Source organism: Coptis chinensis, chromosome 2 (genome assembly GCF_015680905.1).
Source record: "Coptis chinensis isolate HL-2020 chromosome 2, ASM1568090v1, whole genome shotgun sequence".
Lineage (NCBI taxonomy): Eukaryota > Viridiplantae > Streptophyta > Magnoliopsida > Ranunculales > Ranunculaceae > Coptis > Coptis chinensis.
The window spans coordinates 7,134,531-7,206,619 of NC_141457.1; the positions used below are offsets into that span (position 1 = coordinate 7,134,531).

The 72,089-nt window shown below is 36.2% G+C and overlaps 4 protein-coding genes, 1 long non-coding RNA gene and 1 pseudogene across 8 annotated transcripts; 4 read left to right on the forward strand and 2 right to left on the reverse strand.

Annotated features, from left to right (window-relative positions):
* Window positions 1–1,415: 1,415 nt before the first annotated feature.
* Window positions 1,416–19,879, reverse strand: LOC147514621 (Protein kinase superfamily protein). Of its 4 annotated transcripts, XM_086584342.1 has the most exons (17): window positions 19,553–19,879; window positions 19,204–19,298; window positions 18,911–19,108; window positions 17,236–18,579; window positions 15,713–15,882; window positions 15,325–15,580; window positions 14,146–14,238; window positions 12,713–12,853; window positions 12,542–12,634; window positions 11,675–11,882; window positions 11,508–11,593; window positions 10,523–10,611; window positions 7,913–7,964; window positions 7,724–7,780; window positions 3,130–3,279; window positions 2,203–2,277; window positions 1,416–1,902 (listed from the first exon to the last, which is right to left on the reverse strand). In XM_086584342.1, exons 1-17 carry the CDS (start codon window positions 19,764–19,766, stop codon window positions 1,813–1,815), a joined length of 3,411 nt encoding a protein of 1,136 aa, XP_086440468.1. In that variant the 5' UTR covers window positions 19,767–19,879; the 3' UTR covers window positions 1,416–1,812. The 4 variants fall into 4 exon arrangements, 1 of the variants encoding a protein (XP_086440468.1); XR_015208994.1 differs by lacking the exons at window positions 1,416–1,902; window positions 2,203–2,277; window positions 3,130–3,279; window positions 7,724–7,780; window positions 7,913–7,964 and having other exon boundaries at window positions 11,397–11,593; XR_015208999.1 differs by lacking the exons at window positions 1,416–1,902; window positions 2,203–2,277; window positions 3,130–3,279; window positions 7,724–7,780; window positions 7,913–7,964 and having other exon boundaries at window positions 11,377–11,593.
* A 1,276-nt stretch (window positions 19,880–21,155) lies between these two features.
* Window positions 21,156–42,656, reverse strand: LOC147514622 (polyribonucleotide nucleotidyltransferase). The gene is made up of 16 exons (XM_086584357.1): window positions 42,210–42,656; window positions 41,432–41,587; window positions 41,155–41,325; window positions 35,712–35,837; window positions 35,460–35,621; window positions 35,066–35,185; window positions 31,915–32,052; window positions 31,641–31,803; window positions 29,523–29,648; window positions 28,356–28,486; window positions 27,127–27,346; window positions 26,911–26,994; window positions 25,565–25,644; window positions 24,796–24,939; window positions 23,698–24,384; window positions 21,156–21,633 (listed from the first exon to the last, which is right to left on the reverse strand). Exons 1-16 carry the CDS (start codon window positions 42,549–42,551, stop codon window positions 21,526–21,528), a joined length of 2,958 nt encoding a protein of 985 aa, XP_086440483.1. The 5' UTR covers window positions 42,552–42,656; the 3' UTR covers window positions 21,156–21,525.
* Window positions 42,657–46,220: 3,564 nt separating this feature from the next.
* Window positions 46,221–50,700, forward strand: LOC147514623 (uncharacterized). Its single transcript, XR_015213245.1, has 5 exons — window positions 46,221–46,394; window positions 46,751–47,106; window positions 47,527–47,626; window positions 48,070–48,155; window positions 50,578–50,700. It is a non-coding gene; the product is annotated as an uncharacterized LOC147514623 (long non-coding RNA).
* A 5,733-nt stretch (window positions 50,701–56,433) lies between these two features.
* On the forward strand, window positions 56,434–57,024 carry LOC147514624 (zinc finger BED domain-containing protein RICESLEEPER 2-like). Its single transcript, XM_086592638.1, has one exon. The coding sequence runs from the start codon at window positions 56,434–56,436 to the stop codon at window positions 57,022–57,024; it is 591 nt and encodes a 196-aa protein (XP_086448764.1).
* Window positions 57,025–57,328: 304 nt separating this feature from the next.
* On the forward strand, window positions 57,329–57,931 carry LOC147514625 (zinc finger BED domain-containing protein RICESLEEPER 1-like). Its single transcript, XM_086592639.1, has one exon. The coding sequence runs from the start codon at window positions 57,329–57,331 to the stop codon at window positions 57,929–57,931; it is 603 nt and encodes a 200-aa protein (XP_086448765.1).
* A 9,956-nt stretch (window positions 57,932–67,887) lies between these two features.
* Window positions 67,888–71,068, forward strand: LOC147514626 (serine/threonine-protein phosphatase PP1 pseudogene; annotated as a pseudogene).
* The last annotated feature ends 1,021 nt before the right edge of the window (window positions 71,069–72,089 follow it).

Below are 72,089 nucleotides of genomic sequence, written 5' to 3' on the forward strand. Positions count from 1 at the left end.
AGTGGCATAATTAGGATAAATACCGTCAGCCAAGTAATAGCCCATATCATAATGATGGTCATTCACAGTGTAGTTACAAGGAATAGCTTCATCATTGACTATATCATCAAATATTGGTGAGCGGTCAAGCACATTAAGATCATTGTGAGAACCCGCCATTCCAAAAAAAGCATGCCAAATCCATGCGTCACGATCGGCAATTGCCTCCAAAATCATTGTTGGTTTATGCTTATGGCCAGTGTGAGACCCTTGCCACGCGGATGGGCAATTCTTCCATTGCCAGTGCATGCAATCAATGCTTCCTAGCATTCCAGGCCATCCGCGTTCCTCAGACTCTTTAAGCAAACGTTGAATATCTGCAGCATTTGGTTTGCGCAAGTATTCACCTCCAAAAATTCTAATAATTCCATCACAGAAATAGCGCATGCATTCATGAACAGTTGGCTCAGCAACATGTAACATATCATCTACTAGATCAGCGGCAGTCCCATAAGCAAGCATTCGTATAGCAGCAATTACTTTTATTTTTGGGTTAATCCCAAACTTACCCGCACAATTAACTGTTTGTTGAAAATATGGTATATTATGATTAAGATGATTGAAAATACGAGTAAATAATGACTGACCCATACGAAATCGGCGTCGAAAGTCGTGGTCACGAAATATAGGATTTGCGCCAAAGTAGTTAGCATTTACACGAGCCAGTGTTGCCTCGTACTGACGATTCTTATATTTTCTTCCTTTCTTCGAACCACCATGTGGTCTATAAGAAGACTCTGCTTCTTGCTGACGCAATAAACTCAGACGATGTCGAACCAAAGGTAGAGCAATAGCCACTAATTTACGAGTTTTAACTGCAGTGTTATTATTTGAAGAGCTCGAGCTCGAACTCGAGCTTGATGAAGAATCAGAAGAAGATGAATGATCCATTGAAAAAATCTTCAAGAATTTTGGTAGTGTTTTTTTTTTTTTTTGCTCAAAGAGATGAGTTTAGATGAGAGAGAACATGAAAAATAAAGAGAACATCGCAAAACCAAGGGAGTTAAATGGTTATAGCACGCGGTTTCTGAAAACTCGCGCGGTTTTGGAAAAACCGCGTGGGCTTGGACCTGTCAGATTTACTTTATTGGCGCGGTTTTGGCAAAACCGCGTGGTTGCTTGGTGTTTTTTTTATATTACTCCTGAAGTTGCTTGGTGTTTTTTTGGTTTGGTGTTTTTTTTGTTGCACTGCTAAAAATGCTCTAAAAGTAAAAGATTTACTCCTTTCAACGAGGTTAATTGTCCAGTAAATAAAGCATCAAGTTACCAATTTTCAGGAGAATCTCGTCATTGTAACACATCATATCAATGAGGGTTTGATTGTCCGATAAAGAAAACAGTAATTCACAATTTTTTCCAATTTAGCAAAACGAAGGTGAAGAAACTGAAGAAATTTTTTTTCCTTTGCTTCATTCCGTATACATATGTACAGGGATAACAAGAACAAAACTGAAGTACATTATAACACCCATGTGTGGCCATTGATATACAAAATCACCAATATCACGTGGGAGCAATTCCTGACTAATTGTCGCCAGTTTCTTACAAAGGCTGCAGGAGTGGCTAACTAGACGGCTAGACCAAATAGTTGTAGCAGTGGCTGAAACAATTGTCAACTCGAACCATGTGGGCAGCGATTATATACATGTATAAGCCCAATACCAAACTCTCTCTCTCTCTCTCTCTCTCTCTCTCTCTCTCATATTGTTTGTACAGAAACAATTGCAAAGATTAGTGTGCTGGAACAACAAATGTCCCGAAAGCATTATATTGTTAGTCTACTCCTCTTGATGGTGAAGAGCAACTCGACGCATCCCTTTGCAGGAGAACATCGTAATTAATAGCCGCTAACTGCGATAAGTTCTGCAAAGATACACATAAATTAGTAACCGACCCAAGAAAAATCTTTGGATGTGTATACTTGCAACATGTATGAGATTCAAATATGTAATGAGATTCAAATATGTAACTTGACCGCAAGTGTGAGTAAACCATATTATTAGGCAACCGGCGCAACTATGATAAAACTTCTGACTTGTCATGTTCAAACAAGCATCCAGTGTTCTAGATTCATGTAAGCATCTAGCATACAACAAGTACATAGATGCAAAGGAAGAGAGATTAATAGGCGTACCCCAAATAAAGTAACATAAACATGCTTACCTTGAAAGAGAAGTTAATTAACGACAGATCTAAAGGAGAAGTGTTGAAATCAGCCAAGTCACCGCATTCATCCATCTGACCAATTACAAATAGATAAGTAAAACAGGTTATATTGAAGCTCACACAAGAATGTTTGTGCTAGTCGTGCTTAATTAAAGTTATTAAAAACTTTTAAGGTCATAAGAGAACAATGTCAATACCAATTCCTGGGTTGGGGGCAATATTCTCAAAATCCCCAAGCAAACAACATAATGTCAGTTTTTTATTCAAAGAATTAAGATTCCAAGAAAATGAAGAGTAATTTTGTGACAGTATATTACGAAGAATTCAATGTGTAGAATATAAAAAGAAGACACCAAATTGATGCTCACATTCTTTCAAGGACAAAAACACATTTTTCATAGAAGGATAAACATTTTCCTTAAATGACTGGAGCAAGTGCAGTAACTTTCACTTCTCCCTCTTCTTTTCTCCTTGTCTCTCTCACTTTCCAAGAATCTTTGATACATTTGTATCCAAATATCGGGCATCTTAAACTTTCGGCAGTAACCAAATATTTACATTAAACATCAATCAATAGAACATCCCCTATCTTATTGGTACAATATAGACACTTCTGTGAACAGTGGAATTTCATACGGCTCCACTTTTGTCTTATTTAGTTCTTTCTGGGCTGGAAATTTGGCACGTTTCTTTTAGTTTGGGCTTTATCTCGAATCATTCGGGGATGGATGTCGATGGGATATTTATGGGCTTGGATAACTTTGGGCCTAGGGGCATCCTACTATAGTTGCAATGAAAGCTACCAAAAATAAGATTGTAGAAAGCTATATTCCAATGTTTTTATTGATCAGTATATTCCCCAGATTTTTGTGTGGCAACTTCTTTCTGTTTTCCTTCAATCACTAAAGGTTGTATGGACTTTACCTCAATTCTGGAATTTGAACATGAATCAGTTGTATTAGACGCAGAATCACCATAACTTTCCTCTTCTGATATTCCATTAGAAATTTGCGAGTATCGAGACAGAAAGTAGCTTGTATCATCCACATTGTCAGGGCTTGGAATAAAAGCAGCCTACAAACAAACACAGTATTTAGTTATTTAGTGGAAATAATAAAACGTGGAAATATATCAGCCACAAACAACAGGAACACTGAAGTTTCTACAATCTCTCTTATGAGTTCAAACTCCACACATCAATTAAAACCTATATATATGTTACATGGACACGTCATATTTTAAAAATAATCCATGTTGGATACGTGTCAACGTGTCTGGTGTCGGACACGACACACACACACACATTGTACATGATATACCTAATTTTTGGTATTTTGCCATGTCGGACACTTCGTAACCGTTTCGGATTTGGACACACATATCCGTGTCAATGTAACTTAGATTAAAACACATAGATATTTTACAATATTTGTGTACACAAAGCCACAAGATAGTCAAATACAACGATCTCAGAGAATAAGGATAGAAGAGCTTAATTAACCTAGGGGAAAAGAGTATAAATCAATGTTGGACATTATCATCTAAAATATGTCAAAGCTCGAGCATGTAAAGTAGATCTACCACATATACAATAAAGTTTCGTTAGCATTTCACTACAAATATGATATATTAGTAGTAATGTTAGTATACTTGCACATAAAATCATAATAAAAAGCAAACTATGCCAAATTCCCTTTTTCTCTAACTTTTTTGTCGTACAACTAATTTTTTGAGTGATGTTGTGAAACTCACCAATCCTCTATATTGTGAAATACCCCATTGTTGTAACGCAATAATGAAGTTTGTAAGTGAAGTTTGCTGCGCAGCTTGTTGCACGCTTGTCATAATTAATTGTAAAATTCATTATCAATAAAATTTCCACTTAAATGAAAAAAAAATAAAAAAATAAAAAAATAATAAAATAATAAAAAAAAAATAATAAAAAAAATAAATAAAAAAAATAAAAAAAATTAAGGGATTAAAGTTTTAAAAAATAAAATAACAGGAGCTTACAAGGGAAAGAGAAAAAAGAAATGGCAAAAGGAGCAGTATGAGGTAACGTTCAGGGATATAAAAAGCGAGAAAACTGAAAGGAAAAGAGAGCATTGTAGCAATGATTGTTCAGGTGGTGATTGCCTAGTGGTGTTAAAGGTTCCAGCAAAGAGAGATGACTAGCAATGGCTGCAGGTGTTGCTGATTACTGGTAAGTACATGATGGGGCAATAGCTGGTGGTTGAATGCAAATTAACTTATAGGCTTATAGCTCTTCTCTAGTTCCCTTCTTTCGTTTGCTCTTTCTTCACTCTTTTCATTGTTCTTTTCTAAATTCTTTTTCAACTTGCTTAAAAAACAAACCAGACTTTTTTACTTTTCAGAGCTATTTTTTGGCATTGGTGGGACTGCAAGACGGTAAGTTGCAATAAAGGTATCTTCTCGGTTAAGTCTTTTTATTTTTCTATGACTTCTTGGTTGTCTAATGCTAATAGTCCTAGCCCCATTCCTGAATTCCCTGGGACTCTAATTTGGAAATCCAAAATTCCCTCCAAGATTGGTTTTTTTGCGTGTGTTTCCTTGGAACGCATCCTTACCATTGATAACCTTAGGCGTCGGAAAATGTATTTGGTCAATTATTGTCAGCTGTGTAAAAAAAATAGTGAGTCTGTGAATCATGTACTTCTTTGGTGTCCTTTATCTTGGAAAATATGGTATGCTTTTCTTTTAGAGTTTGGAATGACTTGGGTATGCCCGGGCCGGGTATTGGATTTGCTTAAAGGTTGGAGTCATGGTCCTTTCTCTTCTTCTGGAAATCACATGTGCAGCTTATTACCTTTGCGATCATGTGGGGCATTTGGCTAGAGCAAAACTGTCGTCACTTTGATGGCATCTCTATTTCGAGTAAGAAGACAATTCTCTCGATAAAAGCTTTGTTATTTCGGTGGTCTAAAGTCTTCAAAGAGTTTGGAGGATGCTTCTTTGAGTCTTTTGTTGCTAGATGGGATCGTCTTATGTTTTTAGACATGGGGTGACGGTGCATGTCTGAGGTTTTTGTTTTTTTCTTCTTATGTTTTGTTTCATCGCTTGTAAATATTTATTTTTCGGTTGTTCTCTTATAATGTAGGCCTTCTCAGCCTACTTTTCTTTTATTAATGGAATATCACTTTTACCAAGCAAAAAAAAAAGACGGCAAGTTGCAACAACAATGGTACACTTTAACAGAGTCGGAGCAGAAGGTGCAGATGGAGTGTGGAGGCAATTTCAACAACTAGACCAGGTTTGAATTTACTGCTCTAATACCAAAATTGATGCACTTGCATGCAAGAAGATATATGAATGCAATGACAAAGAATTGAAAAGTACTTGCAAGCTGCTACGATTGCTGATCGCGACAAGCAGACTTGACATTCACAATTTTGATAATAGGGATGACAAATTCTCCATTGTAATCATATCCTAAAAACTAACAATTCACACACACATACACACGAAAAACTAATCTATCGCACAAAAACACAGGTTCAATTGATCAACCACCAGTTTGGCCAAAGGCCTACAAGTTTACTTAATTACTTATGACCTTAAAAAGACAAAAACTATTTGAAATAGGAACTACCCAAATTATATAATTGCAAAAATTGGTAATTTAAAATAGAAGCAGACTGAACAGACTCAGAATAACAATTAAACTTGATTATAAAAATCTTTAACATTGTGACAGCTAAATTGGGAATACAAATAGGGTTGCCAACAGTAGATTGCATTAAAAGGCTCGAATGCAAGAGTGAACAAAACCATGTACATGGTCTTGAATTTTGGATTCATGCTCACTATGGGCAGAATGGAAGAAAAGTATACAATAAACACGTGAAAACTGTCAGACTTCAACTACTTTACTGGTCACTCTTAGAAATTTAGAATCTATTTTTTCCAGTATCTGTACTTCAGTACTGTACATTTGATTATGGAAACTTAACATAACCAGCCTATAAATCCTATCGTGTCCTCAGAATCCTAAACTTCCAAAGAAAAATATATGCTTGCCTTACTGTTACTTTTTACAGTAATACTTCCAGTCACGAATTCTTCACTCTAATAAGTATGATCATTCTAGGCAAAATGTGTGCCAATGCTAGTACTTAGAGAACCTATCCCCATCCATCTTATATATATTTTTTTATCAAACTGGAACTACAAACGAAAAATCAATGTAATTTTTCTGAATAAAGTTTCCCTATATCAAAAGTAAAAGAAAATTATTTCCACGAAAAGCATTAGCTATGAAATCAGCTGTACAGACACAAGTCCTCCATAGCACTGACACAAATCACATCTGGATTGCATATAGAGGACGCTGATAACAAGGAGGCATCCCACCAAGTCACATGATTAGTTCCTTGATTTGCAAGTTATCAACTTAGAACAATTAAGTTTCTGTATAGAATAGGATTCTGGGATAGAATATAATCTGTAGTTTATATGTAAGCCTAGTTGCCTGGGTGGAAGACAGTAGTTTTCGTTATTGATTTATGAAGAAACATTTCCTTGTTAATGGTGTTTTGATTGGTAGAAAATCATCAAGATCAGAGAGTTCTGGAGGTGACAAACTGCAAATCAAATTAAACTCCACTTCACTAACTTTAATGCACGTATTCAAACCTACAGCTAACATATCTCACACAAATTTCCCCCAACTACAAATAATCAACAAACTTACCCAAGATCTCCATCAACAAAACATTTCATAATATGCAAAGCTCAGCAAAACTTAGTAACACTCATTAGAGGCTTTGTGAATAAGACAAAATCATTTATCACATTGACATCCATTTTTCTTATACTATAGAGTGTGTTTGACTGCACAAGGGAATTTCCCTTGGTAAACCCACTTTTAAATAGAAAATTTAAAGAGAGACAGGAGCATACAGTGGAACGTTTTACGTCTCTCTCTCTTAAAAAAAAATGAATAGGGAGGGCCACGAAGATGGTGAAGATCTCCATTACTTGTTTCCATCTCATGAAAATGCCTTAGTAAAAGGTGGGTTTACCAGGAAATTAGGGTACTATTCCATTATACAATTAAACACATTATTCAAGGTATAGTAAACAGCAAATGCTAGTACATTAGAGTAGAAGATGTATTCTTAGCATGTTAGCGCATCATAGAAATGTATGTAAGACTTAAAGTTAGTATCCATCTAAAGACTGTTTCGAACCTATTTACTTTAAATGTAGTTAGCAAGTCCCATAAGTAACTTCGCTATCTTGGCCAATATGTTTTGTGCCAAAACAATATCAATGTGTAATAGGTCTGTTTTTGTACTTCACGAAATAACGATAATAACAAGTCAAGGAGGTTGAAATACTGCCATATATAGGTGAATCATAATGGAGACACACACACAGTTTTAAAAGAAATTATCAAATTGGATGAGTATCAATAGACAAGAACTGTTGAAATGATTTCAGATCATACGTGTAAACATCATATTTTGCAAACCCATAAGATGAGCACACTTCTTACCTTTTGTAATGCAAGGGTGTCCCAATTGACTCCCTGAAAGAACCGATGCGCTTTTACCTATAAAAAATGTCAATAAAGTTAGAAGAAAAACAACAACTCAGCCGCATATCTGAGATTTCTCGAGGCTCTACAGAATGACAGGATTTTCTAGTTGACAATCAATGGAAGATAGATTAGCATGTAAACAACCTCTTCTGCACCATTTGCTCCTAGGCGTTGATTTGGATCGAGAATAAGAAACCTGAAAACACAAAGTCGAAAAAATGAGGGTCAAGTATTCATTGAAAATCATCCAGCTTCAAGGCTTCTCTCACTTCAAAACTAAGCAAAATATATATATGATCTTCCACTCCATCGACTTACAAATTGAATTAAGACCGCATTTTTTGTGGATATGATCTTCTTACAATGGATATCATGCCCACAAAAATTCATCCTATTTGGATATGTCCAACCTTGCGAAAACTAGTGTTCAATTTTGAACATTTATCTAACGGTCCAGAATTTTCCGATTTCATAATAACATTTGATTAGGTTAGACATATTTGAATGAGCCGAAATTTGGTGGACATGTTATTCATGGTGGGGAGATCATATCTACAAAATATCAACCCTTAATTCAACTTGTAGGATGAGATATGGCTTTGTATGTTTTGGGAGTATATATATATATATATATATATATATATATATAGGCCCGATCTTAGAAGTACATACTTATTTTTAAGTTAAAATAAGTACGTAAGTAAAACATCACTTAAAAAATGAATTCAACTCTAATGTTTTGTGGGTATTACCTACATACTATAAAGATCATCTCCACAAAATTTGAGCTCATTTGGAAACATTTAACCTAGCTAAAAATTGTTGTCATCTTTAAAAAGAAATCTAACGGTCCAGAAAATAATATTTTTTAATCATCTTTTGCCTAAGTTAGATATTTCCAAATGAATTGAAATTTTGTAGAGATGATGTTGATGGTGAGTAGATGATATCCACAAAATATTAGGTTTGAATTCATTTTCTAGGTGAGGTTTTACTACGTACTTATTTTAACTTAAAATAAGTATGTACTTCTGATATATATATAGTAATTCTCTAAAAAGAAGCTACTAAGTTAACTTAAAATAAGTACGTACGTAAAACTTCATCTACAAAATGAATTCAAACCTAATTTTTTGTGGTTATGAAGCATTCACTATAATGATTATCTTCCCAAATTTTTAACTCATTTGGAAACCTCTAACATAGATAAAAAATATTGTCATCTTTAAAAAGAAATAACGGTCCAGAAATGTTGAGTTTTTGTAATCGTTTTTTGCCAATGTTAGAGGTTTCCAAATGAGCTGAAATTTTATAGAGATGATCTTAATATTGAGTATATCATATCCACAATGAAATAGGTTTGAATTTATTTTGTAGGTGAAGTTTTACTTACGTACTTATTTTAAAGTTAACTTAAGTAGCTACTTTTTAGAGAAAGACTATATATATTGCAGTAAATTTTTGAAATAAAGTTCTACTTCAATCCCAAGTTACATCGACACGGACATGGATACGAAGTGTCTAACATGGTGTAATATAAAAAATAAAGGTATATCACTTATAATATGTGTCCGTGTCGGACATGACATGTGAATACGTACCCGGCACGGATTATTTTTAAAATATGGTGTCCATATAACATAGCGTCAATCTATATGGCCTAACAAATAACAAAAAAACAGTCAAAGTAATTAAGCATTCCCATTTTCCCTAAGGTCATCAACTATTTAAAGTCAGATACATGATTATTTTTTATTGTTTTATATTTTATATTTTTGAAAAAAGTTAGAGGTTATCTGCATTCAGAAGTTGTCTGAAGAAAAAGTTTTGTAACCTAAGACCTGGTGGAGGTATAAAAGCAGTGGCGGACCCAGGGGGGTTGAGGGTACACCCTTGCTCGCCCTAAATCCTGGCAAAAAAACATACTAGTAGTCTTGGCAAAACTGAAATTTTGCCTTTACTCAAGGTTCGAGCATACCCACTGATACAGTTCTAGGAGGACATCTCCCAAGTGGCTACCCATAATGCTACTTTAGTTGTGTGCGGGTGGCACAGGCCCACTGGGGATTTGGGGGCAGCGCCCCCGACCAGAATATTTTAGGCAATTTCTATTATTGTAAACAGTGATTTTCATATATATATCGAAGTGATACAAGGCCGAAACTTAATAAGGCCATATCCTCTTTCTCCCCAAACTTCTTCTCCATTAACATAGATACAATTTCACTCCAACCATTCCATGAATTGTCAATTTTGCCTATAAAGTAAAGGCCTGAAATTTCTGGTAAAGATTTAAACAGCTAAGGGTCTATAAAGTAATTTGATACTTTTTTAGCTATTGGAATTGAACATGACGCATTTGGCATGAGGTCACTTCATCTGAAAAGAAAAATAATTCTACGGTGATGCTATTGTAAGCTTGTAAAGTTATATGCTTTGCATACTCCTCTAACCATTATAAGCCATATGGCATTTATTTAGAATATTTGGCATCCCACATTTATATTTTATCATATACCTAATCTACCTCTATCAGACTAGTACACATGATTTAAATGCATCGGATTGGGATTCAGGACTTCTGGTCTATCTTATCTCTTACAATACAAAATCAGCTATAATTAGCTTTGTCTGTTTACTATTCATGGCTGAACAAGGTCCTGATTCAAATTAACTTTGACACCACAAAACAAAGTCTTAAAACACAAGCTAATTAAACAAGAAAGTAAGGGTAGAACAAAACTCAACACCAACCTGTTAATCAAATCTTGAGCCTCATACGACATGTCATTAGGAACACTGGGCCATGGCAACTTCTTGTTCAGAATGTTCTCAAAGATTATCTGCATTCATGAATGCAATGGACTAGTTAATGATATAAAGCTCTCCAGCTAGGGTTCCAACCAACTCGATCTGTGAGAAAATTAAATATGGAAAATATAGTTTCACCTACACAAATAAAGAATCCATTCAAGAAATACCAAATGCACATAGAGATGAGAGAATTGCAGCTAACAATAAAGACTAGTATAATAGCAATGACTTGAAGTGTGTTTTTGTACATACATATAAAGTGACCCTCCTGTAGTCGTTTTTTTGAGTCAATATGTTCAGTATTTGATAAAGATGTAATTACAGATATTTAGGGAGGTGGTAATTGTGTTGATTATCATCACAATCCCAACCAATTTTTAAGTCAAGAGAACAATTCTAGTTTCGATTTAGACATCTCAAGTCCCTCAAGGAAACGCTTCCTTAATAGCACCATATATATTTAAGATCAGTGTTTAGAAGAATGCATTGAGTCTTCTGTCTCAAGGAGCACCTCACAACCAATTAGGAATTGAGGCTCTAGCATTACAAGTAAATGAAGTAATATATAGAGCTTACACCTTACTATTATAGTACTGAGGCGTATTGAGGCTATAGCCTCACTGTCAACAAAATTCTGCGGACTTGAGAGCAACTCAAATAGATTTTTACCAACATCTCAACAATGATTTCACCAACTAACTTTATGTCTTCCATATCCAACAGCTTTAAAATGTACACGAGAATAGTTAGTGAGAGTGCACAAAAGGAAACAAACAAAAACAGCAATAACATACAATTTAAAGATCAAGTCCACCTTAACACTACAATCATATAACTTTTCCTCGAAATTAGAAAGAAACTCCAAGAGCAAGCCTCATCGGTGGGATTCCAGAAACTCCAAGAGCAAGCCTTAAAATAAAAGTACCTCTGGACTTTCTGCACTGAAAGGTGGAATTCCAGAAATAAACTCAAATAGAATGATTCCCACTGACCACCAATCTGCAGCATAACCTGCAGAATGCTCAGGGAGTTATATTTACCTGCCTAGGATAATTGAAACGACACTAATGTAGATTCTGTTAAACTCCAAACCATGATCAGTTCCAAGAAGGATTTCTGGTGCCAGATAGTCAGGTGTGCCGACAGCTGACTGCCGAGTTCTCTCCTCCGTGTGTTGAGTATGCTCAAGAGAAATATGAAAGTCATCTTCTTCGGATAAAGTACTGCTAGTTGTATCAGACCCAGACAGATTAACTGTGCTATTAATAAGGCCAATTTTTGAAAGGCCAAAGTCCGTAAGCTGGTAAGACACAATCATCAGTATTACACGGGGTATGAAGTAACTTGTGAATCTGAACTTCATCAGGGAGCTATGTTTAGGAATAAATATGTCAAAATATTTGGTTAACTTTTACCCTTACCATAACATACAATTGAGTACTGAAGCAAATATATGTAAAATTGTGGGGTAAAAATGTGAAAGAAGATTTACTTTTGTTATCGACAAGACAAAAGTAGAAAGTGTATCCAGATGCAAATATTTTTATGAAGTTTAGACTTAGTTGCCAATTTAACATTTTGCTATCGTTTAGTGCAATTCCTTTTAGAAAGTTGTACTTTATTACAATTTTCCTAGAAAAAAACGAAGGGAAGAGAAACTAAGCTAATGTTAATTATTAATCTGCATTTGCATGTAGCATTGGACAGCAAGCAGTTAAATTAATGGACAACAAGTTGGCTTGAGAGTGCAATTACTTTTGAAAAGTTGTACTTTATTACAATTTTCCTGGAAAAAAAAAAAGAAGGGAAGAGAAACTAAGCTAATGTTAATTGTTAATCTGCATTTGCACGAAGCATTGGACAGCAAGCAGTGAAATTAATGTACAACAAGTTGGCTGATTTAAGTAGCCACAGAAATTAGATTTAAGTATAAGAATGAAAAAATGCATGCTACTGAACCTTAATGTGCCCATCATGTGCGATCAATATGTTGTCTGGCTTCAGATCACGATGAACTATTCCCAGGGAGTGGAGATATTCTAAAGCAAGAACCTAGAATAACATATAACGTCCATAAGATAGGCCAAACAACAGCAAAGCGAATAATCCCATCATGCAGTAAGAACAGACCAGTTCAGCTATATATGTACGAGCTATGTCTTCCTCCAGGCAACCAACATTTCTAAGCAAAGAGTACATGTCACCGCCATTTAGATATTCCATAACCAAATACAGGTTATCTCTGCAAGTAAACGAGTAAAAGAAACGTACCTGCAGAGTAATTCAAACAAATTAATTGCATATTAGCACAGAACTCCAATTTTAAGAGTGAAAATGCTATTATTCTTAAATTTAGAGCATCCAACTCAAACAAAATTGGAAATTAGTGGAGGCACCCCAGGATCTTATGAATTATGATGCAAAAGTTGTTAAATAGCGTATATGGGAATATATATCTCAACAAGCCCCTCACGCATGAACTAACTTGAGCAAACCACATGGGTTTATTTTCTTTATTATATTTTGGGTCACATGATGTACATGGGCCATTCGGTCAGACTCAATAGCCTGCTCTAGTAGCACTATAAAAGTTGGAGCATCCGACTCAAAAGCCATTGGCAGTGAGTGGAGAGGCCTCGGGATCTCATAATGTATTTTGCATTCCGTTGCAAGGATATTAATGCCTGATACCATAACATATATCTATACAATATGGAGCATCGTGTGGCCATGTAATACATAGCCAACATACTTTTCTCAAATGCCACATTTAATCTATCTCAATATCAACTTTACATTTTCGCAGTTAAGGTTGTTTAGTGTTTACATGCAATGGCATAAATGTAAATATACTTTTTTAAAAAGTAGGGCAATATTGGTGAAAAAAACATGCATAGAGGATTGAGCACTACACGTCATGGAGGGATAATGTTGTACTATTTTACTTTTAAATTTGAAGAATCCACAACTTTTGATCTGATACTGTTTTAAAGACATCCTATACAATTTAACACACTCTTAGACGAGACCTGTCCAATGAGGCCAGACATATAAATTCCCTTTGGATGCTTCATACGTGAATTCAATTGTGTTAAAGACATGCTTAGTCTTTATAGTCGCGTCAAGGCATTGCCTCTGTGTGCGAGGCTGAGGGTAACCAAATTGCTTTGAAGACACGGCCTTTAAGGGAAGGTGGGGGCAAGTCAAACTGTGCCAAAGGAATCACCTACGATGGGGTGCCGAGTCATTAGTGTAATAGTGTTGTAAGGCATGGGTCACCATTAGTATTTTAACAAACTTTATCCTACAACCAATCACCAGTTCATGAGGTATACTAATCAAAAAATTAGTAAACAAGTGCATAGATACTATGTTAAAGGTCAGTCATGGATCGCACGGATACTATATGTTATATACTTATATACCTTAGTTCCTCAGGTCAGACTGTAAGTACTAACTAGAACAAACTGACAAATAAACAAACAAACAAACAAAACGGAAAGAATAGCTTAATTTCAAGTAAAGAACTAGAAAATAAAAGGGATACTATACTTGAACATTACCACAAATGGGTTTCGAACAGCGATTAGTATGTTACGCTCAGCTAATATACGTTCAATATCGTTTTTCCGTATCATATCCAACTTTTTGAGTACCTGCACAACCAACCAGATTTTGTCTCACAGATTCAACCAGTGGTAAAACATGGGGAGGGTGAAACATGCATACATTAATACAAGTAATACCATGGATAGTTTTTCCTATGGTTAAAGAAAAGGTAAAGTAAAAGCATATCTACAGCAGAGAATCAAATATCAACACAATTGTATAGAGGAAACTGTTAAATTCAAGAAGTTTTAAATGCTATGATGCACTCTTTATAGAGACCAACAAATGTGTAATTCACTAAAGTGGGTAGGCCTTTGGATCCATGAGTCATGTGAAACTTACCACATACATTCTTATCTTTTGTGAATTAAAAGGTTGGGGAGTTTACTGATCGACTGGTTGTGGATAATCTCGGTTTTTTTTTTATCAAAATTGGACAGCCAAGCCATAAGCCAGATGTTAATTTAAGATTTTAACCACTCCTTTCTACTTGATCTTCTTCTTTCTTTTTAGTGTATGTACATTTTGTTTTGCCTTTCTTAGAAATCTCCAAAAAAAAAAAAAAACACTCAGTGATTCGAAGATGGTACAGCGCTTCCAAAAGAGAGGTTAAAAGGCATCTGCATTGACACTATAACATCCCACATAATCTCTTTAGTTTCACTTTCAAACAATGCTGCAAGTAAATAGAGAAATCTTATTTGAGTAAGAGATGACCAATTTTTTTCCAAGAGAAAATTATTTGATTTAAAAAATAAAAATTATTCATGTGCACAAGCAGAGCACATGCCTTATTCCTTGTAAGGAATTAACGAGGTGGTGAACTGCTCATACAAACATAAATATACTTACAGTTTATTTACAAAATACATTTGTTCCCTTTATTCATTACCATGGAATGCAACAAAAAGGTCATCCGAAATAGTTTTTCCACCCCCGTTTGAAGAAACGTGAAATTAGTGTTTTCGACCACACAATCTTGTTAACATTTTTTTTATTGTATGTGTAATCAAGAAAGAGAATACTTAACAGATTGTTCCTAAACCCTTCTCACTAATTACGTTTACTACGCTCTTATAGCAATATACTTCATAATGAACATACCACCAAAACCCTAAAACGTGATATCATACCTTTATTGCAAAGAGATCACCCGTTGTTCGCTTCCTTGCAAGAAAAACTTTACCGAAGGCACCCCTACTAATTGGCTTCATAATTTCAAAATCATCAATGCTAGTTCGATCTTTATGCATGGAATGTAAGGGGGTTGATAAGACACTACTCTGGGAAGCGGTGTCCACCAAGCTTCCAATGCCTTCTCTACATTTTCCAGCATCTTTTGGACTTTTGTCATCCATCATCAACTCACAAGTTAGCAGATATTTCTCCCTGAGACAATTTGTACAAGAACATTATAGAAGGATAGGATTCCGACAACAGTTATTACAGAGTAAGTAAGTAATTCTTGTTAGTTATACAATTGCATAACAAATTTGACTCAAGGTTAATATCAAGGTCTACCTTATAAGCTTCTCTATGCGATTACCAAATGTATCTATTACAAGAGCTTTGATCCTGCTATGCTGTAGTATGTCCTGTAAATCATGAATACAAGCAAGCAAGTAGTCGGATCCTCCTTTTGTAAGATCCATGCTTGCCACTTGACGAGCAATGTCAGCAAGTTCAGCCATCTGCAAAACTACTTTCCAGTTATTCAGCATATGCCACACGGCGTCACAACATAAGGGTAACACGTAAGAGCAATTTACTTTTAAACACTTAGTAGGAAATGATTGAATGAAACAAAATATCACACCTCAGAAAGAGGAAGAGTGTCTAAACACACGCACTGAGGAGGAAGAGTGTCTAAACAAACGCACTGAGGCTTAAGCCCCAATGCCTGAGTACCCCCAAGATCCTAAAAACTTTGTCTCTTCAATTAGTTTTTTCTTTTCAGCTTGTACTATAGGATGTCTTATCCTATTTCTTTTCGTTTACATATATATAAATACTATACTTTACCGATCAAAAAAAAAATCTTTGTTGAAAGGAAAAAAATAACCTTATTCGTATGGAAACTTCTTTAATTCAAAAACCAAAGTAAAAATTAAGTTTTTTCTGCCATTGAGGTGCAATTGAGGCTTAAGCCTCAAGCCTCACAGAGGGAGACCGCCTTGAGGCTCTAATGCATTTTTCTGAAACACTGCAAACATAATTCAAGAAGCGTTTTTCTTCAGTACGACCATTTCATGCCACCAATATTCCATTTCTCCTTCTATTACTCTATCTCTCAGTGCTTAGGAAGTCTGTCCAACCTGGCCCACCTGAGCATTAGCGACCAACTTTATCATGTTCTATTAAGATATGGACCCCAGCCACCACTCATCGACAGTGTATAGCCCATAACCGACCAGCATAAGCCCAGTTGTTAGCCAGCACAATTTTGTCCATATTCATTTTCAAAATTATGACAACTCTTAGTAGCAGTTGATGAGCTCAACCATTAGTGCGAGCCCTATATATTCAGGGAATCCTTCTAAATCCGGATTCACTGGGAAACAAGGAATCGGTACTCCATATCTTAAATTTCTAAAAGTCTTTAGAGACTTGATGTGAGCCAGAGTTTGGGTACGTAGGCACTAGGCAGCCTTCACGGTTCATTCTTACCAATTTTACCACCACCAACCCTTTTATTCACCACTGTTGTGTTTTAGTCAAGTTTGGTCGAAACACAGTGATATTTTCATATTTATTTTGATTGATAAAAGATATTCAACAAATATAATCATTAAATTACATCAATACCAATATACCATGAAGATTAGCCAAAATCTAATCTCCAAAATGATAAGACAACATTAAATATGACAACGTTAAATATCTGTTCACTTCTGATTCTGTGTCATCTTTACAACCGTAACTTTTATTAAAGAGACTACATATTTCAAGAAACATGGTTTACATGGACAAAATGGACTGACACATAGAAGGCACATAATGTAAAGACCTAGCTAAAACAAGTAAGAAAGGTAGAGGTAACTCACCTGATCCACGCCCTCTAGTTCAGTATCGTTGTTGTGTTCTAGCCAGAACAAGTCAAAATGACTGGCTCTTGGAGTATTTGTAGACGAAATGGATGTCATGCTCCCAGTAGAAGATGGTCTGCCATGATGGATTAACCTTAAACCCATATTGCCTTTCATGTTACATGAAGAACCTAGGTAAGACTCATCTATACAAGCAGTATCCATCTCATGAAGATCTTCAAACATTCCTTCCACGCCTTTATTATGCCACTCAATTATCTTTGGAGACTGACCATCAGATCCAAAACCTGAGTTTGCATTTTGAATTCTTAAAATATCGGGGCTGCTACATGATGCAGGATGAGACAGGCTAAATGAGTCTATGATTTGTTCTAGTACATCAGCAAGTTTTGAGAGGCGGTCATTCACGTCCAAATTTTTCAGATCACACTTATCCGCGTACGCACATACATAAGAATGAGATTCCAAATGAGAAGCTGGTACAAACTCCTCACATATCCTACAGATTAGTGAATCATAATCATTAGGACCTCTATCATGTTCATTTAGTAATCCAGAAATCTTCTTCTTAAGTATCAAGTCTCCAGGTAAATTATTATCAGCTTGATGTCTTTGTTTAATCTTATCCTCCTGAAATGATGAGATAAGCTTCTGTCCTGGACGAGATTCAAAGCTGTGGGCAGCAAGTTCTGTTGTGGCAGCTTTGCTGGACAGGATGTCAACTTGAGAATTAGAGGATAAAGACTTCTCAGTAAAGGCAATCTGATCGTTTTCCAGAGCCACGTCGATTTGATGTCCCAGCTCATCAGCCAAGCTTAAGCGTCTCTCAGGAAGTGCAAAATCCTTATTCTTATCCTGCACTTGGCATATAGCACTTTCTTTCTCATTTTTAGTATCTGTTAAACCGGAATTGGCGGTGTCTGGCTTCGCGATCCAGTTCATTTCAACACAAGGAATACTTTCTAAACATCTCTTAAATTTATGCAAAGAATTCTCATCGATTGGTTCACTGTCTTTTTCAAACTGTAGCAACCTGGTGCACCTTGTCAAAATAAAAAGCAAACGCGTATACAGCTGTTTTACAACTCCTGCTTGGCACTGCTGCCTTTTCTCAGCAAGATCCTGCACAATCTGTCCACAATTCTTACGGAGCTCACCGGAACTCATTTGTGAACATCTTCGCGCCAGAATCAATAGGTCCACGGCTGCATCGAGTCCTTGTGAAGGTGGGCAGCGCTCCTTCCGAAGAACCTCTTCGACATCTCCTACAAAAGTAGCTAGCTCTGCGTTTACAACCACTTTTGCAGCATCAAACCTTGAACGCAGTGACCCCAACATCTCCTGCATATTAATACAAATTAACCATAATGAAAATTCATAGACAACAAACAGGAAAAAAAATTAAATTAAAATCTGCTGAAAATAGATTAATGACCAACTGAACTGTTGGTTCTGGTTTGCTTTTAAGTGTATTCCTGGTAAAATGAATATGGTGGAAATGAGACAACAGACTAAATTTAAAAAAAAAAAAAAAAAAAAAAAAAAAGCAAGATTTATTGTGATGTCCATGATCACAAATCAAACGCAGCAGCAATCAATCATGAAAAAAGAAGTTTCACACCTCCATCTTATCTCGAAAATCTACTAACATACAGATGAAGGAATAATATACCTTCAAGTCATCATAGCTGTGGGCGCGGGAAGAAAAAGGACGTATACCACCCTTTGGTCCTAATTCATGAGAAAAGCTTTTAAAACCCGGCGGTGGTTTTCTCGTGCCTGAAGTCTCTTGTGATGGTTCCTTTCCAGGTGAATTCGTAGTTCCCCCAGACACCTTATTGTCAACCATCTTGATTTCTAAGGTACTGGCCTGTAGAAAAATAGAGGCCGTTGCAGTGGACAGTTGTTCTGAACTAGTTCAACTAGGGAAGTAAAATACATATTGATGAATAAATGAAATCTCACCTCAGTCTTTTCAGGATTATCATTAGAAATAGGATGAGGATCCTTGGTGAGATATGATGTGAACCAACGGGCAATCTTCTTTCCTTTACTCGGTCCTGCAAAATTCTTCACCTCAATAAACATGTAACAGATTATGCAGAAAATAATGATTCGCAATCTCAATAAACCTTTAAGCCCTAACAGTTTAAATTCCTAAAAATTTAATGATCTTTAAAACAGCAAGTTACAACTGTTTTGGTAATAATTAAGTATTTTTGGTTACAATTATTGTCAGTGTCAACTACTGTGAAAGATTTAAAGCGTTAATTAGTGTAAAAGAAACAACCTTTGATTAAAAAAACAAACAAACCTTGTTTGTGAGCTTTGATCTTTTGACGTCGGTTATCTGTTTCTTTATTCAAATGAGAATAAGAAGTTGAAGTTGAATTGATGAACCGATCATTATTCTTTACAACAACAGACGACGTTGATGTACTAGTATCACGATTGATCTTAATTCTATTCAACCCAGACGGAATTCCACTTGCTATTGATGATGATGGTGATGAGCTTTTTTCCGCCATAATAAGAGAGAGAGAGAGAGAGAGAGATATATATATGAAGAAATGAGGAGAAGACTAGAATGGAAAGGGACTTTGGCGGGCGGACAATATGGTTGAGAATTACTACTTTGGTTAATTGGTAGGTTTTTTCTCACGTGTATATATGCCACGTGGCATAACAGTGTGACCCAATTATTTACCCAACCCTGCCTGTCCACTTGGGGGGTATATGATTACTAGAAAATATAAAAGCACGTGGATCATCTGTGTCTATGATTAGTGGTAGGGTCTCTCTCTTATTTTATTTGTGGTACGGTCTTTCTTTTTAAAACAAAACAGAACAACATATATCTGGTTTTGGTTTTCTAAAACAACACGTGGTTTTGGTTTTTTGTGACTCAAATAGCTAACATGAGACGTGTCAAATTATTATATCTTGTTAGAACTGAGTAACAGTTTTTGGTGGCTCAAATAGCTTAACATGTTACATGTCAAAAAACTATGCAAAATTAGAGCTGAGTAACAAGTCATGTGGCTAACTTAACCACACCACTTATAAGTAGTAAAGATACTGTAGTTTTGAATATTTTACATGTTCTATACCCCACAACTACATACAACATTTCAACGTGGGCACTTGAAAAATAGTGGACGGATGGCTGCTTTCTGATGGTATCGTCATAGTAGGTAGTGTGTGTGTGCGCGCGCGTGTTCAAGAGAATGGGCAGAACTAAAAAATTTGTCGTGATTTGAGATGATCCAGTTCCGACCCTCCATTGCAAGTCTCAAGAATCTGGAAGTAGTAAAACTGGTCTGATCAATGTAAACTTGATGGAATTGGTATTTGGTCTAATCGTCCGTAAGAGCATGCACCTTGTGCATTTGCTTTGCTACAGGTGCAAAGACTTTCCGCCATCTTTCGGATACATGTTTGTTAAACTTCATTTTATCCATAAAACTGAACTGATTTCGCTGCTATTTCTGCAAGTCAAGTTATTCATAATAAATAGATAAATTATGACGATGCACTTGACCCATTTCCGACCAAGCTCAGAGACCTGTCTGAAACGGTTTGAACTGGGAATTTGTAATACTGGACAAAAACAGCAGCCGAGTAACTCCCGCATCAAACATACAAAGCCAATCACATAAACTGCACTTTTATTTATAGACCAGCTTTAACTTAAGACATTAATCACCAGTGATTTTGGGTATGTTGCCAACACCACCTGCGGATGACATTGTACAGTTACAAGAGGTGCTTCCGTACTGCTGCAACTAATACTATAAGTAATCATAATAATGAATTCTACCAACAGTGTCAATAACAAAAGAAGCAGCAAATTCATCCTTCAGTAGAACTTCAACCGACACAACAAGGACAGACTCAAAAAGACTTGCAAAATTCAGTACATGCTAAAATCAACAAAATTCTATTGAAGATGAGAACTGAAGGGAAACACTACTCTGTTGGACATAACTTAATACGACAGCAGAAAATCTACATTACTGTTACAGCTTAATAAACTTGAAAATAGATGGCAAAACCTCAAGATTATTGTGGACGGAAAAGTTGCATATATTTTACACAACAAGAGACGGACATATATAAGCTAGCCAAAAATGAAAAATAAATCAGCCACATTGAGTTTTGCATCTAATTGATATATACAAGCTTGGGCTATCAATTCTGCAAAACCTTTTGCCAGAGATTTGGCACTGTTCTGCAATGATGCATCTTCCCATCTGTGGATAAAAACACTATCTTATGACAGATTGCTTACCACCCATCTTCCAACAAAGACACGACAGGAACTCCCTTCACTGAGAAACTTGAACATTGAACTCGCAGTTCTTCACCGATCTCGAAGTCCTGTTTACCATTTTCCTGCAAATGGTACACACCCAGAGGTTCAGCCATAAAACTGCAGAAAAACTGCACAATTAACTGGTTTTCAAGCCTAGAAGGGTTGGACCACTTCAATTTGATAGAGATGTTGCAAATGTGATAGTAATTATATAGAGATCTTAGTTGGTAGTTTACTGGTTTCCAACACATAAATTGCATTAGTTGTATAAAGAATGGAAGATGAAGTGGGTTTGGACCAACCTGCTATAAATTGAAAAAAGGGGAAAAAAATAAAGAAAGAAAATGCAAAATTATCAGAAAAGATAATAACAAAGTTTCAGTCAACGTAAGTCCAGCACTAACTCAGACTGATGGATGAATTGGATAGTTCTGTTGAAGGATTTAGTACAACAATTTATGTCCAAGGAAACTAAAGGAACAATTTATGTAGAGCCAAAAGCTTCTTTGTGCATCAGTAACCGCATGCTTTGGCAGACACAATAGCAGGTAAAATGGGTAGGTAAGGAGGTTTGTACTCCTGGCTTACGTGATACAGACCGTCTTCTATTTGCAAAAGCAATCTGATCCAATCGCAATTGCAAATTAAAGAAAACTCATGAACTCAATGATTCAATTCAATCAACTCTACAAGTCTAAAATATGGCCAGCAAATTAAGGATTTAAAACCCTAGAACACATCATATTCAGTGACAAATGCTTGACGAAAGATAAGGTATTCATTGATGAATTATGTGGTCCATGTAGCAAACAAAATATATCCAGTTATTAAGACTTTCCCCCCTACTAACTTTGCCAAAATGGCTCCTCCCCCCCCCACCCCAAAGACTCACAGCAGGACCGAGTCAACTAGAGTTGACCGTGATCCTTCCATCCAAGCCACATGAAATGTCCTAAGTACCCTTTGGAGCATAAAATTACACAAATACCCCTTGACTCTCTAAAAACCAAAGGGGAGTTAGTGACACATGCAACATCTCAAGCATTTAAATCAATGGTTACAATTTAATCAAATCAAAATATCTATTAATATCTCTTTTGCGCCATTCGAGATTGATCCTATGGCTAACTCTTCTTCTTCTTTGTCTAGCCAAAAAATTAATCTTTAAAACTTCTCATCTTGATTTCCCAATTCAACTTCATTTTCAAATTTGATATATGTATCAACAACTTAATCAACAATAATCTAATCATTGGCCATTAAAGTTCTATTTAGTTTTTGTGGGGTTTGATCCAACTTAACATGGTTACCATGTCTCAAATTGAAGATTAACTCCTTTGACACAAAACTTAGTTTTTACCTTAACCTAATGGGAGGTGGTGGTGTTGATGGAAGCTCCTAATAATTAGTTCTTGGAATGCGGAGTTGGGGGGATACTACTAATTTGTGTAAATACAGTTGGGGGTAATACTAATAAAGTTTTTCTGTGGTTTTTAGAAATTAATTGTTGGATTAAGTTTGTGAGATGGTGACACGCATTTTGACATTGTTGGGGTTCCTCAAATACAAAAGCCAATTCAATGATTATCAAATCAACCACATGAGAAACAACTACGACCATTCAACATTGTTGAATTTGAAAAACACGGAGAACCTTTATTAGTATTATCCCCCCATTGTATTTACATAAATTGGTAGTACCCCCCACCGACAACTCTCGAGTGGTGAAAACTAATAGTAAATCCAAGTGATTGTTTATGGCTGTTGGATAAACTTCATATGATGGGAACACGTGTCACTAACCCCCCCTTTTTTTAAGCCGTTGGATTGGGTTGATGGGATAGGGACACGTGTCACTAACTCCCTCTTTGTTTAAGCCGTTAGATTGAGTTGATAGGATGGGGACACATGTCACGAACTCCCCCTTTAGTCTTGGGAAGTCAGGTGGGTATTTAGGTAATTTTAGGTCCGAAAGGGTACTTAGGACATTTCACAAGACTCAAACAGCAAGATAACAGTCAACCCTAGGGGATCCTGCTGTGAGTCTTGGGAGGGAAGTCATTTGGGGGGCAGGGCGTAAGCCTTAAAACCTGAAATATATCGCACCAAAAAGACAAAAATCAATATGGTTCAACTACACGCACCTTAAAGCGATACATGCCACGTATTCCACCTCCTAAATCAAGGACTATTCCCTGTGCACGTATCTGATAGACCTTGGCATTTAGCTTATCTCCAAGCTTCAGCGACTTTGCACTTGTGCTAGTTTCATGTTCTCTTTTAACCAAACCATTTCCATCATCATGGGCTGGTGTTTTAGCCCTTGAACTTGTTACCTTTTTAGATGAGGTACCACCAACAGACGACAAGGAACGAATATCATCGTCTTCAAGAGAAGGATTTGTTTTTGATTGATGATTAAGACCCAAAACCTTTTTACTTCTAGATGATTTAGAACTCTTAGCACGTATCTTGGCATGACACTTAATTACGTCAGAAGTTTTTTCCTCTTCATCACACTCAGCAGCACTACGAATCAAGATTGATGATGATGAAGAACTAAGACCTCCTTGATTCTCATCTTCACTGACTGAAGATCTATTCGGTGTTAAATCTGGGACTTCTGGATCGTTAGGCACATCCGCAAAAGACGCCCAAGCATTCAGTGCTTGTTCCTTAGGAGTCACAGAACCTTTAGAAACGGACTTCTTCAATTCATTTCCAGGTGTTGCTGCTTTCAGAGAGAGCTTAATGTTGCCACGGATGTCCTGTGCAATAACCATTAACGAAAGATGCTGGCCGACAGATACAACATCGGACACTCGAGAAACCTACATGAAGAAAGAACAGAAAATTTAAAAGTTTGCATCACCATTTCAGCACAACTATACAGGAATTTATTAAAGTTTTCCATAAGCAATAACAATGTAATATAAAATTAATGCACACAAAAGGTACAGAAGAGGCGTTTTTTTTGCAAGGTATATACTATATAACAAGATGAATTGATAGCATACTTCTCTAAAATAACAGAAGTAGATACCGCTGGAAAGTAACATAAGCCCGAAAGGGAAAAAGCACAAAAGTTATATGAAAAGTGGCATGAGTCAACAATACAGTGACAAAAAATGAAACAATCTGACAAATAGAATAAAACAGAAAAAGAAAAAAAACATAATGAATCATATGCTGTACATAGATTTACGGATCAGGGGAGCACTCCTAAAGAATATCATCCCTACCTGATCATGTGATAGCTCCGAGATATGTAATAGGCCTTGCTGGCCACCATTAAACTCAACAAAAGCACCATATTCTTTGACTGAGGAAACAACACCTTTATAAATCCCTCCAACTTCGATTTCGCGTCCAATGATTGAATCTACCTGAAAAAGAAAATAAATACACAAGGCACCAAACGTAAAATATCTGCAGTGATATTCAAAGCCGACTAAAAATGGTTGAGGCGTAAGAGAAAACACACATGCGATCCTTTCTTTTTACAGTGTTGGTAACGGCTGATAATTTACATAGATACACAGTTTTACAAAAAAATAACATACATCATTTGACTCATTGCATTTATAATAGCTAAAGTGCTATGTAACAGGGACATACCATATTTCAAAACTAATCCCGTGTCGGACACATCCACGTGTCCGTGTCGGACACATATTGTATGTGATATACTCATATACCTTTATTTTTTACGTTTCACCGTGTCCGACACTTCTTATCCGTGTCAAATACGGACACGGATACGGACACAACTAACCATGTCAAGGTAACTTAGCTAAAGAGTTGAGCTCAAATATTGAATTTCAAAAAACTTAAAGAGTTAAACTTAACCCCATCTCATTATGGGATTATGTGGTTCTCAGAATCTCATTTGGTATATAATGTTAGAAGTTGGTGGGATTGTGATCCAGGAGGTAAGAAATGCCAGTCCAAAGTAGTGCCTCTTGTAAATCTGGTAATAAGAATGGAGAGCGGTCAAGTTAAAAGACTTACCATTTCTAATGCGTTGTCCATCATTTTTTGATTTTTGGCGAGTATAGTGAGAGTTCCATCACTCACAGACATCCTCACACCTGAATTTGATGCAGTTAAATTGAAACGAAGAAGAGTAAAATAACAAATGTGGATAAGATTATGACCAAAGCATGCAGAGTTATTAGTCATAAAACAAATAGAAGAAAATGTACATCAAGCTTCAGCGTATTCAGAATGTAACTAACATTCTTGTAAGTAGCTACGACTTAGAGAAAATTCTCTTGAAAATGCTTGCTTAATGATAAATAGTTTCAGGGGCCACTCCACTCATTGCCAATTGGTTTTGATTTGGATGCTCCAAAGTGTAAGATGGTACCAGAACAGGCTATATGTATATGGCCAAAGTGCACGTTTACTCGACGTCACCCAAGTATGTTAGCACACGCGTTAGAGTTGAGTAACGCCAGAACGCACGTGAGGGCGTTAGGGGGAATGTTGAGCTGTTTAGTATAGTTCCACATGGGACATTTACAGCCTTGCTTAATAGTATACTAGTATGATGCATGTGCTGAAGCACATGTTGTTTTTATCCACAAATCAAATAATTAAGACAATGAGGATAATATCGTAAATATAGGAAAATAACATGGGCAAAACAGTCCTAAAAAGTGTGACCAAGAATCACAAATCACAAAATAAACAAATATTATAATACTGCTGCAGGACTGTAGCTCAGAGTCAGGATTTTTAAATTAGTAAAAGATAGTTCCTGACGCCACTCCACTCATTGCATATTGCTTTTGACTTGGATGCTTAAAAGTTTACGAAAGTGTAAAGAACTACTACTATTATAGAAAATTAATCATAAACATCATTAACGATAAATACAAATATTTTATTTTATTTATTTTTTTATCAGTAAAACTCAATTACATTCATTCAATTTCGAAAAGTTACGTATTGCAAGTAACATGTAACGATCATACAATTAACAATAAATATTAGTGCATGTGCTCTCCTCATGGCAAAAGATTCCATATATTGCTCCTTTGACAAGGGCTTTAGAACAAGAAAATTAGATGTTTTATCTCTGAGAAAACTATCACAACTATCTTTGAAAAAACTAAATTTCATTACTATAGGTTTTACATGTTTGAACCATTTCCTCAACAGTTTATCTTCAAATTCTTTTCCTATGGATAAAACTTAATAATCTAAAGGACAAACGTGTTTTTTTCAGACTCCACTATGACACTTACGTTAAGCTTCACTGTACCACAAGACAGATGTCATAGAAGACATATTTATACAGAACGGGTATTACGATTTTTACATTTGGAAATTCCTCAGATGTTAAAGAGTACCTGTTGCAAGTTCAATTTTTCTCTTCAAAACACCTTGTGGCCCTATCAAGCACCTAAGGGACTCATTGCTGTACTTCAATGAAGCTGTAACAGAAGAACAATTTTAGGCTGTGTTAGTTACAACTTACAACATAAACTTTTACAGCAAAAACTTGGAAACACAAAATGTTTGGCCTAGTGCCAGAAAAAAAAAAAGAATAAAAGCAAGCTTCTAACCTAAACGTGGCGAGTTCCTTTCATCTTGTGTACGGGGAGCATTTATATGTCGCTCCATGTGATCAAGAATTTGAAGGCGGCCTTTCAATGCATGCTCTAAAGATTCACAGATAATGTCCAGTGGAATTCCAGCAGGTTTTATATCCAACTGAATTGCAGTTACTCCTCTCCGTGTGCCAGCAATTTTAAAGTCCATATCACCCAAGTGATCTTCCAGACCCTACAAAAAATGCACAACAACCAATGCACAGGACTTCACCATCAAATACAAAAGCTAAGATAGCATAAACTTTTAAAGAAAACATAGTGAGAAAAGACGAGACCGACAAATACTTTCTTAACTTTAAACTTGCTTCCATGAAAAACTTCTCTTAAAGTGGTGAAAAAGAACAGATATCAAAAAATGAAATGTTTTAACACCAGAAGATACTAGGATGCCATTCTCCTTTTGTTTTTTTGTTTTGTGTGTGTGTGTGTGTGTGTGTGTGTGTGTGTGCCGGGGGGTATATCCTGAGTTGAAATGCAAACTTATTACCTTCATCATTATGTAATAGAAATAGAACAGATATATCATCATTTATGTTCTCTACTTCTCTCCTATTATCCCATCTTCTCTCAAATTACAACTGCAAATGGATGGGATTGGATCTGGTTAAACTATAGATTAGGTCTAAGGACACGTCAGATTCTTATCAGATAAGCTCATAATCGCATACTGAAAACTGAGACCAACCCCAGTTCAATTAACAGACAGATCAGATTCAATTCAAACCCTAATCAGTTTTTTCTTTCTTTTTGTATGGCAAATCAAAGTTTATGGTCTGATATATATGTTACACAAATTCACAAGTTATCAGATCTGAACATGAATAATGAATAACCTAGAACCAACCAAATATGTTACCGAATCAGGTCACCACGTTTGTCTCTATGAGACTGATAAGGTCCCCAAAATCTGATTGGTTTTTAATTTTATTACTCCATTCCCCAGCATTTTAAAACCATATTTTTCTTCCCTCATGCTTTCTACTTCATTGTGGATATTTTTTTTCTTTTTTATATCAGTATTGAGGTTCTAAGCCTCTATAACTTTGGAACAAAAAACCATAACACAAACATCAAAGTCAATTTACAGTCATCATTTAATACGCGTATTTTTCACTTCAGCTTCTAAACATAATCTGAGCAGCAGTAATTTGTTCCCCTAACACGTCATCCACAAAACTTACTAATATATCGGTCAGGATGCGATAATCCTTAATCATCCCAGTATCTTGGTCTACTTCAGTAAAAAGACCAACAGAAACACCTGCAACATGTTCTCGTACTGGAATGCTTGCATCCATTAAAGCCATACTCCCTACAAAAAATAAAACAAAACAAATTAAGGAAATTGTGAACGTAATAGACTAAGCAGACGAATATAACACACAGCTTTGAGCAAAATGAAGAATCAACCAAATTATTAACTAAAGAAAATTATTAAAATTCGTGCTAGCACGTATAAAATGTGCAACGTATTTTAATAACACAAACCCTAGCCCACAAATGATCTCATAATCAAAGGGCAAGTAGCCCTTTTTGGCCATGTTGGCAACTTAGCATAGACGAAAACATCTTAACATACGCAGCTACAGATTATGACATGGCTTTCAACCTCTGTGAATGGTCACTTAGAGCTAACATTAACCCTAACTCTCCCCCTGTGGGACAGGCTTCATGGATTCCCCTACACCCAAGAAAGCACAACGTTTAACTCCCCCTACAAAAGCAGTTACTTGTTACGGTACCACATAAAAGGATTTGGAAGAACTCTACGTCTAAAAAAGTTATTTGATGCTAAGGAGAGGATATTTTATTTCCCACATAAAAGGATTTGGAAGAACTCTATCCTGTTCAAAATCTCCTTTTGTGGCTTGCATGCTTGGGAAGGATCACAACAGTTGATAATATTAATTGAACGGGTATGAATATACCGAACCTGTCCAAATTGCAAGGGGGTGAAAGCAAATTCTTGACCACCTTCTTGTCAAATGTCCACTTGCAAAACAATGTTTGAAATATTTTCTTATTCTTGTTCCATAAACCTTAGGACCTACAATTAAATGTTAAAGAAGTCTTGGCCAAGGAATTGAGTGTCATTCCAATGGATTTGTTACGCACAGACTAAGGTGATTGAAATGGGGAGCCATATTAGCCTTTTTCGCACATCACGCACATAAGTTTGTGAGCCTCTTTTTTGTATAAAGGGTGTATCTAAACTGGAGTCCATCAACTTCCTCCTTATAGGCCGGTTGATGAGCAGCCTATGGAAGATCACACATATTGGATGATTTGTTGCTCACAAAAAATGTTTCGGAAGGAAAACTCTTACAAAAGCATCTTAATGAGAATACCTCCACAAACAGTTGCCATAGAAGTTGAACCATCAGATGCCATTACTTCAGAATTCAAACGGACAGTATAACGGAAATCTTCTTCAGGAGGCAACACAGCAAGTAAAGCTTTTTCAGCCAACGTGCCTACAGAGGAGGAAAATTAGATAGATGGTTAGGACAAGTTTGTTGAGTTCTCATCAGTAAACCAGAGAAAAGGAGCTGACATCCCCCTCCCCTCAGCACATACAAACCTAAATTAAACAAAAATAAATGAACAAACAAACAAAATAAAACAATTAAAAGAGATGTAGGTATTAAAAAGTCCATGGAGGTCCCTGCAAAAAAAATGGAGAACTGTGACCAGTCTAACCCTATGATATGACAGGTAACATGCTTTTATTCTGTCGACCTTAGGCAACCCTAGTCCCTAGTGACTGACAGGCTCACATTATATATGAAATTTCATCAAAGCAAACTTTTTCCAAATATTTATATATGCTGAGAATGTTCCCACAGCCAAAGTTGTAGTGGAACTGTGGAAGGTTTCTTGGTGTAATTTCGGCCTGACTAGCGATTGTGCCAGTATGGCCTTAATGTTATCAAGAACGTTCGATAACTATTCCATTTTCAAACAGATATGTGATATCAGATCATTATAGAGAGACTACAAGGAACATTTTAACGCACATTTTCAAACAACTATATTTCTACTGTCTGAATAAGAAGAACTAGGCTGTTAACACTGGCTCAGTCTCTTATAGGTTATGGCAATGTTTCTCAATACTTTGTGCTAGTTGCCTTGTACTTCACATCCTACAACCACATACTACAATTTTTCTCTCTTTAACCACGGATTGTATATAACAAGCTTCGGTAGCCACCCAACCCAGGAAACTAATAAACTATTGTAAAATTTTTTAGGCTGTACATTAAGTATCCAAAGATATTACCCATCTTTTGTGAAAACCTCCACCAATATATTGGGAAAACAAGGACAATCAGAAGTCAATACAAACAGATGCACATACCTGTTTGACATACATGAAGCCTTGTATAATATGTGGGAGAAAATTTAATTAACTGTAATTCTGTAGGCAAACCATCATAAAGGGGGGGGGAGGATACAAGATTCAGGTTGAAAGCTCATGAAGAAGAGAGGGTACAGGCAAAGACACCTAGCACCTTAAAGCAAGAGACTCAGCCTTCCTCCAGGAACTATGTGAGCTTCAGAAAATCATACATATCTATTCTCTCACAACTAACAAACTCTGACAACGCATTCTATCAGATACTGAGCTGGAACCAAAGGGCAGTTCAGATATCTTTGAACAAACATGTATGCGTAAAAATAGCAGAAGTAAAGTTGCAAGTTTGCAATTCCCACTTTTGCTTCCTTTCTACTCAAAAACCTTTTCTGAGAATCTTCGTATGCACTCTCAAAATACTACAACATAGGGGTTCTTTTGCCCTTTTCTAAACTTTACACTGTCCTGTATGTAATAGCAATTTACAGAATCAGTGTTCAAAACACAACTAACAAGTTTTAAATCAAAGATGAAATATGAACAGACACTATAGTGTTACATCATCTGTAACTTCAGTTACAATAAGCTTGTAATTATGAGAATCAGAAGATGGAAACCCGAAGTAGCAGGTCATCACTTAAATACTAGTTATTTAAGTGAATCTTATCGGAGAAACATATCTATAGTGCCGAGGCAAGTTCAACAACCACACAGTGTACTGTATGACACATTAAAAATGACACGCTTTTTGAGTCCCACATGTAGAAAAGTTAAGGATGGACTTTTTTTGGAAATGATCAACCTAAAAAAGAAAATCAGCCACATGAACACATCTAACCTTGCCAAAAGTTGCGGTCAAGTTTGGGATTATTTAACAGGACTACTCTCATTTTCAAAGCTCAACTGACAAGGTTATACATATTGAATTAGGCTGACTATTGTGTAAGGATTATCTAACGAGGATCATCCTCACAGACAATCAGCCCCTAACTCTTCTCCATTTGCGCGTGCTAAACAAGTCAGTTTTGGTGTCATAATACCCCTTAACACACACACACACAAAGATATATAAATTAACCTGTAGAAATGTGATAAAATTGTATCAACTTACCATGCCCAACTTCACGCCTATTCAAGCCACCTCGTTTACCAACTTCATTAATCGAAAATGGAGGAAAACTGTAGTGAAGCATGAAGCGCTTTGTAGGAGGACCAACCAGAGAATCCAAACGCTGAGCATCGCCAGGTGCTCCAAGTGTTACAGTACAGAGAACCTGCAATTGAGAGCCAAACCAGAACATAATTTGATTGCACTCCAACGAGCCTCTTATAGTGCTAGAATAAAACAGGAATTTAAAAAAGTGACACATAAAGAAGGTAGTAACCTGAGTATCGCCACGTGAAAAAATTGATGACCCATGTAATATTGGTAAATTGCCAACTTCACAATATAATGGCCTAACTTCATCAAGACTCCTCCCATCAACTCTAAGCCCTTTCTCAAAAACTCTCCTACGAACAATCTGAGAATGCAAAATATACAAAACTGCTTATCACAAAATAAAAATACCCAGAATATAAAGCTATCTATATTGTTTTGCCACTGCCGAGCTATACAAGATAAGCACTTGTAGGGTGTTATAATAGTTTTAGGGGGGGGAAAAAATATACAATTACGTACCTCATTGCAACCATCATGAATCTATGGTCTATGTATGTCCTTATCTCTCAAATAATACATAAAACCAATAAAGTGAAAAGGAGAGGAGGAGGGGTAGAAGTGATCAGCTTTGTGCTTAGTGTTTAACCCATCTCAATGAGACCATATATAAGTACAGGAACAGCTATATTATGTTAAATATAAGAGGCTGCCAATCTAATTAAAGGTTTCACGTACCATATATGTTAAGATAAAGATGATAAAATGATCAAAGCATCAAAAGCTTATTTATTTGATATCCTTGACCAGATCTTGGCAACTATCAGAATTTATAAAACTCCACTGCGTTAAAGACACTATCAATATAAAGAAAAGAACACCAAATATTAAAAAATTGGCATCCTACTTAAAAGTTATAACCAATTGGTGATAAGTGGAGAGGCCCCAGGATTTATATATTTGATTGCGAGGCTTTAGACACCCAATATGAGATTATAATCTCAACACCAAAGTACCAAACCAGTTATGAAGATACGATCTTACAGGATTTCCAAGGAAATATATATACAATAAGTGACAAAAAGTTGGAAATATAAAAAAAGATAATAAATAAATAGGGAATGCAATTTTCCATGCCTCTTTTTTACACTTCCCCGGATTGTTATGGGATGTGACTCAAATGCCCTTATACTTTCCACACACTAGAGCCAGGTGTCTATCTAACCAACTTCTCTCCTAAATAACACAGAAACGACCCTTTTAACTTTTAACGTAGGGAAGTAAATTATCGAATCCGGGGAAGTGTACTACTACTACCAAACAACCAACATCTTCTATCACAAATCAAACACTAATTTGTAAGGTGCTACCCAAAATCCAATTTCTTAAGCAAGAACTGTTCTCTCATAACTCATATCAAACACCTTTCGACCACAGTAACGTACTACACCTTTGCAGAGGATGTAAGGAAAATAGCCTATGATGATGTCATAGGAAGAGAGTATGAGAGTTGTAACTGAAAGCTTTTTATGTTTAATGAAAAGGGGTAGGGGACCTCTAAAACAACCTCGCTTACCAACCAAAAAAAAAAACGTACTACACCTTCAAACCCAAACAGATAAAACCAACCAAGAAATAGGTACGACTATTCCTCAAACACTGAATGAACTCCCAAACATATATACTCACATCAATCCAGTACTCACTTTCCAGATTTGAACTTCCTGAAAGTTCAACTAAATTCAATCCAATGCACAAGTGCACAACACAATACCTAGATTACAATGCACAACACAACTGCCACTGCTTGAATTGCACTTGAAATGGTGAACTTCAAGTACCCAAGCTACAATAAATCAACAACTATGGTGCTGGTGGGTACAATTCAACAAGAAATCAACTTCGTCAAACTTGGAACAAATCGATAACAAATACCATCAAATTTTTAGAAATTTAACCCTCCAAACGACCACTATATAACCACCGAAACCAGTATCGAACAAACCCACACAAATCACAATCATAACTTGTTGCTGATTTTTGTAAGTGGGTCGAAACTGATCCATATTACCATCTCTTTAAACCCATTTCCACCAGGAACACAACACCCAAGCACTCAAACATCTTATCTCAAACTGCGACACTAGATAATCCAACCGAAACCAAAACAAGAAAAGATAGCCAAACCCGTCCAGCGACGGCAACAAGTGGTGCAACCCCCGCCGGAAAACTTGATTCGCTCTTGCACTCCCAAGTCCTAAACCAGTAGCAGCAGAGAAAACAGGTGACTCTGAATAACTAGAATCGTAAATCTCGATTGAAAAAATTGATGGTGTTTTAGAAGGTTGATGAAGGAGTATAGAAATGATGTCTTGCTGGATATTGAACACCAGTCAAGCATATTGTCAAAGGCTCGGAACAAAGGGGATTTTGGGAGAGAAGTTAGGGGAAATGTGGAATAGACACCTGGCTCTAGTGTGGGGAAAGGATAAGGGCATTTGGGTCACATCCTATAACAATTCGGGAAAGTGTAAAAAACAAGGCGTGGAAAATTGCGTTCCCATAAATAAATAAATAAATTATTATTATTATTATTATTATTATTATTATTAATGATGATGATGATGATGATAATTTAGGAAAACGAATAACTCCATAAATAATTTTATTAGAAAAGATAACTACATAATATATCCAAGCCATTGCAAAAATATAACTGGTGATCCAAACTCAAACGAGAAGAATTATGAAATATTGAGATCATCCCCAACGCTTCCATAAGTTATCCGGTGGTTCCTAGGGCTTAGTAAAAGAAGTTAACAAAATATCCCACACCCTAACTTATAAAGGGCAAAAAATGACAAGGTGGTCCACCTCTTCCTCTCTGTTGAGATGATGTTTAGTCCCCTCTGTTGAGAACTCATCACCAATTGCCTTTGACTTCGCTTTCGCTCCAAAGTTTAAGACTGTATCAAAGGATTTAGAGCAGGCTATTATAGTTGGCCCAAAGGGCCACACGTGTGTCTGTGTTTGGGAGGGGGGGGGGTGCTCTGGTTGAGATGTGTAGTCCAATATTGGATGTTTAAAGCCTTGCAGTATAGTATAAAAGTTAGTAATATTCATCCATCTTCAATTAATTTATCAATGGTGTCATGGTGGAACAGCCTCGCAACTTGCACCTTATCCCTTTATAAGGAAAGTTTGCCATGACCTTTTTACACTCAAGCACCTCCACTATATAGTAGTACTATACGATCAGGACTACAGCAGTATGACTATGATCAAGTAACTGCTGCCCCAATGACCCATAATACAACAAGAAAAAAATGTTTTGTTTTGTAGTTTAGTACTTTAGTAAGATATAATGTGTGAATTACCTGTTTCCTGACTGTGTCAACAGCCTTTGGAAGAACTTTCAAGCTTTCCTCATCGGATTCTTCTTCAAGTACTTTTCGTACATTTTGTGTAATCTTTTCCAGGGCTTCTCCCCGCTCAAACTGCATTGAAATGAAACAGAAGCGAGTCACTACATACCATGTTATTAACATCAGAATTTACATAGAGCTCTCCAACATAATGATATATATGGTAACTAAACCAAAAAAAAATAATATATATATATATATATATATATATATATATATATATATATATATATATATATATATATATAAATAATATTTATTTGCTTAATAATATTTATTCAAATACTTCCAAAAGAAGTGTGTAGTGCACAATTAAATGTAAGGAGGGACCAAAAAGGACATGCACCTTGCCGTATGTAGGATCCGTAAAAACAGCTTCAATGGGTGCTTCAGCCATGCCCTTGATTTTTCCCAGTGTTGTCTCTGAAATCAAGGATAGTTTGTATTTCTTCTTATCTTTTCCTGCTTTTGCAGCCAATCTAATTTGAGGTTCAAGATATTTTACAGCCTGAATAATCAACAACTACCATCTTATTCGATATAATTACCAAAGGTGAAAGACACAATGAGTCTTATTAGATAAGATATTATTACTTGCCTCAGGATGTGCTATTCGTAATGCTGATTCTAGATCTCTTTCCGAAATCTCTCGGGCTTGCACGTCTATCATCAAAGTTTTATCCCGGGTGCAAGCGTAAACCAGGTTGAGATCACTTAAACTAAGCTGTGTTAATATTAAACCAACAATTAGTAAGTAATGTCAAGAACAATACAAATGCATATCACAAACTATGACGTTGATGATGTTAAAAATCACGGTTCACATTATTCAAATGTATATATATAAAGCAACATTCAAGTAAGCACAGAGAAGAGGTTGGCAGAGTAAACTGATATATAAGCATTGTGAGAGATCAAATTCAAGGGTCGATTACTCAGAACCACATGTAAATTGCATCATAAAGGTGTAACCAACGCATAACACTAGCAAAATCCCTTTTTGATGCAGATTGATGCTGTACCCAAAATGGAGTATAATTTATTTCTCTTTCCTTTTTCTTTTCTTTTTTTTTTCTTTTGATCGGTAAAATTGACTATATATTCATTATTAATATAACAAGATAAAGATTACATAGATTAGATGGTATCAAGGAAAAGTAGTAAGAATCAACTTGCCCCACTCAAGCTCCCCAAATTACAAAGAGCTCTCATCTTACACACCCACCCCAATTACACATAAAATCTTCAACTCACATTCCCTTAAACAATGGATTACCACATTCCTTACCAAAGAGAACCTCCTTGTCCCCCACCACCTTCTGCAACTCCTTTTCCTTATGCTCAAATACCCTTAAGTTTCTTTCCTTCTAAAGTGTCCACACAACACAATAACATTTGGAAGATGATCCGCTAACCATTTGACTTTGGTAAGTGGAGCCATGACGATATCCTCCCCCAAAGCCTCCTTAATATTGGATAGAGGCACCCAAGCAACGTTGAAGGATGTGAAGAATAATGCCCAAATCCCATAAGCAAAAAGACAAGTAAAAAGAAGATGACCCACGCTTTCCTCACACCAATGCAAAAAGAGCAGACATTGTTGATATTCATACCACTCCGATTCAAATTATCGATAGTTTCAATTTTTCCCAAGTAAGCCCCCAACAAAAGAAATACACACTTAATGGGATAGAGTTCTTCCAAATCTGCTTGTGTGGAAAATTAGTAAGCCTCTCATTCTCCTCTAGCACAACTGAAGCATACTCACGTGTGCCAGGACAAGACTTGGTAAAATGACTTCACCGTGAAAACGTCCTTTTTATCCCACACCCATATTCTTCTATCCTCTTCTCCAAACCTTTTACCCACTCGATATAAGTTAGGGCTTGGTGACAAGATTCTATTTTGAGAAGATAGTTGGTTAGAGGGAGGATCACTTGCCAACAGTTATCCCTAGTTGTTTGGCTTGTCTAGTTGCAAAGGTAAACCGGTTACAGATTGCATGGTTAGAACTGAGGTTGGTATATAATGGAACCTAGGTCTTTGCAGAAATTTGAATGACTGGGAGATCAATGCTCTAGCTTCCCTGATGGCTAGGCTTGATGTGCTACCTTCTATGACGCAGATCTGTGATAAAAGGGTGTGTGATAAGAGAGTGTGGTACCCAAGCAAGAAAGGTACTTAGTCTGTTAAATCTTTTTATTTCAGCATTCCTATTTAGTCAAATTCTCATAATCATTGTGCTCCTATTCCTTCTTTTCTTGGTCCAATCATATGGAGAACTAAAATCCCCACCAATATTTCTTTCTTTGCTTGGACTGCCATCTTGGAACGTATTCTTACCATTGATAAATCTTCGAAAGTATAAAAAAAATATTGTTAACTATTGTCAATTGTGTAGGAAAGATGGTGAATTGTAAATCATGTTTTGTTGGGGTGTCCTTTTTCTTGGAACATTTGGTCTACATTCCATTTAGAGTCTTATGTTTCTTGGGTGAGTCATGGGCGAGTGGTGGATTTGTTGAAGGGGTCATGGTCCTTTCACCTCTTCAGGTAATCGTCTTTGGAGCTTGTTACCATTTGCTATTTTGTGGGGTATTTGGATTGAGAAAAATCGTCGTCACTTTGAAGGTGGCTCCGCATTTAAGCAAGAACTTATCATATCTATTAAGGTTTTATTGTTTCAGCAGTCTAAGATTTTTAAAGAGTTCATGAGTTTTCATTTCGAGTATTTTGTGGTGAGGTGGGATAGGCTTTTGTGTTTAGATGTAAAATAATTTGTGGTTCTCGGGTTAGCCTCTCGTGCGTATGTTTTTATTTTTATTTTGTTTCATTGTAATAGTAGGCTTTCTCGGTCCACTTTCTTTTCATTTTTAATGAGATTGCAACTTTACTGAGCAAAATAAATAAATAAATAGAACTTATAAGATTTTCATACTTTTAAAACTCTCAATCATTAAGGCCCCTTTAAGTACAACATTCCATTCCACACCATTAACACCTTTTCCATTATCCAACACAAGTAATTTCTTGTTAAAAGTTAATAGATGGATTCCACCAAATTGTGTTTTAAGTGAGGCATCTCCTACCCAAATGTCTTCCCAAAAGAAGATAGATACTCCAGTACCAGGTAAAAAAGAAATCCCTTTAAGAAACATGTCCCACCCACTTGTGATGCCCCTCCACAAAGTAATACCAAATGGATTTCTAGGTTGCTTAACCAACCATTTGCTTCCTTTATCTCCATATTTGTCCGCCACCACCTTCTTCCACAAAAGATCCTCTTCTTCCCCATACCTCCGTAAGCCACATCCCCAACAAGGCTATATTCATTAGCTATAGATGCTTACAACTTAAACCACCCTCTTTCTTTAGGAAGGTATACTCTATTCCATTTGACAAAGTGAATTTCACACTTGTTTTCTTCACTACCCCACAAGAATCTTCAAAACAACTTCTCCAAGTATTTCACAAACAAAGAAGAGTGAAAGATCACAATTTGGAATTTTAGCTACATACTAAGCATTTTAAAAAGATAACCTTTTTAATCCGAAAAAGGTTACAAAAAATATAGCTAGCACTTAGCAACATACTAAGAATAGGTTACCACAAAAACTACATATGGCGACGTTCCTCAACCAATCATACAAAAGCTTCTTAATTTCCACCAAAGTCTTGTGCAATTCCGTTTCCTTGTTATCAAACATCTTTGAGTGTGTTCCAACCATATCCCCCACATCATTGCCACTTGCCTCTTAGAGAAGAGCCTCCAGAAGCTCCTTAATTTCCACAAAAATCTTGCGAATTCAACTACTACACCACAGGATGATGGAAAGCAGCTCAAATATTACCTTGAAAGTAAAACAGTATCAAAAGAAAAGAGTGTGGAGCAGTATCTCAGTATTTCTAGAAGTCATCTAGAGCTTACATCCCTCCACTCTTCATGGGGAGATAACCTGATGGTCATTGCAAATGCACAAGGCACATGAGTTATTACTTTGAACCCTGTAATACCTTTTGTTAATTGTTCAAAGACCATCTCAAACCAAAGTAAAAGATGCTTAAGATTGCACACTTTTTCCATAGAGGTACTTAGGATAAACATGGTGCTATCTGCAAATTGTACTTAAGTTGGTTAGCGAAAAGAAAAATTGTAAATTACATATAGAGAGGGAATCATTCCTCTCCATATGCACTTTCAAATTTTAGTTATAAAGAAAAGAATAACACGATGCACCTATGTTGCATGGATACAGGTACAAGTGTACGGAGTGTCACCCACGGTAACCACTCTTATAGTTTATATGGATATATTTATTAATATGAAGGTTAATGAAAAACTGAAATGTTGTGAAAACGCCTCCTTTTATGCAGTGTTAAAGAGCCTCCCCATGTTTTGAACAATTTAAAATACTGTTACCAACTGGTGTTTTATTTGGCACAGATTTTATTAACAAGCGTTACATACAATTCATACAGGGCGTCTCATATTGGAAAACTAATAACTGGATACCCCATTTGACTATCCAATCTAACTAAAGACTCAGTCAGTAGACACTAAAGTAGTACTGGAACAGAATCAAGAAGTCTTGATCACGTAGCCCTTCCTATACTATAAAGTATAGTCCTCCCTTCAATCCTAAGCGCAAGGAGACCTGAATGCTGAAGTGATTAAGAACATGACTACCAAACCCTGATGTACTTGAATCTAGCAACAGTTTGCTGAAAGTATAAATTATGTCACGTGTAATTCAATACAGATGCAGGAGTACAGGATCTTCTAAATCCCAATAGAAAGAGTAGAGTACCAGGAGCACAGGACTCCAGAGACATCATGAAGAAAAGAGCTCCAAGAAATAATATCCCACAAAGAAGATGAAATATCTAAAGTCTAGCACAAGATCTCTCAGAAACTATCTCACACCTATTTCTCACCAAATGTCCGTCAAGTCTCTCCAACTATCTCTCTCCTTGTCACTTTTGTTAATTTATTGTTTATCAAACAACCACGAATCCTTATTGATGTAGATTTATAAGCGGAAGCGATTAAGAAGAAGAAATCTACAACTTATATGAAAAACAATTAAGAACCCTAAAATAAAGAAGTCTCTTTTATTGACTCTGAGAAAGAAAATCACTACTAAACATCAACGAAAACAACCCCTTGAAACCCTAACCATAAGCCCTTATTTATACTAATAACAATAAAGCAGCAACTAAACTAGTGGGCTCACGGCCCATGGGCTTGATCATTAAACCTCTACAGGCGCATGCCTATAGCTTGAAAGAAACAAGCTCATGTTCTACATCATTCTCTCCAATTTGAAAAGAACTCGTCTCGAGTTTGTATACGCAATTGACTGACGAAATTTACTGTAGCTGATGCCCATCACTTATCATGTCCGAATCTATGTCGAAACGGGATATTCCAAGAATTTTGCAGTACCCATGCAACACACCATTGCACAATATGGCCATACTCTTTCTCCCAACAAAAAAAAGCATATTGCTTCTCGACTTACTTTGTTCTAGTTTTGTCCCACCCTCTCTACTTTCTGCTTAGACAATGCCATTTATCCAAAGAATGATTGCCAATGCCACATTGAGTTAAGGTATGATATAAACATGTGACCTTATAACTTACAGATTTTTATGAAAAACCTGATATAGATCGACTAAACCAAAATGCGAAATACATATGTTTAAAATATTAGAACTGCCTAACCAGATTTTACATCATAAAAATAATAAATGATAGACAACAGACAAGCAAGGGTAAAAATGTACAATGAAATTATGGAACATGTACTCGACAGTAAGACGAGCAACAGAAATAAACTGCATAACATAAAACTGAGCCTATTAGGGAACGAGCAACAGAGAGAAACTGCATAACATAAAACTGAGCCTCTTAGGGGAAAATATATATGACAAACCGTCCACGCTAGCCAAATATACTAATCAGTATCAACAAAGCATTCTCTCACTTATTAACAACCAGTGGATGCAACCATAATATTAGAAATAATGTAGAGTGTTACCTCATCCATGCTGGGATTGACAACAAACTTTCCATCTATCCTTCCTATGCGTATCACTCCAATGGGACCACCCCAAGGAATATCGGATAACATAAGAGCAGCAGATGTTGCATTAGCCGCCAATATATCTGGATCTTGCTTCCCGTCAGAAGAAAGAACACTTGCCATAACCTACATAACAGAATCATACTAATCATAGTAAGAGCAGACAAAAAATCAAAATCAAACTCTTTCACAAAATACAAAATATAAAGAGGTTTAACAGATAGCAGCATACCTGGACTTCATGGTAAAAGCCACGAGGAAAGAGTGGTCGGATGGGTCTATCAATGATACGACCACATAAAAGTTCACGCTCCTTTGGAGCCCCTTCTCTCCGCATGTACGTGGTGGGAATTACACCTTGAGCGAATTGCTTTTCTTGATAATCAACCTTTTGACATAGAACCAATGAGAAAATAACCAACCATATCACATGAGTACAACAAACGAAGAAATAATCGGAACAATAAAGAATTTCTTGGACCTTTAACAACAACGACAACAGATAGCCAATCTTGAAAAGATTCTTTTACGTATTAGCAACACGGCATTTAGAAGATGGAAAAACCCAAATTTGGTAAAAATAGATGAGGGTACCAAATGTCAGTGTTTGAGAAATGGGATGTGGTGGATGTGAGAAATGTGCTTTTCTTGGTAATCAACGTCATGACATGCAAACAACGAATCACATTGAGTGTAACAAATAATAAAATCATCCAAACCAGTCATTAGTAGAGAAGCATCAATTTTAACAACAACAGATACCCAAGTCAGTGTTATGCCCAAAGATCTCACTAGCATCAAAGTGTGTAATTTTTTTCTAAAAAAGGCCTCTGTAACCACTTCTTCTCTTGGCGACGTGGGACAATTGATGTCATTCCACACACACCCAACAGTCAAAAATGTTTCTTTTCAGTATTATCTACATTTCATCAAACACATTCAACTAAAACAAACAAATAACCAATAAAAAAAACAAACTTTATTAACAAAACCAAAACTGAAACACATACAGTTAACGGCAGGAAATCTTTAACACAATCTCCTTTGGAAGAAGCAACAGTAGACAAAACATTAGTATCCTCCATTCCCATAACAACCGCCCCATTAGCAAACCTAGCAATTTTACCAGTCTCAAATGAAATTAAACGAGACCCAATCTCAAATTCTTCTTTAAAACTCTCTAATATCTTAATTCCAGGACCCCTATTATTATTACTAGTTGTTGGTTCAGAAACGCAAGCTGATGATGAGGAACCAAATCTTCTCCATGTTAAGTAGAGTGGGTTTAAGGATGAGGATAGAAACGGGTTTTTTCTTGTTTTTGTTAGTAGAGTTGTTGTTGATGATGCCATGGGTGGGAAGAGAGTGTGTGTGAATGGAAAAATGAGGATGGGTTTAGGGTTTAAGGAGAAGGGTTTAAGCGCCAGAAAGAGGAAAGGGGTATAAATGTAACATTCACTGTGTTCGGTGTGTGTGGTGAAATGTCGAGATATATCACGGCATATGGAACCGCAAAAAATAAATCATGGTTAACCATATAGAAATCGGTACTAAACCGGAACTGAGTGGTTTTTCAAACAAGAATTGGATCATAAATTCATAACCGATTGCTAGTGTGCTTTTACACCTCTATATAAGCGTTGGAATGACTCAATGAGAACAATCATAACAAATACTTCAAATATTAGCCTGCATCAAGAAATCCTACCAATAAAAATAAAATATATGTTATAACGAAATGAATGCAGCATGCTACATGCAATAACACGAGCAAGGACTAGACAAAACTTCACATTATAACCAGAGACCACATGGATATTGGATTTCTAGGCCCCTGGCTTCTATAGGTTCCTCACAGTGCATTTGCACGGGTGGTTTTATGGTTAGGAGCTAGTTAATCTTACAAAATAAAATATTCAGTGCTACAGTGCATACACCTAGTTAGCACATAATTCTCAATTTCAATTCAACATGTAGAGAATAACCATTTACAGACAAAAACTTTATTTTCAATTCAACTTATCCTAAAACAGACACAAAAGCATAATGCCGATCAATTTTATCACAAAACTTACTTATGTTAGAAAAAACAAATACTCTCTTATCAATCCAAAAAGTTGTTTGAGCGATATAAAAGTCATTCAATACTTCATCTTGTTTCAACATTCGCTTCCAATTGTGATAACACACTAGGAAACAATCACCAACGCGAGCTTCACCACTCCCTGCAATTATAACTATTCCATGGCTATTAACCCTTAGTTCTGAACTCTCTTTCTTTGAGGTGGACCCAGGCCTCACAAACGAATCTGCAAGCTGTTCCATCTTTCCATAGGGTTGGGTGAGATAAAACGTCAATTTGCAAACGCCTGCATAATAATATAACAAGTGTCAATATTATCCCACAACAAATTATTTGTTTTTTGGACTCAGATTTATAGAAACCCACATAAACAAGGGGCACGAGATTATGCTACTTGTTCTGCCTGTTAAACAATTAGTAGTTTAAACATATTTTAATTTATTCACACAATTGATATTCTGACTGTTCTAGCATTGATAGAAACTGTAACTCATCATCATGCAGATTCAAGTCCACTAACCCTCGATAATTTTCCTCATAAGTTTCATTGCCAAGATCTTTCATTGGTCTCACTATCATCGCCCCAAGTCTTCCATAGTTAGAATTGAAATTGTCCTCTAATAAAACATAAAATATAGATAGTAAGTAACAGGGCTTTGGTATCTCACCAGAAGAAATAAAAGAGAGTGAGATAAACACCTACTACTACCATATCTGTAGTGAATATCTTTAAGCTTTGGTGTCTCGAAAATCCATTCATAAAAACGATGTTATCAGGATTCAGACATGTAGTGAATATCTTTAAGCTTTGAATACCGAAAGAACGACAAAGAAAATTTTCATTTATGGAAAATCTGAACTTTAGAAAATAGTTTTTCAAGGTAGTTTAATTAGAACGGTCTGCTCGTGTCATTTGAGTGTACACTCAAACGGACACTCACATGGCTTGAACATATAGTTTGATATCACATGCAAGGGTCGTTTGGGGTTTCTATGGGGCAACCTGTGTGAGGCGTTTGGACTAAAATAATTAAGAAGTTATAAACCAAGAAAATTTATGATTAACCAATGATTAGCCCGACTAACAAATGAAAATTGATTACATAAACACCAATTACATTTTTCTTATACATAAACACCGAATACTTTTCTTATAATACAAAATCATTAATCGATCATAATTATACAATAATTTATTTAAACAATGATCTGCAAAATTAAATTAGTAATGATCAATTATCAACACATCCCAATTGAATTAACAAAATTGAAATCCGATTTAAAAAATTGGGTTAGAAACAACACAATTAGTTGCACCAACAATTAGTTGCACTCTGCACTTTTTATCTGTTATGACATAGTATTTTATATATCTTACATATAATGGGAAAACTAGCTGCCGTTTATTAGTTCCCGTATCTTTGGTTTTAATCCAAATTTTTGGTCCAAAAGGGTACCCAAAAGTTTCACCCACAAATTTTTTTTACATTTCACGTTCAAAGGATAAATCGGTAATTTAAAATATTTCAGAACTATAAAACTCAACGTTTTCATAAAACAAGACACCGTTTCGCGGTTTCCAATTAAACCATTAGTTCATTTTCTCCGTTCCTCATATTCCCAAACACTTTGTCAACCAACGAAGCATAAATTTAAACCCTGTTTTCATTTCTCCAAATCACAATTTCCATCCAGTTTCTTATATTCTTCCCAATTCTCCGTTCTCAAATCCAACGAAACATAAATTTAAACCCTGTTTTCATTTTCAGCATCAAAAGTAATACTTTCTCTTATATCTCTCTCTCTTCCCAGCACAAACGATCTATACATACAGAGCGGTTCTCCTTTTCTATATTTTCTACAGTGAAACTCTTTGGAATTTTCGTTTTTGAAGACTCCATTTTCAGTTTATTTTTCCTATTTCGCTCAACTAAAGGTATCCACGTATGCACTCTTATCCATTCTTTGTTGTAACTTTGAAAGTAAATTGAGAATGAAAACCAAACAAACTTCAATCACCAAGGGAAAAACTGAATTTGCTCATGTCGCAGCAAACCCAAAAAACCTAGCAATCAGGCACTCCATATATACAGTATGGAAAAACAGGGATTCAGTTACGTACGTGTGATGCTACAAAAGAAAGGAACCCAAAAATATGACATACCTACAACGGAAGTAAAATGGAATTCCCAGAGAATGGGTGAAAACCAACAAAAAAAAGAGAGCAAGCCATCGTATTGGTAGGCAGATCTTTACTTCACAAAATGCTTTGAATCTTTCTCTACTTTTCCATAATACTTTCTCTTTATAAACTGTGGTGTTTTATCTTACCCAGCATATGTCAAGGTAAATGACAAAGCTAGATAGGTTTGTTTCTTTGTTTGTCACTGCTTCCATGAATCCTCGGAGCTGCAACGAAGAAAACTACATAAATTTAAATGAATTAACAAAATTTTAAAGCTTTACACCGGTATCCATAAGGTTGGTTACAAATCTGCGTACCAAGTCCTTTAGCTTCAGATGTCCTCATGATTTCGAGCCTCTTGGATCAGTAGACAAGATACAATTAGAATTAATGAACCGCAAAACATATATTTGATGGATGTCGTGCATTTTATGGGCCTTGAACGCTCTTTGCTAAAACGAAGCTCCCGACTTTACTACTTTATCTCTCTCTTTGTAGGATTTTGTGTGTGTGTGTGTGTGTTTTTTTCTTTTCTTATGATTTACGGCGATAATTACAAGTTTTTCAGTTGTGAGGGAGTAACTAACTTATGGCTATTTGACATACTTTTTTCAGAAGGATCAGAATTTTTATCTGGTGTAATTGGTAGTCGTGGATGGAGTGCTGCATATTTTATGCAGACTACTGAGGATGTTGTGAAAGCTGTTGCGGCAGTAGCTACTCGCTACGGCGCCCTCGTCCCCATGCCCTTCTGCTGTATTTTCAATTAAAGATGACAATAGCCAATTTCAGAAATTTCAACGCCAGTTCACAAGGGTATTAAAAGGCTCCTCACCTCCTGTTTTCAAAGTCAAGAAAGCGGCATATAATCCCAAAGTTTTGACTAGCCTGAAGCGTCAGTGGGCAAGGTTTCAATTGCATGCCATGGTATGCTAATCTCTTTCTTTGTTCTTCTTCTGATTAAGTAGTTGACGTGAATTCTGCTTAAATTTTCACTTATTACACTCTGTAGTACAGCAGAATCAATCATTGATAATCGTTTGTGCTAATGAAATCGGAACTTAAATATCAAAGTGTTAATCTTCTTTATGGAAACTCCCGACAAATTTGATGGCAATACTGTTTATCAATCTCTTAAAAAGAGTAGCATTTTATCGGAAAAATGAATATGCAAAGGTGCCTTCCAGAGAGTTCATTTGTTGCAAAACGTAAAATTCATTTCCCTTTGTGTTTCTTATTTAGTCTCAGTGTGAGTGTCAGCTCTGATTATCTATGTTCTGCAGGGTCACAGATCTGTAAAAGATCCTTCGAGATTGTTTGAGAGCATGGTAGTTCTTGGAGTGCATCCTAATACTGATATCCGAGCACTTGAACAGCAGATTCTTGGGAAAAGGTCCGAATTTTGATTCAAATTTCATTTAGGTTCATTTACCACTTCCTTTGGTAAACATAAATCTGCTTGGTTATGTGGGCTTTTTTTATTCATTGTCAATGATATGATGTCGTACCACATGAGGTTAGTTCAATTCTTATTGGTGTTGGTTTGTTTCCTCCCTGATTTATACGTCGTATTTCCTTTGGTTGATTTGATACTTTTTACTTAACAGTGCATGTGGACAGAGGCAACATAAGCAAGCAGGTGACCATTTGCAATTTTTGAACTTTTTCTTAGTGTTTGATTTGATTTGATTTTTACTGTTTTATTTTAATTTATTTTATTGTGCTTTTATTTTTGTTGTTGTTGCAATTGTTGCATTCCGGTGCATTTATTTTTCATTAAGTTTGTTATTGGCTTCTTAATGCAAATTATAGTTGTTATTGAGATCGAGTACCACTGACATCCAGGTCCATGTCTTAGTTTTTTTTTATAGAATCCAATGGTTAACTATAGAATTAAGAAAGTACATGAAAGAAAATTGTCTTCGCTAGTAGTGTCTATTTAGGATCCTATTTCTCTTCCCTCCATCATGTTTTCTCTTAGCTAGACATGTTAAAGTAATTCCTATGTTGTTGTAGAGTTTTCTAATGCAAAAACTTAATTGGATTGTATATTGCGTAGTACATGGAACCAAGTTCAGTCATTGCAATGGATAAAATTGCACCTTACATGACCAGCTCTTTCCAACGCCTCTTTCGTCTGTGACAATTTATATACAAAGGTAAGCACTCTCCTAACCGCTTTTGATATTAGTAATATTGTATGTTTTGTTGGTTATTATTTTTGCAACTCTGTGTAGGATGCTTTTTTCGTAACTCCTCTTCAGGTCTTGCATCTATTTGGTGGTTAGTAATATTGCAATTGGCGTTAATTTTACTTCAAGCTTCAGTGCTACTAAAGTTGTTTGTTTTGCAACTTTTTTACTTATTCTTATGTCATTGCCTGCTCTATATATGGTAGTTTGAATTTATTAACAACCATGACTACTCTTAGGGTTGATTGAATATTTGATTAACGTTAAGGTAATTTTTTGTCTCAATCTAATCAACAATAACATGTGTGGTTATTGTGGTTCATGTAGTTGTTTAGATATGTTGATTAGGGATTATAATTTTTTTGTCCCTTCAGGTTGATTTGCTTGCTTTTCACTGTTTATTATGTCAGATGGCTTCCAGTATGGAACTATGGATTCTATGGCTTGATCGTCATTGGACAACACGTACGCGACGAAGTTCAGTAAGAACTCACTGGTACAATCTAATTTTCTTATAGTCCTTTATCTATTAGTTCATCATATCGTATATGTATGCACACATCTTAGAATATAAGAAGAAACTTAAGTGACTATAGTGAGCTTAAATGCATCTTGGCCAATTCTCCATGTTTGAGCTAAATATGTGTGTATGGCTTCTTCATTGATGGTCACAGTATCAAACTAATCATTCATCTCTTGCAAGTTTGTGTTATTTGTCGTGTTGTTAACTGTTCTTAGACAAACCTTTCATTTCAACTTGGACAAACATTTCATTTCAATTTGGTCTTGGAGTTTTCCATGTATATGAGCTTAGTTTTTTCACGTATATGTACTGGAGTCATCTCAATCAAGGAATGGCTGAGATTTTCAAGTATTGGTTGAGGAGATCAAAAACCATATAGATAAAAAAAAAATAGTGGAGGTACTATTAAAATTTTGTTAGTCACAGGCAAATAAAATTACGTTAATTAGTTGCTGACAGATTGTTCTTTAAGCTAAGTTATATATTGTGGTTCTAACATGAGTAACCACAAAATTAGGAGTAATGAATTGTTCTTTTATCACATGTTTTTTTGCAAATTTTCTTATTTTGTGGAGTCGAAACAATTTTGGGTTTTAGTTTATTCGGTTAAGTCGAGAACTGAACATTTAGGGTGAAGGTTACTGGTTGTGGGCCAAGTTACTGGTTACATGAACATATCCTTCTAAGACACGTTAGAAAATTTTTACTATAACAGTAGAAAATAAAAGGTTGGGAAAAAATTGTTGACTGTTTTTAAGGGAACAATGAGATATTTATATTTGTTTGGTCTATATGGATTGTGTTGGGTGATTGTTGTTATGTTGGATGGCTTTGATATGAACTAATGAGGAGATTGAAGCTATTTTTCTCTATAAGGATATGCACCCCACGAGCGAGATCGAATGATTCTAAAATACACCTGCTTGATTAAGGTATTAAAGATTTAGCGCTTTGAAGCATGTTGTTGGTTTCTGTTTTTCCATAAAGAGAAATGTAATGAAGTTAGAAACACATATACTTCTTTGGTGATACAAATTTAGCTCGATTACTTGAAGTGGGGGTTGGAGACTTTATGTGGTTTATTTTTATACATTTCTTTTATAGTTCATGAAGTAGGAGCTTAACCTCGACTAATTTGACATATTTGAAATCACTACATTTCTGATTCAGATTTTGGTGTTGAGCATATATATTTCTGAGAGTGTTTTGATGTTATTTTCAAGAAGGGGTGATTTTCATATGTTTTTGGTTGAGCTTGGGCAGGGGCTGGTTGGAAGGAGGCCTCTGAACGCACGTTGATAGCTTAAAAGTTTGATTGTATACTATTGTTATCAACTGTATTTTCTTCAGTATATGAAAACTTTTTTTAGTCTTAAGTCCCTAACCACAAAAAGTTATGGGAACCCCTTCTTCAAAACTTTCTCGAGTTGTTGTTTTACTGGGTTGTTTCGTTTTCTTCGTTGTTTACTTCTCTTAGAATTAGGTAATGTAAGGATTATGCTCTTTGTTTTAGGTTAATGTAGTGGCACTGAGAACCGAACAAGACGCGGTAGCGAAAAGTAGTAACAATAAGGGACAAATGCGTGCTTACCAGTAAGAGCCATAGAGATTTCTATGAAGGCAATACATAACTGATTGGACAATAATGTTTGTATCCGCCAATTAATGAAGAGGTTGTTGCTCAAAATTATATAATATTAAAGGCCACTCCATATAATATCAATTTACACTCTCAATCTACGTTATGCATGAAATTCATAGAATGTATACTTTTCTATTGCACATCTTTATGCTGTATTTTATACTTTAAGTTTTCTTTGCTCACTTCATATACTAGCAGTGTTCATCGTTATGTACTTATTAATGGAACCTAATCTATTTTTGTAATTGCTTCTTATTGATTAGGAACAAAATTAATTATTCACATATTGATTGAAATTTGATGGTACGTGTAAGGGCTTCGACACTACTAACGTAAAAAGGCATTAGTTTATGTACTTCTCAAGTGGTTTCAAATAGCCCGATTTGAATCCTCGATATCTTCTTCTCCTTCTCTCTCCAATTTTTCTATGATTTCTCTCTCCAACTTTTCCCATGATTGGAATAATGCAAACTAGGTTTACCAATACATTTAAACTTTAAAACAGTGTGTATAAATCAAGCAAGGTGGGTATGAATTTTTTGAATTTCCAGAAATAGAAATAATGGTTTTCAATTTATGTAATTTGGGCGTAACTGTGTAAGTGCGGTATTGCAAGAACACTTAAATTTGCGATGATGTAAGGACACTTATACTTGAGGTATAATCCCCTATCTATAAGGTTTCTAGCGTCTTGGTAACCCATTTAGGTGAGTTACAAAAGATTTTATGCATAATTTCATTGTCCACGTGCAGGATTTTGAAATCCTCGCATCTCTTTAATCTTCCTCTCCATTTGAGGTTGGGGACTACAATGATTCAGTGACGAAAGGTTAAGTACCCTCAATCACCATCTCTCCCCAACGTGTTTTTTGCTCCCAACAATCATGTTTACGATGTAAGCAATCTTTTCGTGCTAGGCTCTTTCTTTGCATGTGTATAATTTACTACATGCCATGAGTATTGCATGTTTTAAATCCTTGCACTTTGTTTCTGCATCTCTATTTTTATATTTGCATTTCTTTTGGAAACAGGAATTTCAGGCAATTAAAGTTTTAAGCTTTAAGTTTTGTTTTTTTCAATTAGTTGTATCAGATCATGTAAATTCTTTAGCCCATTAGCGAACCTGACATTAATAATTCACGCTAAATGTTAAAAGCACTCTAAGCTTTTTGCCCCTTGAATTTACGGTGTGTTATATCTTTGATATTTGGGTTTTGATTTGAAGTGTTGTCCTTGCCATGGTACTTTATTATTCTCACACTACACAGTAAATATTATATCAAGCTACATAAGAGTGAACTGCCCTTGATGAAAGGTTGCAATATATCATATTGTGATTGCTCCCAGTAAAATGCTAAATTTCGCTAAGACTTAACCATATATTAATTTTTCCATTCTTTATTTTACTCCCATCTTTTGGCTTTTGAGTACTTGGATTTCTATACATAAATTACTGTTAGCAACAGTCATCTCAAGCGTTGATTTGTTAATTTATTCCTTATATGTGAAACTCAAGCATGGGAGCCTTAGATCTTTGCCTTCCTTATATATTCTTGATAATGGGTTTGAATGCAAATTCTTGAGGGTTTGAAGGCTGTATCTATTTCTGTGGTTGGTTGATTCTTAAAATTTGTTATTGGAGCTAGGTTTGGAGTCATGGTTAAGTGCTTTGAATTGAAGGGAAAATGATGTTAAGGGAGAAGAGAAGGTACCTAGACAATAATGAGTGTCATAATGGAAACAGTTATCACTGCCATTGGAATTCTTAAACTAGACGTGGCCAAGGTTTATTAGAACATGGCTGTAGTGCATTTAGGTTAAGGTCGAAGCTGCTACATGTGTACCTTGAAAATGGCGTTAATGATGTTGTGACACTTTGTTGTCAGCAAGCTACTTTGTGATGTGGTCTTGGGACAGTAAATATTTACTGTGCGAGCACGACACGTTAGCTCAAAAAAATTGTTCTATCTCTTTAGAGTACTAACACGTCATCTTTTAAGCCTATTTTCCAATTTCTTTAAAAATGAACTATTTAAAAAGACTGGCAGTCGCGGGATCAGATGGTAAGTGTTCTTAAAAGTAACAAATTCACAATATCATGAAAAGAAAAATAATCAGACTTTGTTGGTTATTGTGTTAGTAAAGTATGTTTTTTTACTAAATTACATTTGAATGGTTTATAAGCTTATCGTCCTTTTATATTTTCTTAGAATGTAACTATGTAACCATTCTATCTTTAGTTATTCTACTTCTCATCTTCTCGGATTGTTATTTTTGTATTCCTTAATTTGATGTTCTCAACTACGTCTTATCTTCCTGTAGATGCGAAGAAACAGATTCAAGCTTTTACCTCTCAGACTATTGCATCTCGTTTCTCATCTACATTATAGTCTGCTTTCAGCATTGTCACTATTGGTTTGCATAATAAACTGTAGTGGCTGTTTCGACCCCCACATACATGGCAAACGTCCATTATTAGGGGTCTCCATTTTATTTGTTTAATCAACGGGGCTAAAGCCCAATTTGCAATACCATGGATCAATGTACAGGCCCATTAACTCATGTGTCTAAGACTGAACCTTAGCCACATGATTTGCCACTAATGTACATTGATTTATGTCCAAATTCATTTCTTATCAAAGAGATAATTATCAGTTGAGAGTTATATAGTCTATCACAATTACTCAAGCTATAAGATTACTTGAGCTACAAGGACTCTCTACTCTACCTATATAAATACAAAACTGTTTTTCATAAGGAACTACGTTGAAACTTGATCCCTAGATAATAGATCTTGGGTACGTAGGCAGCCATTATTTGGTTCAGTTTCATCTCCCCCAACATCAAATTCATCTGTTTCTTAGTGCGTTCTTTACCATTGCTCTCGTTGTGTTGAAGCAGTTTACTGCCGAAACATAATTGGCGCCGTCTGTGGGGATTTTAGAATTCATTATCACGTGAAACAATCAAGATGGTAAACACAAGAAGCAGACCAAATAGTCGACATATTCCTCCTGCTAATAATACTCGCAACCCTCGAAATTCAAATTGGCCAATGCAAGAACCGTTGAACAATCAAGTTGATCCTAGTGGTAGGATAAATTCTCAACATCCGACTGTAGCAGCGCAACCGCCTCCGCCATCACAAAAGGCAGTACAACCGCCGGCACCAACCCTAACAGCCTTGCAACAAGAAAACCAACAAGTCAGTAATCCTCCATGCGGTCCGTCGTCTGTCCATGTCGATCCTTCAGTTGACATGGATATGGTCGTGGACATTACTCTCATGCCAACTAACGGAAAAGGTGATAGTAACAACCAATTCACCCCTAATACGGTTGAGCGGGAGTTACGACGAGTCAAAAATTTAAATAGGAACTTGAGAAAGAAGCTGGCAAAGAGGCAAAGGTCGGTGGACGATGCTGCAAATTCAACAACATCAAGGCGACCACGAAAGGACGCAGGCCATTCCAGTGTATGGGACCGTCTTGAAGAACCACTTCATCGTCGTCAACAACGTGTTATTTCTCAAACACAATCAACCAGTGCACGCTCTAAGAGTAATGACCCTATTACCCGTACTTATGGGGAGAATCGGATTGGCAGGGATAACTACTACCCTAGACATGTCCGATCTCAAAGGGAAAATTTACCTCTGAGAAACAATTTCAGGGAAGAACGCCGTCCTCCGAGATATGTCCGACATGACTGGGAAGGCGGGCATCCCAGACAAGAGCAACAAAACATGGAGAAGGATTATTCCGACCACCCGGCCAAGGGTGACTACCGGCCTAGACAGGCTGGTTACAGGGATAGACAAAGACAATCACCGGTCGGAGCTGATCGTGGGTACCGCCAAAGATCTCTAACTCCAATAAGAGATAATGGAAGGTATCCTTCTTCACATGGGCACGACCGGGGGCGTCCAGTTGTTCGAGCCAATACTTTAACTCTAACAGAACAACAGTTGAAAGAGTGGATTGCAAAAGAACTTAACGATAGAGAGTTAAGGGATGTAAGAATGAAAAACTTGACAATCAATGATGGCGTACTTGATAAGTTTTCGATCGACATTCAAGAAGCTTACCACCATCCCGACTTCAAACAACCCGATTTTGAACTTTATGATAAGTCGGAAGGAGATCCTGACTTGCATGTTCTATCGTTCAAAAATAAGTTGGTATTATGGGGTGGAGATGATCCGCTCATATGTAAGCTCTTTCCATCAACTCTAAAGAGAGAAGCATTACGCTGGTTTAATGAGTTGCCTTCAAGATTAATTCACCAATTCAATGAACTAGAAAATCAGTTTGTTAATCGTTTCCGCCACAATTGCAAGACGCCAAAGGATGTCGACTCACTTCTGAACATTAAGTAACAACGTGACAAAAAGTTACGTACTTTTGTTACTAGGTTCCGGAAGGCAGCAGCACCGTCGCCGCTGCTACCGCAAACGGCGATACAAATGCCTCCGAAAGAAAGCGTCACGGAAGAAAGTATAAGAAAAAGCTTAATCCCAAACTGGACCGACCTGACAGGGAAGGCCGACCTCGCAGATTTGAGGAAAATCGCCATCCTAGACAGGTCCGACCAGACAGGGAAAGAAGTAGGGCTGGTCATCGAGTCGAGCTGTTCGTGAGTAACTCGAGTTCGGCTCGTCGAAGGCTCGACTCAAACTCGTCCGCATAAAGATATGAGTCGAGTTTGAGCTTAATTTAAAGCTCATTCTAGATAGCGAGTAGTTCGAGTTCGAGTTCGAGTTCGAGTAGCTCGCGAGCTACTCGTGAACTACTCGAGTCGAGCTTGAGCTCGAGTAGCTCGCGAGCTACTCGTTTTATAAGCACATAGATATCTCACTATCCCAGTATCCCACAAGGCCACAACCCATGAAGCTATGGCCCATTAGCCCGTACCCATTTGCCCAATGTATTTAAACAACATAACTAAACACTTTAAACCCTAACACCCAACACTCTAACAGCCGCCATGGCTCCATCTTATTCTCTTTCATCTTTTCTTGAACTCTTATCTCTTTAACTCAAAACAACTAACAATTTAAGGTTAGCAATTTGATTTATTTCAATTTCTACTTGTTAATTTATTATTTTTTTGCTCACAATCGTCTTCAATGATGGTTTTTTTTTTTCAATGTTAAGTTTGTGAAGTGGTTTTGCACAGTTGCGCACCAACCATCTTATTTATTATTTGGTGCTCACATTCATCTTAACTTCAAGGTATTTCCTTTCCTACTTACTTTGTTTTTTGGTTTAAGATCTGTTTGGTTTGAGTGTGTTTTCTTCATTTCAGTAATACTACTTATTAATTTTGCAAGATGGGGTTTTATTTTATTATTTGGAACTTGTATTTTCAGGTAAAAGAACTAACTTTACTTTAATTTGAAATGGAAACTATGTATTTTTTTTTCTCTGTTGGATGTTTTGGGTTTGTTATGAAATGTTTCTATATTGGTTTAGGAATTGTATTTTTTTTTAGTTTTGGAATTTGGTGCGTTTGATATTTTTGGTGATCTTGGCTTTTAGAATTTGTTGTGATGGTGGGCTTGTCGTTGGTCTGTTTCTTTCTTCTTCCTTTCCCTATTTATTGTGTATCTATTATGTGTATCCGTGTTACCAAAACCATCGCTAATGATTCTTTGAAACATTTTATTTTGGGGGTGTCCGGTAGGGGACTTCAAGAAAAGTTTCAATAAGAGTACGTTTCTTTGTCGAGCGCCTTGCATCAAATCTAGGTTATGGTATTAGAATGCTAAGGGGAAAACATCTGAGACAAACAATTGTTTTTAGTCAATGGTTCAACCAAATTTCGGCCGACACTTACTCGAACATGTTTAAGGTGTGCTATATTGCCGAGGTCAAAGGCCAAGACAAACTATTAAATGTTGGTGCAAAGACATTACCGAGAATCTTCTCGGCCCATCCTAAGGAACTAAGTGGGTACCAACGATAAAATGTGTCTATAAACTCGGGGATCCGATCATATAATGGTTATAGTGGCGATTGTTGAAATGCTAGTATGCTACTTATATAAGCTGATTTTCAATGGTTGCATTTCACTTATATGTTAGATATGTCCTTAATTTCTAATGCTATTTTACAGATATGTCACAACAAATGGCTTCCAACTCTACTTAACAACCCACCATAACCGTTAACCGATGGTAGTGTGACTGCCGCCAAGCTGAAAATAGCGTTGTTCCACCTATAGGTGATCAGCCTCCTAACGAAGCCATGGCGACCACGAAAGAGGAAGGCACCAACGAAGACGTCAAAAGCTTGGAAAGATTTTTATCAAGTAATAGTGGGTGGGATTAAGAAAGGGAAATGCAGCCACCGTTTTACAAAACTTGTTTATTACTAGGGGTCTACGAGTAGCCTTCTTAGGCACCGACTTACTTGTATACCTCGAAAGGCTAGCATCTCTCGGTAAGGGTCAAAGAACATCTATTACATTTTGGTCTGATAGTGGTAGTTCTTTAAGTACTTACAAGTTTGATAAAGACATGATAAAAGAAGTAATTGCTAAGATGATTATGGTGCATGAGTACCCTTTTAGAATGGTTGAACATGAGTGCTTTTGTTGCTTTGTAAAATGCTTAACCCACGATTTGAGGTAGTGAAACGCAAAGCTATTAGGCAGGAATGCATAAGAGTTTATGGTTGTGAAAAAGCTAAGTTAAAGTTAAAGTTAGCTAGTGTCGATAGAGTTAGTCTAACTCGGACTTGTGGACCTCAAATCAAGCAATTGGGGTACATGTGCCTCAATTGGACACTACATGGGCTCGATTGGAAGTTACAAAATCGTGATCTTGAACTTTTGTCGTTTGCCCCTCCCCATCTTGGTGTTTCCATTGCGGATGCAATTCATGAGTGTCTTATTGAGTGGGGACTCGAAACTAAGATTTCAACAATCACCCTAGACAATGCATCTTCAAATGACAAAGCTATAAGTAGTTTGAAAACTATTTTTGCATCCAATGAAAACCTGTTTTTGGTGGTAAGATATTTCATGTTGGTGTTGTGCCCATATTTTGAACCTCATGGTGCAAGATGGGCTGAAAAGATTGCCGGAGTGATTGTAAATGTGCGGGAGAGTGTCAAGTATGTGACTTTGACTCCTTCACGACTTCACAAGTTTAATGAAATTGTCAAACAATTGCATCTCGCCAATTGCAACCTCTAAAAGCTTGCCTTTGGATGTTTCTACTACATTTGGAATTCTACTTATGCTATGTTAGCAACTGCTATTGAGTTCAAAGATGTGTTTGTGAGGTACCAAGATTGAGAACCCAACTATGTTTGGTTACCATCGATGAGGATTGGGGCGAAATGAAGAGGTGTGCAAGTTCTTAGAGATTTTTTATGAAGTCACACTTATTTTTTCTGGAACTTCCTATCCTACTTCAAATCAGTTTCTCCCTGAAATTTGGAAAATAAAGGAATTGTTGAATGACATGATATTTGATGAGAGAGAGTATATTAGGAGCATGACTAAGGAGATGAAGGATAAGTTCGACAAATATTGGGGAGAGTGCAACCTGTTAATGGCACTTGCAGCAGTTTTAGATCCTCGGTATAAGATGGTATTGATTAATTTCTGTTTTCCTAAGATTTATGCACCCGATAAACTTCAGAAATGTAAAGATGAGGTTAAAGATGCTTTGTACGACTTGTTTAATGATTATGTTTCAAAAGATGCAGAAAGAAGTGCTAGTAGTGTAGCTAGTGGTAGTGGAGTTGGTGCTTCAAAGGTGAAAACTAAGAGTAGGAATGAGTTTGATACGTGGGCGAGGCAATTGGATATGGTTCAGCCAAACAAATCTGAGTTAGACATATACCTAGAAGAAAGCATTTACCTACCTGGAGAAGAGGATGCTGATTTTGATGCTTTAACTTGGTGGAAAGCAAATACTCTTAAGTTTCGACACCTTTCAAAACTGGTTAGGGACATACTCTCTATTCCGGTTACCACCGTTGCTTCGGAATCAGCTTTTAGTGCTGGTGGTAGGGTTCTTGATCAGTATCGTAGCTCATTAAAGGCTGATGCAGTTGAAGCTTTGCTTTCTTGGGGAGATTGGTTCTTGCGGTGATAGTGGGATTGAAGAGTTGTTCAATGTAAATGCTTAATTGATTTTTCTGTTTAAATTGATGTGTTATAATGCTTTTGTAATATTTATCTTGTGATATAAAATTGGGCGTTTAATTTACTTTGTGGGTTGAGGAAGAGAATAATGATGATTAACTCTTGCAAGAAGGTTTGGGAATGAATGTAAGTTTTGCGAATGATAGTAAGTGAGCCTCCCTTTGACTTTATAATCTACTTAAGGATGAAAATGGGAGGTTGTTTCTTTGTCAGTTCTATGGTAATATGGTATTGCCACCACTTTCCATATCTTTTTAGGCTATATATCATTTACCCCTATGCACCTAACACTTTGTGTATTGTTGCAGGTTCTTTTTTGTGTCAGGTGAGGGAGCCTTGTGTACATAGTACAATTACATGTTTTTTTTTGTGTTCTAGTGATTGGAGTTTTGCTTGCATGTTGACGCCTTAGAAGGCAAAGACAAAGATCAATGTGCACATATTCAAAGCAAGATGTTGCAGTTGTCAAAGACTCAAAGTTGCATCATAGATTGATATAGTCTGACTTTTTTTTTTGTTCATAAAAGTCTTTGGATGATAGAGTCATAGATTGACATAGTCTTACTTGTTTTTGGTATTAAAGTCTTTTGGATTGTGGAATGTAATAGGTAATGGATTGTGGATTATAGTATTAATATTATATGGCACTATGAACTTAAATTGAATTGCAATGGAATGTTATATGTAGTCTCGCAGGGTATTTTTTTTTTTCCAGAGTAGACTCTTAAGTAAATTTGATGTTGAGTCTTGTTTGATGTCTCTGATATATTTTTTGAGTTTAAGCTCGAGTTTGAGTTTAGATGAGTATAAATGAGCTTAACTCGAGTTCGAGCTCGAGCTCGAACTCAAGCTCGTAGTGCAAAACGAGTCGAGCTCGAGCTATTAGTACAATTGGACGAGTCGAGTTTGAGCTCCATATTAAGCTCGAAGTCGAGTTCGAGTCGAGCTTGAGCTTACTTGCTAAAGGTGCGAGTCGAGCTTGAGCATGGCAATACTCGACTCGGGTAGCTCGATGACCAGCCCTAGAAAGAAGGCGTCACGGAAGAAAGTATAAGAAAAACCTTAATCCCATACTGGACCGACCTGACAGGAAAGGCCGACCTTGCAGATTTGCGGAAAATCGCCATCCTAGACAGGTCCGACCAGACAGGGAAAAAAGGCATCACGGAAGAAAGTATAAGGAAAACCTTCATCCTAGACTGGACCGACCTGACAGGGAAGGCCGACCTCGCAGATTTGAGAAAAGCGCCATCCTGCATGTGTCCGACTTGGCAGGGATGGAAGGTGTCACAGAAGCAACTAGATGGAATACCACAATCCCAGACAAACTACCGACCTAGATAAACTGGTTACACGCAAAGAAAAAGACAATCTCCAGTCGGACCCGAACGTGTATACCGCCTAAAATCTCTAACTCTTGTAAGAGGTAATGGCAGGTGTCATTTTCCACATAGGCTCAACCGGGATGCATGCGTTTAAAATCTTCTGGATAAAATGGATTTCACCCCACTTAGCACGAAGTCCCTTTGATGTAACTTCCCACTCATCATAAAGTTTATCTGAACCTTAACGAAGCTTGTCCGATTCATCCGTATCCCGTTGCCGAATTTCCGAGGCGGTAAACGCCGCCGGGCTTCCAACGCCTATCTTTCATGGATGCTTCTTCGTGGTACTACCAGATATCTTTGAATGTGGATGACCAAGAGTTCACCGCCTTCATCACCGACCAAGGCATTTTTTGCTACACTGTTATGCCTTTTGGTCTGAAAAATGCCGGTGCAACCTACCAAAAGCTTGTCAATATAATTTTTTCCGATCTATTGGGAAAAATAATGGAGGCTTATATCGATGATATAGTCGTTAAATCGAAGCATACTGGTGATAATCTTTCCGATCTTCAACTTGTTTTTGATAGGCTTAACAAGTATAACATGAGACTCAATCCCGCCAAATGTTCTTTTGGCCTCTCTTCTGGAAAATTTATGGGATACCTCATGACTCGTAGAGGTATTGAGGCTAATCTTGATCAGATACGTGCTGTTATTGATATGTCATCACCAAAAAAATAAGAAGAAAATTCAACGACTTACTGGTTGGCTTGCCTCTCTTCATATATTTATTTCTAAATATTTCGATCGTTGTCATCCCTTCTTCCAGACTTTAAAGGGGGCGGCAACTTGGAACGTTGATTGTGAGATGGCATTGCAATAACTGGAGAAATACTTGGAAGAATCTATGGAAGACATTCTGCCGCCAATAATTGGGGGCGACGAAGACCAACATGAAAACGCAATTCCTAATCCCATTGACCTATGGATTGTTTACTCAGATGGCGCCCATAGTAAATCTGAGTCTGGAATTGGATGCATTTTTTGTTAAACCTGGTGGAGAAAAGATTGGGAAATCTGTGCGACGTAGCTTCTCCGCTTCAAATAACGAAGCCGAGTATGAGGCTGCCATCTGTGCCTTGAGAACAGCTTTGACACTGGGGGCGCGAAAGCTCCAGTTATACACGGATTCTCGTCTTGTTGTCAATCAGTTTGGTGGGTCTTTTGAAGCAAGAGATGAGCGTATGGCGGCGTATCTTAGTTTCATACATAGTCTTGCTCGACAATTTGATAGCATCTCTATCACTCAAAGACCCCGAAATGACTTACGTCATGCAGATTCATTGGCTTATCTCTCCGCCGTCGTTAGAAGCGAAGGGTCAAGACACATCACTTTTGCAGCATCTTTTCGTCAGTCTAAGTTTGAACGTTTTTGCGCTCACTTAGTTCATTACTATCATTACGAAAAAATCTGATGAAGTTACCACATTTAGCTTTGTCAGTCCATAGCTAGTAATTTGCCGAATTATAAGATTTGGCGAATAAAACAAATAATTCGGCGAATTTTTGAATGATACGGTTTAATTCGCGAATTGGTTGGGCTAGGCTTATAATTGCCGAATTATTCGCGAATTATTCACAAATTATAAGGTTTGGCGAAAAAAATGAATAATTTGGCAAATTTTTGAATGATACGGTTTAATTTGCGAATTGGTTGGACCGGGCCTTAGTTGGAACCAAAAATAAATGTGTTAGTAATAGTAAGTAGAACAAAAAATTTGACATTTGTATTATTTTTTCATGAATAAAATTGTAAAAATAAAAATAAAAATGTTATATACTTATATATCAAAATTTTAAATGTAAAATATATAGCTGAATTTTAAAGGAATGCATTCGTATTATACCCGTTTAAAACACGTATATCGTATTTTTACCGTTAGCGTTTTATTGGACCGAATATTTAAAAGTATTATTGTTGAAAATTTCGAATCTTAGGTGAATAATTGCCGTATCGAACTTTTGCTGTCCACGAATTTACTAGCTATGTGTCAGTCTAAGTTTGAACGTTTTTTACGCTTGCTTAATCATTACTATCGCTACGACAAAATCTGACGAAGTTACTACGTTTAACTTCCCCAGTCTAAGTTTGAACGCTTTTACGCTCGCTTAATTCGTTACTATCACTATAACAAAATCTGACGAAGTTACCACGTTTAACTTCGCTAGTCTAAGTTTGAACGTTTTTACGCTCGCTTAGTTCGTTATTCTCATTACGAAAAAATCTAATGAAGTTACTACGTTTAACTTCCCCAGTCTAAGTTTGAACGCTTTTACGCTCGCTTAGTTCGTTACTATCACTATAACAAAATCTGACGAAGTTACCACGTTTAACTTCGCCAGTCTAAGTTTGAACGTTTTTACGCTCGCTTAGTTCGTTATTCTCATTACGAAAAAATTTAATGAAGTTACCACATTTAGCTTCATCAGTCTAAGTTTGAACGCGCTTAATGCCGCGGCTTAGTTCATTACTATCATTACTTAAAAAATCGACGAAGTTACCACATTTAGCTTTGTCGGTCTAAGTTTGAACCTTTTTACGCCGCTTAGTCATTATTATCTATCGCGACAAAATCGACGGTTACTACGTTTAACCGTCGGGCCTAAGTTTGAACGTTTTTACGCTCGCTTAGTTCGTTACTATCACTATGACAATATCCGACTAAGTCACCGCGTTTTTTTTTTTTTTTTTGCCAGTCGAAGTTTGAACGTTTTTTCACTCGCTTAGTCTAATTTTGCCGAGTTAAGTTAGCATTGAGGGCGTTTTTCTCTACATGGAGGCGTCTCGTTCTATTTCATTTCAACTACATAAATCAACAACATTGTCAGTTTTCCGCAGGTATGTTATCTGTCACAACAACAATATTCAATAGCAAATCCATACTTTATTGTTATTTTTCATCAAAAGAAGTTGTAGCTCTATGGTATTACATTCACACAATTACCTAATCAATTGTCTCTGTCAATTGTCTTACGGTCGTTCGATTAAATCTTCATTTTCTTCTTCGAAATCTGCATCGCCCGGCTTTAGCTTTCGGTTAACTATTTTCCGCAGTCATTATTTTTTCTAAGGCATTGTGCCGATCTTTCTACGAAAAAATTTCCGAGCGAAAATTTTCATCAGCGTCATTATTTTTTCTAAGGCATTGTGCCGATCTTTCTCTGATAAATTTTCCGAGCGAAAATTTTCGTTAGTGTCATTATTTTTTCTAAGGCATTCTGCCGATCTTTCTACGAGAAACTTTCCGAGAGAATTTTTTTGACAGATCCGTTATTTTTTTTAAGGCATTCTGTCGATCTTTCTACGAAAAATTTTCCTAGCGAAAATTTTCATCAACGTCATTATTTTTTCTAAGGCATTGTGCCGATCTTTCTCTAATAAATTTTCCAATAGAAAATTTTCGTTAACGTCGTTATTTTTTCTAAAACATTGTGCCGATCTTTCTACGAAAAAATTTTCGAGCGAAAATTTTTGTCAGCTTCATTATTTTTTCGTCAACGTCGTTATTTTTCTCAAGGCATTCTGCCAATCTTTCTACGAAAAATTCTCCGAGCAAAAATTCTCGTCAGCGTCATTTTTTTTTCTAAGGTATTCTGCCGATCTTTCTACGAGAATTTTTCTGAACGAAAATTTTCATCAGCTTCATTATTTTTTTTCCTTCGCGAGTTATGTTTTTGTTGTGTTCGTCCACTGTTCCAAGTTACGGAGCTTATCACTTCCTAATCGTCATTATTTTTTTTCCTTCGCGAGTTATGTTTTTGTTGTGTTCGTCCACTGTTACAAGTTACGGAGCTTATCACTTCTTAATCCGGATTTAAATTCGTGCTTATCACCTTATCACTTCTTAATCCGGATTTAAATTCGTGCTTGTCACTTCCTATTCCGGATTTAAATTCGTTGCATGAATGTGGTTATCACTTCCTACCTTTGTTTTATCTCTTTATCTCCTTCTTGCCTCAACCACCGACTTAGTAGATTTAAATTCTTCCTACCTTATCCAACCCGGATATTTTCAATTACTCAAGCTATAAGATTACTTGAGCTACAAGGACTCTCTGCTCTACCTATATAAATACAAAACTGTTTTTCATAAGGAACTACGTTGAAACTTGATCCTTAGAGAATAGATCTTGGGTACGTAGGCAGCCATTATTTGGTTCAGTTTCATCTCCCCCAACATCAAATTCATTTGTTTCTTAGTGCGTTCTTTACCATTGCTCTCGTTGTGTTGAAGCAGTTTACTGCCGAAACAGTGGCTTAATCAAGAGAACGAAAAACAGTGAGGGTTGTACCTGGTTTTGTTTGTATCTATATTTTTTTATACCTGCTAGGCTATTTCAGACTGTGAATAGTTCTGCCACAGTTTAATTTCTTGATCACTAGGCCCAAACTTTCAGTGCTTCGTAAGATGAGAATACGAGAAGGCTGATAGAAATTGAAGTTCCAAAAAGTGTATTGGCTTGGTTTGCTACATTTGTATTACATGGTACTCACAGTTCAGCCTCTGTGTAAATGGCGCTCCTTATATCTGAGAATTGTTCTTCATGTTTGTTTATGGAAATGGTTCTAGAGCTTTTCAATTGCAGCGACTTTTAGTTTCTATTTATTTTCCTTACAGGGTTTCTCTATACACTCAAGGGGAGCCAGAACAATGGATATCATGCCTTTTGCTATTAATCTGAAATAATATTTACCTCGTGCTTTTTCTTGAATTTACACTTCAGATATCTGTACTCTCTGTGTAACCTCCCATCAATAGTTAGCAGTTCAATCCTAATCTATTTGTAGAACAAAGTTAGATACTGAAGGTTTTTTTTTTTCCCCCTGAAAGCCCAGTATTAAATTAACCAACTAAATGAATGATTTAGAAGCCAATTAACTCTTTTACAGTTCTTAATTGATTTAAAAGTTGTTGAAACGCAGATAAGCATTCAATACTTTTTGCATGTTTGAACTTCGAAGTTCCAATTTCAAAGTGGGCTGCTTTGAGTTTTGAAGCCCATATCCAAAAAAAGTCGCCAGTTCCTAGATCACTTCTCATTTCTAGGAGAGAGATAACAGTGAAAGGAGGTAGCTAGCTAAGGCCGCATTTCTCATTTCTTGGAGATAATAGTGAGATAGAAATGGAGGAAGCGACTGGATTGGTGAAACATGAATTGATGGCAAAGTTTAAGGACGAGATTACCCAAGACCAGATTGATCAACTCATCAAGGGATATGCCAAACTCGTTACTCTCATTAAACCAATGAAATCTTTCCATTGGTATATCTCCATTTCTTTAGTCAACTTATTTAGCGATCTGGGTATTTGTAGTTAAGCTTAATTTGGGTGTTACAGTTTTAAAACTTTTAGATTAATTTGTTATGATGATTAATATGAAGTTATGCCCAAAGCTGCATGTGCATACCTGAAATTACCAATCATGGCATGTCTCATCTTTCGTTGAAGCAATATTAGAGTTTTTAATACGAGTCCAACAATTATTTTTTTACGAATAACACTACCATTTTTCCCAGTACACCAGTCTGTATTATGGATATTTCTAGAATCAAATTGTTGCCACTTGACAGAATGTTTCTATAATCATCTAGGCATAGCATAGTGATTATACACAATGGATCACGCTTATAATGCCTCTACACTCCTTCGTCGTGCACTCTGCACCTGCTGCTAACTACTCAGTCATTACACTTAATTTGACTCTCAAAGAACCAACATTGCATTGCATTATGTTAATCAAGTTGAAGCCCAAAACCTTCCAAAGTTCTGCACGTGGAGTTGCGTGCTAATAACATTTTTAAAATGGGGACCAATAACCAATGTAAGAATTCAACAATGCAACTAGCTAGCATCCATAATTTATTCCTTTTGTCGCCTCCATTTAGATGGATTGAAAAAAACAACACTCCATCATCATTCAATCTCCATACACATGAAATAAGATCCACATTATATTGAAAGTTTTTAAATTATAGTCTTGCCATATAACCATCTTCCGGAAAGCTATTATTAACACATTCAATTCACTCCAAATATTAACAGTGTCTAACGCATTTTTTCCTAATTGTTGTCAAATGTGATCGTTTCTAAATAAAAAAATAAATAAGTAAATAAAAATTGTTTTTTTAAGCTAGCTACAAATTCTCTCTCTGTCCAAGCTACTTACTTATTTAAACCAACAAAAAAAAAAGAACTGATAGTAGAACATCAAAAATCGAATCGAACAAAGAATACAACTAGCGTATTGAAGTGCTTTTTTCTTACTGAACTTTTTAATTTGCTATTCTAATTTACATGCGTTCATTCATTTTCCCAATTTTTCTTTCCTAGCACGTGCAACGCACGTGCCTGTTTACTAGTCTATATAATCAAATTAAAACATGTAATCAAAACATGTCAAAATCTAAAATAATAATTTATTTTATATCTAAACTTTTTTTTTTCAATTGTGAATCATAAACTAGTTTGGAGTTTGGGGTTTGGGGTTTAGAGTTCAGGGTTAAGGGTTTACAAATTTCGTACCAACATATTTCACTTAATTATTCGAAATAACAATTTGTTTTATATCTAAACTTGTTATTTTTTATTTTCTTTTTCAAATTGTGAATCATAAACTAGTTTGGGGGTTTGGGGTTTAGGGTTCAGGATTTACAAATTTTGTACCAACATATTTCACTTAATTATTCGAAATAATAATTTGTTTTATATCTAAATTTGTTATTTTTCATTTCTTTTTTCAAACTGTGAATCATAAACTAGTTTGGGGTTTGGGGTTTAGGATTAAGGGTTTACAAATTTCGTACCGACATAAAAAAAATTTAATTTCAAACATATTTCACTCAATTATCCAAATCTAAAATAATAATTTGTTTTATATTTAAACTTGTTATTTTCTATTTTTTTTTTCAATTGAGAATAATAAACTAGTTTGGGGTTTAGAGTTTACAAACATATTTCACTCAATTATTCGAAATATATCAAAATTTAAATATTTTTACATAGAATACTCAAGTTTCTCATTTACTCCTTACTCTCTTTTTTTTTCATCAAAATCCTTACTCCTTACATAGAATACTCAAGTTTCTCTACATAGAATACCCAATCAAAATCCTAAATGAAACACGAAGATGAAGGAGAAGCATATATTTGAGGTGCAACAACAAATTAGAAAAAGAGAAAATAGAATAAATGTTGAAAGTGAATAACAACCAATATAGAGTGAATAAGTGGCAAAAAAATGTTGAAGGTGGAGGTGAAGAAGTTGAAGAAATATAATATACGACTAGTCGAGCAAATGAGATGCCGAGAAATTGTCAATGACAAAAATAAGCAAACCTAAATAACGAGGTAACACTTGATTAGAATGAACACAAAACACTTGATTGATTGATTGAATTGATGAATTTACAAGAGAGCATTGATTATAATGAATGCAAAACACTTGATTGATTGAATGAATGAATTAATGCAAAACACTTGAATGAATGAATCAACAACATTTAGAACCCGATCCCAAATGACACCTCTAGGTCGTTTGGGGACTCTATGGAATTACATGACTGGGTCGTTTGAACCCTCTATGGAACTACATGGCTGGGTGGGTCGTTTAGGAACCCTATTGGCTGATGTGGCTAGGTTGTTTGGACTAAATTTAGTGAGAAGTTCATTTTTTTTTTGTGACTTTGAAATCCCTCATTAATTACACAAATTGTTTTAGACTTTTGTTTTATTCTATATATAGGATCATTTGCTGCTATTCGAGAACTGATCCTCTGCAAACTCGAGTGTCGTGGATTGTCAATCGATTTTAAGTGATACAACATAAATTTTTACTACATAAGAAGTATGATGGAGTAAGCATTGATTTCATTTTTTTTTTAATTTCTAAATGTAATTTTATTAGTGTATTAATAATAGGTGTTGTTTTATGTGTTTAGGTCTTTCATACACGTAGCGAGGCAATTGGTTGGGCAACCGCTAGAGGAAAACAAGTTAATGTGGTTGTGGTTGTGGTAATTGAAAAGTCGGAGTATGCTAAAAGAAACCGAGTAGCAATATTGAATTTGGCTTGCGAATGCTCGGGTGTGTATCGGTCGCAAAAAAGGAAGGTGAAGGGAGGGCTAATAAAAGAAGGACAGGAACCAATAAATCGGAATGTCCATTTAAGTTAAAAGGTGTTTTCCAACGCGGCACTATCGATAGTTGGAAAATATAAATTAGAAATGGTATTCACAACCATGTATTGGCGAAGACCCTTGAAGGACATGCATCAACGCCTGGTTCTTTGGATTTTTCTTCACCAACGGCATGACATTCATTCACGTGGCATCTGATTCTACTTATTTGGCACATCCAGTTGTTACCAAGAATATTTTGCTTGCGCCATCAGAAATTGCTGATGTGATCGATCATTGACTTTTCTACTTCAAAATCTGGAGAAACGAATATTAGCCAACGATGCACGTTATCCATACCCATCTGGTGATCCTGCAGATGAAATCAATGGAAAAGTCATGAAGTTCATCATAAGACCAGAACGAGTAGTTGACACATCGCGCGTTCCAGTAAAGCTGACTAAGTATCCACGACCAGATACCTCCACCGTATCAAATGCGAGGTACATTGCAATGTACGAATACACTAGTAGCACTGATGAGCCAACTCATTTATACTTGAATGGAAAATCGTATGAGGAACCTGTTACAGAAACTCCTAAAACTGGGACTACAGAATTGTGGAATGTGATTAATTTAACGAAGGACAATCATCCGTTGCATGTTCATTTAGGATTATTCGTTGCATTGGAACAGAGAAAGTTAGTTAACGTGGATGTGTTTCGACAATGATTGACTAAGAAGAACGATGCGATCAAGTGCAATATTGACAAGTATGCACAAGGCAAACGGATTGCGGTGCCCGCGCATGAAAGTGGGTGGGAAAATGTGTACAAAATGATCCCGGGATGCATTACTAAGATCTTAGTTCGGTTTTCATTTCTACATTCTAATGCGTCGTATCCATTCGATGTTACTGCAGAGCCCGGTTATGTGTACCATTGCCATGTAAGTTACCGTATGACCGTTCAAGAGTTCGAGTACTTGTCAGAGATGAGTAAGTGTGGAATAAAGGCTAAACAAATTTTGGATTCCATCAAGAATATGTATCGTGAAAATATATCTAGTATATCCCAAGTCTACACTGCAAGGAAAAAGATGAGGAGATTGGATATGAATGGTCTCATACAATTGTAGAGATTTTGTAAATACCCATCATACCTTTACGTGTGTGAGACATGTGTCAACTTGGTTGACTGTTAGTTAGGAGGACCAAAACCTAATAAACCGATTAGTGCGGACCAAACTCTAAATACCAATTATGTAGGAGGACCAAAACCTAAAATACTCTAAATATTCTGGCTATAAAAGTTCACTTACCTCGTGGGTAGCCTCACACTACTTTTGCGGGAGTTAATTATGTTTTAAAGATGAGAAAGTTACAATATATAATTATTATAACCATCTCTCTCTCTCCAACTATTTTATAATTTATTATTTTAAAATTTATTTTTAAACAAATTCAAAAGTTACAAAAATCTATGTTAAAAGTCCCTTAAAAAAATGAGACAAAATTAGATAAATCATAATATGTATTTCTTAAAGATGTCAAATATGTTTATTTTGAATATCATATCCACCTATACATGATTAGCATAGCCTTTGCACATAAGGATGACATGCACAAATTGAAAATTTGTTCAAAGTTTTTGTTAAACAAGGAAAAAATAAAATAAAATCATGATTAAATGGTCAGTTACTACTATATCATATTGAAGTTAGAAAAGTTCAACTAACAATACATGATCGCAAATTACCTAAAAACATGGAGATGGAATTTGTACATCGAAAAGCATGGGGGTGGTTTTCTTACACCTAACGACATTGGATTTGAGATATTTATCATCATCATATCATTTCTTCAAATGATATATTTTTTTTTCAATAAAATCAAACGAGATATTATAATCTATTCAAACTGTGGATCCTAACCAACTAACTTTTAATACACCCTATTATTTGTATGACTATGTGAGCAATTTTTTTTATCATACATTAGAGACGTTATTTTCTCATTATATCTATATCTTAATATTAAAGCTTCCATAAGGGGTATTTTTTGAGCTCTATTAAAATTCCACGTCATCTCCTATTAAAACAGAAATTTCTCTCTTATTTGAAATGGAAATCTTTTTTTACAACGGGAATTTCTCTCGGGAATCCTTCTCCTATTAAAATAGAATCTCTCTCCCAATTGAAAAAATGGGTTTTTAAAACTTAATTAAAAACAATTTGTTATAAAATTAAAACAGGTTAGTGACTAAAATAGTAGTCCCAATTTTCTAAAAAAAATCTAAATATTTTCAAAAGAGCTGGTGCGCGTATGCAAGGGCCTACAAGCAATATATATATATATACAGCCCCGCTCTTAGACGACGTCCGTTTACGGACTTTACTTAAAAACCGAAATTTTGAAATACAAAATATACTCTCATGAAGGGTTTTCTCATGACTCGCTCCTTCTCTCTCCGAAGTCCAAACTTACCGTGACTGTTTCCCTCCCTCCTTACTCTCTTTCTCTCTCTCTCTCATTAGGTTCCTCTTCTCTCTATTTCTAATCCTAAAATTCTGATTAAAAAAAAGTTGAATATTCGTGTGTAAAATATTTTGATTCATACTCAAAATGTTCAAACAAGAAAGGGAATTATTTATTGTGATATACACGGCCAGTATTCTGATCTGCTCCGATTGTTTGAGTATGGTGGGTTGCCTCCCGAGGCAAACTATTTGTTCTTGGGAGACTATGTAGATCGTGGTAAGCAGAGCTTATAGACCATTTGCCTTCTCCTAGCGAACAAGATCAAGTATCTAGAGAATTTTTTTCTTCTGAGAGGCAACCATGAATGTGCTTCCATTAACCGTATATATGGGTTTTATGATGAGTGCAAGAGGAGGTTTAATGTACGGCTTTGGAAGGTATTTTATCGATCGCTTCAACCGCCTACCTATGGCGGCTCTTATTGATGAAAAGATTCTTTGCATGCATGGGGGTTTGTCTCAGATCCGAGGAGTTTGGATCAGATTTGGAATATTGCTCGCCGATAGATGTGCCGGATCGGGGTTTGCTCGGTGATTTGCTTTGGGCTGATCCCGACAAAGACGTCAAAGGTTGGGGAGAAAATGACAGAGGTGTATCATATACGTTTGGACCTGACAAGGTTGCAGAGTTTCTTTCGAAACATGACCTTGATCTCATTTGCCGGTCTCACCAGGTAGTAGAAGATGGATACGAATTCTTTGCCAATCGGCAAAGGTGACTATATTCTCTGCGCCAAATTATTGCGGGCGAGTTTGACAATGCTGATGCAATGATGAGTGTAGATGATTCGTTAATATGTTCCTTTCGGATCCTGAAGCCCTCTGATAAGAAAGGAAAAATAGGATTCAGCAACATCTCAAAACCAGGGATGCCACCTCATAAGGGTGGAAAGGGATGATTCATGAGCCTCAATACATACCACTGGGTTAGTGTGCACCTGTGCTGGTTGATATCTCATTTTGCGAACAGGTTGTTGCTTGAATATTTGAGATACGTGGCATAATTCTTCAATAAGAGAATTCTGTCTTGACCTCTTTTCTTTTACTACCAGAGGAGCAGATATACAAAAAAAAGCAAGTTTTCTTCCAAAATCGTCAGGATTGTTATGAAAGTTATTTAAGTGTTATTTTGTACTACTCTCTTCGTGTGTAAATTAGTTTCAAAACAATCAGGCAGTCATGCTAATTGTAATGATTTTGATAATTTAAGTTGATTGTTTTCGACTTCCTAATCGGTTACTTTTTTATTTTTGAGTGTAACCTATGAGTGTAATGTTGTGCCTCATGTTTACTGTCTCCATAGAAACAACTCCTAGTGATACCAATTGAGAGTCCATACCAACTTTGCAGCATGTAATCACTTTGCTGGTTGCAAGTTGAGAGTCCCTGTGATGCATCCATTACAAGAGAATGTGGCACCTCTTGGAACTACATTCCCGCCTTTGTTATGAACCCAATGGTGCCGAAGTTTAGGTGTTCTCTATTAGAAAAGGGACTAGATAGCTAAGTAAAATGATTACTTGTATGATTATTATATTGTTGAAACATCAATCTTAGAGGTGGATTATATATTCTGGGGCTATGTTCGTTGGCGTCCTGTTTCAGAATTTCATTTCACCTAAATAATTAACATCAGCCTGAGATAGCAGTAGGAGTGTACTTGGGGCTGTATCCTTCTATAGCGTGGATATCATTCTTTTTCTACTGATGAAGATTTAACAAAGTTATGTTTGCTCAGTCGAGGTCTAATAATTTCGAAACCTTGATATAGTTACTTTTATGAGAGGGCCTTCTTCATCCCTTAACCAGGCACTACCAAGATAATTGATTACAAGTTTGATGACTTTCTTACAATAAATTGCACTCCTAGCTGAAAACGGATACTAAGCAAAGTAACCGACAAACACAAATCGCTCTTTCTACTAGTGTTCCCATTATCATAGTGTTCCTCGTTCCTAAATTACATAATCAAGAGTAATGACAATCCACGGACTTACGTACATCTGATCTGCATATTTTACATAGATCTGTGGAATTTGAAGCTGCTCTTCATGTACATATGA

Excerpts from the sequence above, each read along its gene's own strand:
- LOC147514622 (XM_086584357.1), bottom strand. The coding sequence starts at position 42,551 with ATGGCATCATCAACAACAACTCTACTAACAAAAACAAGAAAAAACCCG. Across the intron at positions 41,326-41,431 it reads GCTTTTACCATGAAGTCCAG|GTTATGGCAAGTGTTCTTTC; the intron begins GTATGCTGCTAT and ends TCTGTTATGTAG. Across the intron at positions 21,634-23,697 it reads GTGGCATGTATCGCTTTAAG|GAAAATGGTAAACAGGACTT; the intron begins GTGCGTGTAGTT and ends TACCATTTGCAG.
- LOC147514625 (XM_086592639.1), top strand. The coding sequence starts at position 57,329 with ATGACTAAGGAGATGAAGGATAAGTTCGACAAATATTGGGGAGAGTGC.
- LOC147514621 (XM_086584342.1), bottom strand. The coding sequence starts at position 19,766 with ATGGCGGAAAAAAGCTCATCACCATCATCATCAATAGCAAGTGGAATT. Across the intron at positions 19,299-19,552 it reads GATCAAAGCTCACAAACAAG|GACCGAGTAAAGGAAAGAAG; the intron begins GTTTGTTTGTTT and ends AGAATTTTGCAG. Across the intron at positions 7,965-10,522 it reads GCTCAAGATTTGATTAACAG|GTTTCTTATTCTCGATCCAA; the intron begins GTTGGTGTTGAG and ends TTGTGTTTTCAG.
- LOC147514624 (XM_086592638.1), top strand. The coding sequence starts at position 56,434 with ATGCTTAACCCACGATTTGAGGTAGTGAAACGCAAAGCTATTAGGCAG.